The sequence below is a fragment of the Cydia splendana genome, chromosome 20, assembly GCF_910591565.1.
Source record: "Cydia splendana chromosome 20, ilCydSple1.2, whole genome shotgun sequence".
Classification (NCBI taxonomy): Eukaryota; Metazoa; Arthropoda; class Insecta; order Lepidoptera; family Tortricidae; genus Cydia; species Cydia splendana.
The window spans coordinates 3,738,953-3,811,041 of record NC_085979.1 but is presented as its reverse complement, the minus strand read 5'-3'; the positions used below and the strand labels follow the sequence as shown (position 1 = coordinate 3,811,041).

Below are 72,089 nucleotides of genomic sequence, written 5' to 3'. Positions count from 1 at the left end.
GCATGTAGTCTTTGCGACTACAAGGGCAGTGCCAGGGCAAACTTACGAAAACACGAAATGACACATACTGGCGAGAAACCAAAAACATCATACACATGTAGTTATTGCGAGTTCAAGTGCTATGCTAGTTCAGTCTTACGTAAACACGAAATGAGACATACTGGCGAGAAGCCATTTCAGTGCAGTTACTGTGATTACAAATTCAGTCAAAAATATCACTTACAAAATCACATAAGAATACACACTGGAGAAAAGCCTTACAAATGTAGTCATTGCGACTACAAGTGCAGCGATAGGTCGGCCTTACGATCTCATGAAATGACACATACTGGCGAGAAGCCTATTCAATGTAGCCACTGTGATTACAAATGCCGTAACAATTCAATGCTACGACGCCACCAGAAGACTCATACTGGGACAGAGCCTAAAAATGGAAAAGTTGCGAGGAAAAGTGCAACCTGTACTGTAACAGCACCTGTGGAGTCACCAGATGATACACACGGGGGAGAAGCCTTACAGGGAACGTGTCGGGGTACTCTCGGGAATGGCAATAAGTAGTGAGGGGCGACGCTCGCGACCTATCCAGAGGGCCTACTGCGAATACCGAAGTCCCCGAATTGCGGGCATCTTTCTCTATCACTCAATTACGCCTTAATTGGAGCAAAAGAGAAAGATGCCCACAATTTGCGAGCTTCGGTGTTTGCACTCCAGGTCTTTAGAAAAAAGTGGACGACGTCAGGAGACCGTTTCTCCATACAAACATAGTCCCCATTTTGCCCTTTGGATATTAACATCATAGAAAATATTTTTACGCAACTTGATGTATAAGTCTATAAGGTAAAGTATAAATTATAACTATTATTCTGCCATAAAAGTACTTATTTATTCCACTTGGTTCTTTTTATTTCCATATCTACATAAAATAAAATAAAAATAGTTTTTTTTTGCCATTTCTACATATATCGGGTGGAACAGAACGAAGGACTTTTATGAAAATGGGGTAATTTTTAGGCTACGTACTTTATTTTTCACTTATTAATCACGTTAATATTTCTAACCGTTTTTGAGATATGGTTTGTTAAACATTAGTGCACAAATCAGTGTATTTCAACCCTAGCAAATAGATCCTATTGAATGACATGACATGTGTCAATTTAAAATGTAAATAACTTTGTAGGGTTGTCACTGATATAAAAATACTTCATATTAATGATTTTGTTTTATTTTTTAATCCAGTTTTACGATTATAAAAACTCGATTGTAGATCACTTAGATAACACTATCCTTTCAGCTCAGTCCCTAGAAATGTTCCACCATGTATACTCAGTAACGAATATAGTATTTTTCAATTACGCGACATGTGGCGTTTAAATTGTATGGAGAAGACCTGTCACCATACCCATCGTGTTTGATAAATACTATATGGCCTTCTGCGCTGCCAGATTAGCGCGTTGTCATGCGTTGTTATAGGTACATTAGGTTAGGTTAGGTTTACGCAACTCATATTACTCACGGACAAATTTAGAGGAACGCAAAAAAGAAAGGTTTAACATTTTGGACGCCAAGGACCAATATATCCGCACCGCAGGTTCAACGCCAAAGACTGATTAATCGGTCACAGACCACAGAGCAACATAGACCTACGTGCATATGCATAAAGTTCAATTTTAGTTTTGAGACTTCGGTGACGTGGCGTCCATGTGACAGCTTTTGTGTTTGACACGGCGTCGAAAAGGTTAATTACTGGATTACAGCACCTAAAGTAATTTCATAATTAGTAAACTTATTTTTTTGCGTTTCTTCATATTTGTCCATGAGTGTAGTATATTAAAAACAGCACGGGTAGTGGGGAGATGTCATCTTCATACTATTTATAATGCAAAATATTTCAAAATTCTACCGAGATGACATCTGCAACCGTACCAATGTTGTTTGAAATATACTAATTGCATAGTTTTATCACAGTTCCTATGCCCACCTCCTGTGTCCATCGGAACTCTGTGATAAAACCACGGTAAGAGATTTTTTCAAGAGTGCCGTAATATATTTATAACTATATTTTGACACAGAATAAATAATAGTACTACCGTACAGAAAGGACACTTCCTACAAAACCGAAGTTTGATAGCGATTCAGGGACGAATTATGCTGTCCTTTTCTAATGTATGGCACTATCCATTTCGGCTATTTAGGGTTGTCAAAATTCAAGTCATTATCTTATCTGTGGTCGTGCACGCAAAGGGACGTCAAGTTGTGCCAACCCTAATAACTGCTCGGAGCAATGCTGAACCTAACGGAGCCGAGAATACCCGAAGTCAGGAGTGTCGCCCCACTGATTTTGGTAAGTATATGAAGAAACTTAAAGAGAAACCTATATTGAGTGAATTTTACGCAATATCCATTTATTATTAAATAAAATATTTCAATTTCAATTAAGGCGGGTATGCCTCACTTAGCTTTTATGCAGATTTGCTCCGTTTTCCAGTAATCCGAATATTCCAGTAATTCGGTTCTCTTTTGTAAGCATTAGTGCCGGAATATCGGACTTGTACTGTACAATGAAATAATAAACTTAAATACACAGTATTTATTTCATATTACATTATAAATAATACATACTTATACTACAATCACTACAAAACAGTCAAACAAATACTCTATCGGTAACTAGCTTAGAGAATATAACCAACGGAGACGCAATGTCTATAATTTTCGGTACAAAATAGTCTGCCGTTTTTTGCGGGGGAGGGGAACATCAAATGTATACGTAACGTTAACATAGCCATGTCAGATAAACGTCAGTCCATACATGTGGTTGACATGAGGTTGACCATTGGCCGCCTATTTTCGACAGAGGGGAACGCCTGTTAATGACCACTCCATTTGGTTATATTCTCTAAGGTAACTAGCGACTATTTCCGATCATTATCGGAACTACATTAGGTGTTTTCGGAAGGATGTTTCCATCTTAGGTGTCTTTTTAGGGTTCCGTACCCAAAGGGTAAAAACGGGACCCTATTACTAAGATTCCACTGTCCGTCTGTCTGTCAATTGAAACAGTTGAAATTTTCTCAGGTGATGTATTTCTGTTGCCGCTATAACAACAAATACTAAAAAGTACGGAACCCTCGGTGGGCGAGTCCGACTCGCACTTGTCCGGTTTTTTAAGTTAGTTTCGGTCGACTCGTGTAGTTGTAGCTACAAATAAATTCTCGCCAGTGTGTGTCTTCTGATGTCTCAGCAATTCCTCGTTTCGCCTGCACTCGTATTCGCAGTTGCTACATTTAAATGGCTTCGCTCTAGTATGTATCATCTTGTGCCTCTGTAAGTGTGTTCTCCGACTGAATTTGTGATCACATTGGCTACACTGAAAAGGCTTCTCGCCAGTATGTGTCCTTTCGTGTCTTCGCAACTTAGAAGCATCGCTGAACTTGAAATCGCAATGGATACATGTGTAGGGTTTCTCTCCGGTGTGCATTCTTTGGTGGACTATTAAATTTCCTTTGCGATTGCACATGTAGTCGCAGTGGATACATTTAAATGGCTTTGCCCCGGTATGTATCAGCAGATGTGCTTGTAAGCTTGCTTGCTGACTACATTTGTAATCACAGTAGTTACACGTGAACGGCTTCTCTCCTGTATGTATTCTCTGGTGTATTAGCAAGCTTGCCTTCAGCCTGGAGCTGTAGTCGCAATCGCTACATTTAAATGGCTTTTCCCCAGTATGTATCATCTGGTGACTACGTAGGGTTGCTTTCCGACGAAATTTGTCACCACAGTGATTACACGCAAAAGGTTTCTTGTCAGTGTGTCTTGCTGTGTGATGTTGTGAGCGTTGTTTTTTACGGGTTGCCTGTTTTCTGGGGCGTGCGGCGTTGCTTTCCGAACACACTGAAACAAAAGTTTGAAAATAAATAAATAAACGGATTATAATAATATAACGAACTTGAACTACCTTTCAAAGTTTCCCTTAACCAACACTCATGGTTATCATTCCCTTGGACGGAACGCCCTTAAACCAAGTTAATAGTTTTAAATATCTAGGCTCGGTCATTTCTAGCGATGGTTCCACAGAATAACCACGGGCTGGATGAAGTGGAAAGACCTAACTGGTGTTTTATGTGACAAGAGAATGCCGGTAACCATTAAAGGAAAAGCCGAGTGCTGGCCCCTCAAAAACAGCTAGACGATAAGCTTCACGCCGCCGAGATGAAAATGCTCCGCTGGGCCGGAGGTGTCACCTTACTTGACCACATCCGTAACACCTACGTCCGTGGTAGTTTTAAATTCAGACCTTTGCCCGAAAAATTAACCGAAGGGCGACTCCGATGGTTTGGAAATGTCATGCGCCGAGAATCCGAACACGTGACACGTAAGGTGATATGTTCCCCACGCAATCACGAAGACCCCGACTGACATGGTTGGCAACAGTGAAGAGGGATATGGAAGAAGAGCTGACCCCAAATAATGGGAAAAGGACTATAGTATAAACAACATTATTTGCGGTATTTGACGTCTGTCACTCACAACAGCAATACTACGTAAAATGTCTTGCACATCGAAATCACAAAGGAAAACAACTGCACTGCGAACGTTTACGTTCTACGTCTTTTTTAGGGTTCCGTACCCAAAGGGTAAAAACGGGACCCTATTACTAAGACTCCACTGTCCGTCCATCCGTCCGTCCGTCCGTCTGTCACCAGGCTGTATCTCATGAACCGTGATAGCTAGGCAGTTGAAATTTTCACAGATGATGTATTTCTGTTGCCGCTATAACAACAAATACTAAAACGTACGGAACCCTCGGTGGACGAGTCCGACTCGCACTTGTCCGGTTTTTTTTTAATTTTAGGGTTGGCCGGACACCACCGTTATGAATCGGTAGTCGTCTAAGTAAATCGATATGAATTTTTCATTTTTCTTTTAATAAAAATAAGGAAAAGGTGGATAATTAACTGTAAATATGGATATATTTATCGTTACCTAACAGACAACAAATTTGACACAGAAATAACATAAATAAACTTTAAAATAGATCCCCAGTTAGTTTAGATTTTGACGATAGGTGCGACCTACTCGGTCGGTGTATTAAATGCATTTAGCTTGTGGGAAAACCATATAATTCTAGCTTTATTTAAATCTCAAATAAAAAATCATTATACGTCACAATTCGATACCTCAGTCTACGTGCCATCCAATCGTATTCGCTTGCTGTGACAATCGATTTGCGCTAGTTACATCTCTATATACGTCAGTCATAATGTGTCAAATACCGCAAATAATGTTGTTTATACTATAGGCGAAGAAGAAAGATCGCTTAGTAGTACTGTAATATTATTTTGTAGGTTACGTGGTATACGGCCCCGGCTATCCTCTGAATATAATTATGAATATAATAGTAGCAGGATAAAATGGTAGCACTCACCCGCCGCTGACGAGTCGCCGTCACTCGTCACATCATCCGTCCCCGACTTTGCGAGGGGGTCTTCATCTGGAACAATAACAAGCAGCTGTGTTACATGTAATATTAGTTATATCTACGACCGGGCAAGCACTGCACAGCAAATGCAGCAGCAAAATATTACGCAAAACTCTGCGTAGATGGCGTCACTAGGCCAAACACATGGCCTACCGTGAAATACGATAATCGAAAGTTCGGTCTCTGCCTCTCTATCACTCTTGCTTATTCGATCGATAGAGGCCACCTGTAAACAAACCGCTTTGATGCATCAATGTCATAGTGAAAACTTGTCAAAAAACCAGTTTAAGGCCTAGTATGTTTAAGTTACTTTATAGTTTACTAAATTAGTGCTGCACTCTGGCGGCAGAACATTGCAGTAATACTCCCTATTATTGTTTAACCTTTTGAACGCCACAGACGGCAATTGACGTCAACGCAAAATCGTGACAACGACGCCAAAGATGGCATTTGACGTCAATCGTTTTTTGATGAAAATCTACTGAAAAACACCCCACTTTTAGCTGGGCACTATTTGTTCACAAAACTAAATTTTACTCCCGTGGCGTCAGTGGCACGGCAAATGGATGGCGTTTGGCGTTCAAAAGGTTAAATTATTTCAACATCGTAAATACACTAAATCAGCATTTCCCAAACTTGAGTGCGCCCTGAAGCTACTAGGGCATCTGAGTGTTACCAATTATATGTTATGCCCTTTTTAAGACGGCCACGAGGTGCGTCCAGAATTTGACAGTTTTTGTTAGGTGGGTCGGAACCCAGGTAACTTTGAGAACCACTGCACTAAATAATTGCTACATACTTGCTACATACGTATTTAGGAAATAAGTTACCTTTAACATCTTCCTTAGTCTTCTCTTCACCAACCTCTGACAGCTCTACCAGTATCGGCACTTCATCTGAAGTAGAAATATTTATTTAAACCACAGACTAAACAACATCACTTTATGATGCATTCCAATGATATTATACGTTATACGCACTCCAAAATTAACATAATTTGGGGCTCCGTCAAATATTTCGCTTTCGGAAAGTGTTCCGTCACCAAAAAAGTTAGAGACTCGCTGCGTTAGAACATAGATAACTGGACTAGCCTTTCAGTAACTTACACCTCTGTCAAAAACCTTGCACAATGTGTAAAAAATCGTGTGTGATATATTTGTGTGCGTCAAAATGTGAGAATGTGTGTGTTGGTTAATGCGCTCTTGTTAGGGTGATGTCACGTTATCACACCTTATAAAACAAAGTCCCCCGCCGCGTCTGTCTGTTTGTGTGTATGTATGTTCGCGATAAACTCAAAAACTACTGAACGAATTTCACGCGGTTTTCACCTATCCAATTAGTGATTCTTGAGGAAGGTTTAGGTGAATAATTTGTTAAGGTTGTGTGTAACCCGTGCGAAGCCGGGGCGGGTCGCTAGTGTGATATATATTGCTATTACAAAAATAAGTGTTGTATTTATAGTTATACACTAAAAATAGACAAGTACTTACAAAACACATCAATCACAGAGTCATCATCCGCGCCATCATCAGTCCGCTCAGGTTTGACCGCAGACTCCGCTGGACAACACAAGCAATGTTATTAAATAATAAAAACATCAATACTAAGAAAATCTCTGCTGTCCTAAGTACAGTAGGGCATTAACCCTTAAATGCATGATTTTATCTTTTTAAATAAATAAATAATAAATAAATAAATATTGGGGACATCTTACACAGATCAACCTAGCCCCAAACTAAGCAAACCTTGTACTATGGGTGCTAGGCGACTATATACATACTTATATAAATACATACTTATATACATAGAAAACACCCATGAGTCAGGAACAAATATCACACAAATAAATGCCCTTACTGGGATTTGAACCCAGGACCATCGGCTTCGCAGGCAGGGTCACTACCCACTAGGCCAGACCGGTCATCAATTTGCCCGAAATTAATCTACCTATGTATTATGTAATTGTTTGTGGATTATGGGAAAATGGTAAAAAAATTATAACATCGGTTTTCACTGCGAAATCAGTGTTAGAAGTTGTTTAGGCTAAATTATACTTATGTAAATATGTAATTTTCAGTAATAGATATATGAAAAATTTTACTACCATTAGAAAGGTACACTATTTGTGATATACCTATGATAAAGCTTTTAAATATAAAATAATTACAAACCCCGAAAACACCGTTCAAAATCATCAACTTCTGTATTCTTCCATGTTTTCCGACTTTTCGTCTTAAAACGAATGTAATTTTAATAAATTAAAAATACTGGGTAAATAATTTAACTCTGTAAATGTATGATTTAAAAAAAAGTTATAAATGTCATTTTGGATACCTGCATATTGAGCCAAGGGCCATCAAAATATACGATGTAGATCTACATCATTATGCATTTAAGGGTTAATAATCCGTACACAGGCTAATCCGAACTGCCGAGTGACCCCTTTCTTTGAGGGACAAAGACCTGACGAACCTGACTGACTCAATTAGATGAGTTCTTCAAATGATTTCAGATTTCACATCGCAATTATGTAGTGTGTTTTGTTAATAAGTTTAATTGTTTTTGTAATTATAGTCTCATTAAAAAAAATTCAGAATATACTTATGTTTTATATCAAACACACTATAATCCGAATGCTATGTGAGTCCGAACAGGGGTAGTTTTTTTTGTAGTACAGATTATAGAGGTCCTGCTGTACTATGTAAAATTGGTAGGGTTTCTGGTTTCTCAACCTTTTTAATTTGTCGAGGCACGGGAATTCTCGACCAGGATTTCTCGAGTATCTCGAGAAATTTTAAGTTTCAAAACATACAATGGTATGTTTTTTTTTTGCTTTATTGATATGCTATAGTGTATTTCTTTTGGTATTTAACAAAATGTAAACAATCCACAATATGGTATTTTACTAGGCAAGGCAAGTCATATTCACTTAAAAAAAGAATAAAAACAAAAAGAATTAGAAAGTAGATGTACCTAAGTGGTCTTGACGTGTCTATTTATTGAAAAACAGTTTGGAAAAATAAATCACGGCAAATACACATGTAACAAATAGGACATAAATAAATAAATAACAAATCACATACGATCATTTACATTATTTTGCTTTCATAAGTAATAGTTACTAATGTTTTAAAAGCGTTTTGCAATAAAAATACACGTCATGAATGTCATGATAATTCAAAAGTTTCAAAACATGACAATCGGTTGAAGCCAGAACGATAGAGGACGGATCCAGACAGTTTTTTTATTAAGTTGGTTAACTACCTAATACATGTTTTAAGTAGGTACCTGAAAATGTAAATAAAAACATTGTTACATTTATTTAACTACCTAAAGAAATACACTATAGACACATCACGTGTTATAGAATACGCATGCTTTCTTTTTACTTATCACAAGAGATTTATTTCTTGAGTTCTCGAGGCATTGAGTTTTTTTTCCCGGCTGTATGCCGGCGTCTCGACTTAGGTCAAATTTCACGAGAATTCTCGAGCAGAAACCCTAAAAATTAGTTGATGTTGGGTTAAGCATATATTACTAACCCATATATGTGTTGTTTCAAAGCAAAACGTCCCACCTTGTTACTTGCCATAAGAATACTCTGACAGGTTATTCATATAAATATACAAGCAAATCTCGTCCTTATGGTAAGCAACAAAGCGGGACCTTTGACTAGACTTAGCCACATATGTATTTGGTCTTGCTTAGTGATTTCCAAAATGTAATTCAAATCATTATTTTCATTGACACACCAAACACACATGAATAACAGATAATTAAAATTAGTTGTTAAAGCCAACCTTTAACAAGCAGTGCCTGCAGCTCTGCCTGGCAGCGCTGCACTTGCAGCTTGAAGTCGCTCGCGTCTCGCAGGCGGCCCACGCACGCCGAGCAGATGCCGCACGAGCCCGAGCCTCCCACTACCAGCTGCATGTCAAATAGTTATAAACATGTCATTCATATAGAAAACCTCTGTGAAAACTACCGATAGTACTGGCTAACTGTTTCTAACCTTACATTTATTGTTATATTAGTATTTCTCCAATAACAAAGTTAATCCTTTCACCATTTGACATTCCTTTCTAGTCATTCCATTTTGAACAGTAATTCTTATAATAGAGATGCGTTTTTGTTTTAAGTATGATGGCAAATATGTTGCCGCTACGGACTAAAGGGTTAAGTACTTACATGTATATTGAAGCACTCTTTGAACATATCGTAAAATGTCTCCGTTTTGCCGTTATGTGTGTACGGCGTCGTCAGGTCCTTGTCCGGAGGACACCGCAGGCAGCAGCGGCAGGAATCCATGACGGAAACCACTATACAGTACTATTTGTTTAATGTGCCAATCACCTCTAGTATAAGACGTAACTAAATAAAACAAAATGAATCGCTATTTCGTGTTTTGTTCATATCCTCAATTCAATTAACATAATAATTACAAAATGTACCCCATCGCGATTCGATACGGTGCACGCGGAGCACAGACATAAATTTGTTTTTTTTTTAAGTAATTACACAGTTGGGTCGACACAGTGACCAGCGGCTGCTTTTTTTGTGATAATTGTCGCGCTCGAATTCTATGATACGGTGATAGGATAGAATAGAATACCAATGTCACCAATGAGAAAAACAAAACAATACACTCTTTTTTGGGCAGTCGTGTAAAAAATATAAATAACCAGATAACCACTACGTTTTAAGAGACGGGACAAGTTAATAGAACCAGTTTGTATGGCAAGTCAATACCAACATGTACGCCAAAGAACCATCAAAGAACGTGGACTTTACTGATAAACATATAGATGATGGTAGGATAAGGATAAAGGCCGTAACGCACTATCACACCGCACCGCGACCTTGGTGCGTCACACCCATAAGTGAAAACGAGAAAAAGATATCTGTCTCACTTAACTTAAAGTCGCGGTGCGGTGCGATAGTGTGTTACCAGTACCACTTTAATATAGATGTGCTACACGCGTACGTCCGTGGGGGACAGCGACAGAAGATACGCAATGCGACAACATTAAAAACATGTTTAAACATTCCTGACAGCAACCTACGTAATTTGGTCGGGTTATTTGTTGCCCACCATAAACCATACTAAATTTACGGTGGGGAATAAAAAAAAGTGAGACTGTGACAAGGACAAACCAAGGCCCCAACGTTCTCTGTTCTCTTTGACGGCGCAGCAACTGGTATCATTTCTCTCTCCTTGCTCTTTTAAAAATGCAGTTTGTCAAAAAAGGACAACCATACTGTTGACAAGATGGACTTCAAATCAAGGTGTCCCCTTTTTAGGTGGAACCAAGTTGTGTATGTGTGCTTAAAAACGTATATGTGTGCTCTTTTAGGGATGTGAAAAGTTAATATCTTCGTTAAGCATAAACATAATTGAAATTCTAATGGATAATAAATATATTTACTCCAGTAAAGATACGCTTACGTTAAACATTAATTAGTAATAGGCAATTTTTTTTTATTCCTGTTCTTTAGATCATTTTAAGATACTTTATTTTCGAATCCAAAAAACTTTCTGTCCGGAAGTAGGTAAAAAAAATAGTTAAAAAAAAGAGCCGTTCTTGTTTGTTAAAAATAGTAATAGTATTTTTAGTTCGTAAACGTGACGAAAATAATATTTATAATGAGTCGACAATGGAATCAGTCAAAATATTAACACGGAAAATAACTCATTCAATAAATGGCGGGGCCTCACGGATATACGTCGTGACTTGATATAAAAAAAAAGTAATAATTAGGTCTTTGATTGAATTACCATAAAACTACCTCATTAAGCTATTTATCCGAGAATCCGACATCAATATTATTTGTATCACTTGTATATATATTTACGCCTTAAACATGCTAGAAAAAATGGTTATAGATATAATTTCTTGCAGACTTTGTTCTGATAACGTTCAAAGTGATATTCAATACATAATCACACAAAAATATGGTCAATGTAATAAATATGTGCATTTTATCAAATTCGCTAAATGAAACTACCAAATTTGAACTCTTTGCGCTAATGCTAAGGATTACATTTCCTTGCGGCGCGCGGGGACAGTTTCAATGCGGGCGGTGGCGGGAGTTCGTGCCAAGGACGCGTGGATAGTATGTAGGTAAGTATGTACTTACCTACAAGTTGCTACAAGTGACAGGCCAATTCGAACGTGCGCGGGCGTCTCGCTCGCACCAAATATTTGTGCGGCCAAGTCTGAGCAAAATGAACGCGCGCGTGAATGATAGCTGATTAAAAATAACTGATATCATATCCAATATTATTGGTTGATGTTCAAATTATATTCGTAATTATATACGTCAATTATGACCCACTACAAAAATAAAAATTGCGCATGACTATCTATCGTTCTTATTTAATTTCAGAATGGCATAGTGTGGAGTGGCATTATAAAAGGAATACTTATTATCGTAGTCATTTGACAGTTTTGGTGACACTTTCACATTCTGTCACAGCGAAGTGTGTAGGCCCACTCTTTAATTTGATATTAACGTCTATCCAACAACTTTGTCAGTAGAAAAAGGCGCGAAATTCAAATTTTCTATGAGACAATAACCCTTCGCGCCTAAGCGTCTGTAGACTTTTTTTTTCAACAAACGTATTATATTGACTATTTCGTGCTCTTTCAATTCATAGTTTACGTTCCATAATAAGTATAACATAGTAAGTTCCATAATAAGTATAACATAGTATAATAAGAGTCGACGTGAAATATATGTTTACACTTTTGCACCTTACTCCTTTGCAATAAGGCGAAAAGTACGGCTTTAAAATGACAGCGTTTTACACAAAAATAAAACGCTAATTAAATAACTTACCATATTCGGAACCTAAGAATAAATAATATTGAGAGTGGCAACACTGTCGTAGGGGGCTATTCATAAATTTAAGTCATTTCAAATTTGGGGGGGGGGGGGTCTGGACATCGGATGATGGTAGCATGACGCAGGTGGAAACGGTGTCATTCGAAGCATGATTTTTTGATGATTTTATGGGGGGGGGGGGGGGGGGGCGACAAAAATCGTCAAAAATAGATGACGTCATGTATGGACAGCCCCTAGGTCGTATTGTCTTTTTCTAGCATATATCTCCCTCTCTACCCCACACTCCTACCACACAGGCAGGTTGCTTTGTCAGTTATACAAGACAAATTTTCAAGTCATTGTCTCAATATTATACATATTTGCACCATGCAGGATTAAAAATTTAGGTTCCGAATAGAGATGCACCGGATATTCGGTTACTATCCGGTATCCTATCTCGCCCTTATTTTAATATCCGGACGGATACCGGATACTAAAATAAGGGTACTAAATAACTATGCTTGATATCGGAATATAATCGTACTCGATTATTATTTTAAAACAATTTAAACGTTCCATTCACTAGCTCGCGCACTAATTTCGTACCTAGTGATAGACCTATATACCGCGCGAAAGTTCATTACGAAACAGGCCAAAACTTCCACAATGCGCACCTGAAAAACCTGAATATTTCCGCCGGCCGAATATTCGGCGGCTGAATACTGAATATTCGGCCTATGGTCAGGCCGTACCTCCCGTATCCTGTATGCGGCCAAACAACTATCCGTTGCATCTGTAGTTCCGAATATGATAAGTTATTTAATTAGCGTTTTATTTTTGTGTAAATGCTGTCATTAAACAGCTGTACCGATATTCGGAACCTAAGAATAATATTGAAACATGTTTGTTATCGCCTGGTGGTGGGAAGACGCCAAACCAATGTGATTATACATATCCTATGATATACTTATTATGTGTATGTAATACTAGCTTTTGCCCGCGGCTTCGCACGCGCAGGAGAGTTTTTTTAATTTTGTTTTTTTTTTTTACGGACTGAACAGTGACTGACCTTAGTCTCACCTGCTGGAAAGTGATGGCAAGGCCGAAGGTGTAGCTCACTATTTCAGTAAAAGCTTATTCACAATATTCACTCTTGACTTGAAGACAGCACGACGACGCACTCGCATATTAGTGCAAACGGGATGTACAGAAAGTAAATTACGTTCTCGACGGCGTTTATGTCAGTGACAAACTGATGGTAACCGTACTGAATTGTAATTACATCGATTAATCGAGCTCGACTTATTTAATATAATCTAATGTACGTTTTGTACCTAACACCTTTTAATTTATATTTTTTATTTATGTAGTTGTAGCCTTTTTTACCTATAGCACCTCCTTATACACTACATTAGTGGTTCTCCCTTGGATTGCTAAAGGACGATAAACATTGGGACTCAACTTTAGAGGAAGCTGCGTTGTGCGATTCTCCCTTCAAGCTGCGTGAACTTTTCATAATAATGTTAGTTTTTTGTCAACTTACTGTCCCGTTAAGTCTCTGGGAAAAATATAAGGACAGTTTTTCGGACGACATTAAACGGCAACTTGAGAGAGAATTGCAAAATGGTGCGGAGTTTTACATGGATGAAGTGTATCAGTGTGTGTGATTTGCTGATACCTAGCGGAGGTGTCACGGTTTACCTCGGGGTGGGTTTGCTGATACCTAGCGGAGGTGTCACGGTTTACCTCGGGGTGGGCTTGCTGATACCTAGCTACTGCTTCTCTGTGTACATCAGGGTTCATTTTTTGGTAATTGCTTACGGCAGCTTGGTGATCTGATGATTTGTTTTGCATATATTTATTTGCGGCAGCTTTTAGTTGTTTGTTCCGTGTAGTATTCGTGAACCTGGCACGGCGTTTTTTAGTAACTGTTTTGGTAGCGGTAAGAGATAATGATGAGTCTGATTCTAAATGGGGTGGTAATCTCCTCATTCCTTCTCGTGGTAATCTTCTTGGCAACCACAGAGAGGAGTGAAGAAGGGGGCTCTGATATTGTGGGTCTTACGAGTAATTCACTGCGAATATATACGTCAAAATGACCGCTAGACAAATCACTTGAAAATTGCCCCACCGGATTACCCACAGTACCAACTCTCATATATAGCTCATTGTTGCGGTAAACTCCGAAAACCCACGGAAACAGTTGTCCTGCTGCTACCAACTCGCAGAGACTACCGTAAGTAAACGGGCGCGACATTTCAAGGCAGTATTCAACGGAGCTGGAGTAATTATCACCGTTACTGTTATGAGACATAATAACAAACTCCTCCCAGTTGGCCACCACGTGACTAACGATTTGCTCGCGCACCTCCCTGGCCATCACCTGCGTATCATACAGAAGATAGGAGATGGCGCGAAATAGCCGGCCTAACCAAGGTTACAATCGCTATCGCTTCGACAACGAAAAGCATTATGTCTCTCTATCACTCTTCCATATTAGCGCGATAGTGACAGTTGCGTTTCGATCGCTACGGAGAGTAAGCGATTGGCATCTTGGTTACGCGGCCTGACAGGCTCCATCTCCAATTATAGGTACTACGGTGTGAGCCAACATGGTCCCATCAATATCCAACGATTCAACAGCCATTGTAGGTATTAGTGAAATTTTCCCTGAGCTAATAGCTAAAAAAAATTACTTTAAGGCATTGCATTCTCAAAAGTCTGGATCACGTGTGGTTGTAAATCAGCGTGTATGTTACAACCGTCTATGCTATCTTCGTAATTAGCATTCCCCACCAGGGGCCATAGTTCACGTCGGCTACGTTATATTTTAATTTTGATCCCATTTTTGTAATTAGCGTCCCACAAAACCATGGAAATGATACCCATATTGATATTTTTAAATTTCAACCCCATTGCACCCCCACCAGGGGGATGATTGTTCACTTCGGCTACGTTAATTTTAATTTTGATGCCATTTTTGTTATCAGCGTCTCAAAATACTATGAAAACGATACCCATATTGATATTTTGAGATATCAACCCTATTGGGGACTTTTCCCCCTCTTAGGGGTTCAATTTTCAAAAAACCTGAAACACGTGTTTACTCATTTATCTTTAGGAATACTCCTGTGAAATTTGGAATAAAATAGTCTAACTAATCTTGTTTCCCCATACAAACTTTGGACCCCCATTTCACTCCTTTAGGGGACGAATTTTGAAAAATCCTTTCTTAGTGGACCCCTAGACCTTATAAGGAATCTAGTTGCCAAATTTTGACTTTCTAGTCCCAGCGGTCTGGGCTGTGCGTTGATTTAAGTCAGTCAGTCAGTCAGTCAGTCAGGTCTTTCACGTTTATATATTTAGATAATTATATTATGAGTGTTTAATTAATAATGTAGTACGTACACCCTTTATTGTAACACCTGTGAGGAGAGAGATATTTAGTAAAGTATACAATTTGATAGGTACATTTTGTAAAATTAACATTTATTGTATTTATTTATTAATTCAAATAACAAATTGCACCTTACAGCTAATGCCAAAGCAGCACAATTTGGAACACATTAACAACATAAAGCATTTTTAACATTATTTATAACAATACAATATACAGCTAAGACACATGTATTCATTATGGTATGCTACTCTTAGGCATCTCTCTTTCTAATATCCTCTTGCACTTTCACATCACTATTCCGGATCGTTTTTATTTGCTAGATAATTTAACGGACAACTATAGTACATTGTAGGAGAGGACGGAAAACCGCTAAAAGATGGACGAGTGAGTTTGAGGGCCGACACGTTGGTGGAGGCCCTCGAATAATACGACTCCATCTTTAGCGTTTCCGGCCGAGGCATTACATAGTGCTTTTCACGACTACTGCGAGGAAATAAGGAAACATTTGGATAACTATAAGTACTAGCCCGCGATTTCTCTGGTAGCAAATTACTAGCCACTGCCTGTGCTGTCTCTTGAATTTCGGTAGGCGTCAGCGTAAGAATATCATTTTCTTCACTAGAAGAACTCATTTTTATAGCGAGCGTAGATACGTGTTTCTTATATTTTATAGTACTATCCAATTCAGTGAGAATTTTCCGATCCCGCCTTTTTTCTTTTTTATCACATTTAAGAGGCGTTTTTATGTTGTTTGCTTCAAACGGACTCTAAACTTAGAAGCGTTTTTGCTAAAAAAAACCACAAACAGCTACAAAAGTAAAAAACGCCTTAAGCGTGAATCGAATGAACTGACTGAATGAATGAATAGTTTGACATTTCGTTTTTTTTTAAACAAGAAATTGGTCCTATAAATAACCTAAATTTATTTTTGAAGGAAAAAGTTGCGCCAAAAAAGACCTTTTATTGATTTTTATGTTTTAAATTATACTCATTGCTGTAGCGAACTGTCACCAATGACAGATGATGATAATAATGAAACATTGTACACTCGCGTGCAAAAGTATTGCATCACTTTGCATTTTTTCGTCCGCATCCAATATATTTGTAAACTGGTTAATTTCTCTAAATTATTTTAATGTAATCATGTTCCTTGAAGTTTTAGCTTTACGAAAAGTAAAAAAACATGGAAATCGGCCCAGTATTTTTCAAATTATCGGCATTTTCCCGATTTGTGAGCGGTTTCACGTTATCACGCGCACGAGTTGCGTTACCCTTGACCCTTATAAAACGGGGGTAGAGAAGGGGTTGTTATCAGTCACTTATCAGAAGTCGATCGTTACATATCTCCGCGTATTTTCCCGTGAAAAAGACCTGGAAAAATGGAAACCACTGAAGCTGAAGTCCGCCAAATCATCCAGCCCCTGCAAGCGGGGCGTAGCCAACGTTCAGTAGCTGCCGAGCTGAATTTAAGCCAATCTGCAGTTTGCAGAGTTTACCAGAGGTTCCAGGGGACTGGATCCTTTACTTCAAGACCAAGAAGCGGCCGCAGAGAGTGTACATCAGAGAGGGACGACCGCTTCTTTGTCACAACATCTCTCCGAGATCGACACCAGACCAGCATTGCCATCCAGCAGCGTCTGCGTGAGGTACGAGGAGTGGCTGCCAGTGAGTAGACAATAAGAAGAAGACTTAAGAAAGCGAACTTGACACCCAGGAGGCCCGCAGCGGTGCCCAGATTGCTGGCGCGACACCGTACAGCCTAAAGAGAGTTTACTGAAAATCACAAGGACTGGACCATTGAGCAATGAACCCCAGTTCTCTTCTTGAAAGAGTGCAGAATGTGTTTGAATGGATGTGACCGAAAAGGAAGAGTCTACAGAAGGCCAGAAGAACAGTTCGCTCAATGTTTCTTCTCCGAAAGGGTCGCCTATGGCGGTGGATCCGTAATGTTCTGGGGCGGCATTTCCTACGACGGGCGGACAGAACTGGTTTTCGTGCCTGGCGGGGGCCGTGACAGTGGATTGACCGCTGCCAAGTACATCACTGATATCCTGGAGGAACATGTTGTTCCTTATGCCGGTATTTTTGATGAGGGGTTCATCCTAATGCAGGATAATGTCCCGTGTCATACCGCTAGGGCCACCGCAGCCTACCTTCTCGAAGTGGGCATCGACACAATGGACTGGCCAGCGATGAGCCCGGACCTTAACCCCATTGAACACGTGTGGGACTACCTAAAAAGGAGGGTTCGAAAGCGGAATCCTGCCCTGGTCAATGTTGAGGAGTTGAAGGGAGCCTTGCTGGAGGAGTGGGACGCTATTCCTCATGATCACATTAGAAAATTAATTACGTCTATGAAAAACCACTTGGTTTGTGAAAGGAGGCCTGTAGGTGGCAATACCAAGTATTAATTTAATAATAATAAACGATATTGTATTAAAAAAATGACTTTTATTCTCAAGTTCCCGGATTTATTTTTGGAGCATTATGCGACTACTTTCAGTTTTATGATTTTTTATAGTCTTCAGATTCGAAATTTCATTGAATTTACCATTTTTCTAATGCGTTACATTATAAGCTTTCAGTTGATACCAAAATTTTCAGAATCGGGTATAGAATTACAAAGATATTGGGTGCGGACGAAAAAATGCAAAGTGATGCAATACTTTTGCACGCGAGTGTAGTAGTGGTGGTTCAAGTGCTACAGCTATTGCCTACTTTCCAGCTTGGTTTTAGACCATCTATTGCCACATTTCCGAACAGTGGCGTGAAAAATTTAATTATTTATTTCACACCAGCTCGGAAAGGCTTACTTTGCACTTCAAAGACTGAGAGCAAAGTTTCATTTTATTCACAAGTGAGGCAAAGGAATCAAATGCAAATTTTGAGTTGTTTTCTTATGTTTGCTGGTAGAATTGACTTTTAAATCATAAATATTTAATAAAATTCATTTGTATTTGATTTTGTATGATATTTTTACATTTAATATTTGCTTCGGGTTGGTGTGGTGAAACATTTTGTGTTTCACTTGGGGCAAATTTTGTTTAACCCTCGGGCTTTGAAACCCTCGCAACGCTCAAGATTCCATGTTTCGAATGTTTTACTTGCTCAAGTATCAATATTAGCACGAGCGGTTAAACAACAACTTTGCCCCCTTGTAAAATAAATAACTATTTCAATATAGTCAGCTAAACTGAGGTACAAATTCAAAAACTCACCAGCAGTTTAGCTTCACGACCTTCCAGATAGAAAAACAGCATGCCAATGACTTGAAAATTTGCCTTGTATAACTGACAAAGCAACCTGCCTGTGTGGTGGGAGTGTAGGAGCGAGGGACGTATATGCTAGAAAAGGGCAATACGACCTACGATAGTGTTGCCACTCTCAATTAGAATTGCAATGGATAGTTGTTTGGTCGGATACCGGATATTCGGCCCGACCGTCGGCCAAATATTCGGTATCCGACCGCCGAATCTTCGGCCGGCGGAACAATAAAAAAAATAAAAAATCATTTATTTCAGACCTTGGTTCATACACTTACACCAAAAAACTAATTAACTACAAACTAAATTTAACAATACCTACATTTCGGTTTTTAGGTGCGCATTGTGCAGGTTTTAACCTGTTTCGTGGTGAACATTGGCGCGGACTCATTTCTATGTTCGAAATGAGTAGGTACCTACGCGTGCAAGTGAGTGGATGTTTAAATTGTTTTGAAATAATAAACGAGTAATGTACAATATGACCGTGACTGTTTCTTAAATCCAATTTGTTTACTCTGAAATCAAGCAAAGTTACTATCCGGTATCCGGCCGGGTATATTATTCTGAGGTTCCAAATATCGGTACAGTTGTTTAATTGTTGCTTAATTTGGAGATTGACCCCAATTTCATTTCTGATCAAATCGGTCGATTTGATCATCCCGTCTGGACTTCACTTAACAGCCGTAACACATTACCGCGCCGTTCAGGGTCACGGTGCGCCAAACCATAGCCTGATGTCATGTAGGTATGTATAATGTACTTAGTCCAAAATTATGTTATTTACTAATTATGTTATTTACTAATTATGTTATTTATATGCATTAAACGTTAAATCTGAACCAATTCGATTACTATTCTATAGTGAAACACATTCAGCTTGACTAGAAAAAGCGCGGCAAATTTAAAACATGTATAGCGTTAGGTTTCAATAGCGCTCAGAGACCTGACTTTTATCTCGATATCGAAATTTTCTAGCGACAAATCCATTATCTATACAAAACTGTCGCAAAAATGTTATCGCTTGTATATCGTCGTACAGGATAGGATGGAGCCATATACTTTACTACTTGCTTGCAAGTATCGTAATTAAACAGTGCTAAGTAGTTAAATACGCGCAATGTATTTTTATGTCATAAATAATGTTAATTTAGTATTAATTATAGTATGTATATTGTTTTATCCACAAATATGAATAATTGTAGTTAATTTACCAATAAAACATAATTTATACGGCCACAAATAAAATATTAAATGCTTCTAAAGTCTGTTTGGTTATTTCTACATGGAAACGAAGTCATTTCAAATTATAAAAACATTAACTGAACACCTTATTGCCGCCTGCAGTCACCGCTCGCCGCTCAGCTATCCGCTGTCGTTAATACCACGGCCTTACGTTTTATGACACTGAGTCGCGTCAGGGGAGCGACACGGTTCGGTGCGCTTGCGTTCAGTCGAGTTTTGGAATATTACTGCAAATTTTTGTTGTTTGTTAATTTGTTGGTTATTGTTGTTTGTTAATTTGTTGGTTGTGGTGTCGACTTTTATTGCCCTAGTCGCCAAATGATGTTACTAGTGAAATTTTAACCGACACCACACGGTAAAAATAAGTTTAACAATAATTACTTAATTAAAAATCGAATAAAAACGGTATTTCTAATGCATAACTTATATTTTTTGCTATTCAATTAAAGAGTACTAACAAAATCCTAACTCAATTAATTAGTGCAAATATTTTAAGGTTTGCGATTCCTGCTCGGCCTTGCGTCGCAAGGTGCCCGGTACCACTGTATTGCAGCATTAACTAGAAATGCTTACTTTGGGGAACATTAGCAACTGTCGTTTTTGATAATTACATTTTAGTGGTGAGGGGTGGTACTTAAATGACCGCTATTGAAACCTAAAGTTTAAACTTATAGGCGCGAAGATTTGATTTCCCTAAGAAAATTTTAATTTCGCGTCTTTTTCTGCTATCAAATTGGGTGTGTGTCAGTATAATAGCCCTATATAATTGGCCTATTATTGTATTAAATTTAACGCGCACGCAAAGACGGAAAGCCTGCAATTACGTAAAATTTACTTTCTTATTTACAGCACTCTTGCCCAGATTAAAGCTGATAATTAGTTCGAATCTAGTCTCCCATATTTTTTACGTTCACTGGTACATATGTTTTGACCGAGTAAATAGTAAATATACTAAATACTTTTTTAAATATTCGCGCTCGGGGCGATGGAAGTTTCATCGTTCCGTCGCCCCGCTCCATGCAACGACCAATCGCGTTAGCTCGCTGGCTCGTGCGCGGCAACTTTAAAGCAACGATAACCTTTTTGATGGTTTTTTGTGTTACGAATCATATTTCAAGCCGATTTTTACAGTATTCGATGAAGGAGAACTCATAATAAAAATCCCATATGATATTGATCTATTACCATTTTTAACCAGGCAATTAATGCACAACCCCATAAAACCTCCCATACGGTATTATTTAGTGTACGATTAAATTGCAACGCTTGTACTTATTGTAATTTGGAAATAATGAGAGAAAAAATAGCCTATTACCATTTTTGAGGACGGAAATATACTGAATTTAATAATAACCGTAGGTTACTTACTTTAAATGTAGGATACAGAATTATTTTTTGTGTGATTCATGCTTAATGTCATAAAGCAAATATTTCTCTATGAGTATAAATTTAAAAAATGTTATTAATATTTTTTACAAACTTTCTGTGATTTTTTATATTTTTACATTTTTTTTTAAATACCTAAATGTAATATATTTATTTGGATTATGTGTCGACGTAATCACTAGATTTATTATCTGTCCCATACACCGAAAATTTCAGCTATTACTAATTATTTCCATTCCGCCATACTAGCCGAGCGTACCTTTCTTGGCCTAATTGAGATATACTAATTTCGGGTAGTTTAGTGTTGTTTTATTAATATCTACGTTGACATTTGTTGGGACGTCAGTCTTTCCGTGACCACAGCTGGTGCAACTCAGCTGAAACGTCGGAATTAAAGGTAAAAACAATGAAATTATATCGCGGTAGACCCGTTTGTGTAATTAAATATGTGTACAAAACGCGAGAGTTTAAAGTGTTATAAATCGTACACTAAACAAAAGTGGTCCTAGTGACAGCTCGCTTAGACGTAATCTTTAAGTATATTATATCTATGGTACAAACAATAATAGTGCTTTCTCTGCTACTCCTACTGAAAGATACATAAGACTATCCCGTTCGGTCATTTACCCCCACCGCTCATCCCTCGTACTAGTTTCATGGTTAAGCAATGACGTTTTGTTTGGTTGGCAATGGTTTGAAATACAAACGACATAAAAAAAAAATGTTCTAGTTTCGTTAGCCTGTGCGGCAATCTTTTATGCTTGGCAAAAAATAATAGAAATTAAAAAAGAGGCAACACTGTAGTGGCGTCCCTTTTTCTTATATTAATTGGTGTGAAAGGGACGACACTACAGTGTTGCCACTTTTTAATTTCTACTCTTTTTTGCCTAGCGTTTTGTATCTATCTGTTCTAAAATTGTCAAATTCTTTTTCTTTCCGTTTTATGCATTTGAGGTTGTGTTTTAAGGTGTTGAAACTAAACTTATATTTTGAATTTCATTCAATAAATCAATTATCATACCCTCCGAAGTCCGACGCGGGCGATACAGATACAGTTGTTGCGAGTCCGCTCCAGTTGTCTTCAGTACCGACATGCAGTGCCTTCCCTCGAGTTGTTTGACTAATAAATATCTGGTTGTTTGAAGATAAATGTAGATACAGTTATCAGGTGCGTATTTCATACATATTGTACACATTTTTAGCATAAGGGCTTATTAAATCTATCGTCGCCGGTCACTTTTTTTTTAGCATCCCAACAACAGTTTTCCGTTCCACGTAATGTCAGGACACCGTTACTTGTTGTTTTATCAGTGAGTTCCTATGGCCACCTCCTGTCTCCATCATCAGATCAGCTCCATGTCATCATAATATTGCATTGTCATCCGATTTACATATGTATGTAAAATTTCAGCTCAATAGGAAATTGAGAATTAGTTTAACTTTAGCTTGTAATATTTGACCCACACAAACTATAAACTAACATACCTTCATGCATACTAACAGGTCATAAATTTGATACAATACAGTACAATAGATTACCTTCTATCTAAATCATTTTCAGTCTGTTTTCAAATAAAACAGTTTATTGTTTTCTTTCATTAAGCAATTAGCTGGGTTTATACAGAGCGAGCATACGCGCGAGGCAATTTTCTCGCGCACAAAACGGCCAGTGTAGACGTGCCTTGCGCGCACCGCCTCAAATGAACGAAAAAAACGGTCTAGCTTGGTCTTATCTCTGGGAAAACTCGCATTTTAAAGTTTTTATATGTTTTCCGAGCAAAGCTCTGAATTATTTGGCTAAATATTGAAATTAAAATGCCAATTATTCTTGTGTAGTAGGACTCTAGAGGTTAAATCGTGCTGATTGCATTACATTATATTATGACAAATGTTCTATTCAACGAGGCCTCCTCCAAATCCCAATACATTACTGTATCCAAAATAGTGCAGCTAGAAATAAAATATTGTTTTTGCCAATCCTACTTACTTTTTACACATCTGCTATAAACTATAGGCTTTTACTGAAGATATGTAGATAAGCAGTAACCAATTAACTAATTATCCACCCAAGTTATCATGTGTTACAATCATTGCAGGTACTACAAGCAGGCATTATGGAGCACAACACGCCAACCCAGACAGCATGCATTATGGAGCCAGAAAAGGTGTATGTGAAGACAGAGCCAGACGAGATGTGTGTGAAAGCAGAGCCTATAGAACTGTTTGTGAAGACAGAGCCTAGAGAAGCGTGTGTGACAACAGAGCCCGGAGAGGTGTGTGTGATAACAGAGCCCGGAGAGGTGTGTGTGATAACAGAGCCTGGAGAAGTTTGCGTTAACACAGAACCTAGAGAAGTGTGTGTGAAAACAGAGCACGGAGAGGCTGGAGAAGTGTGTGTTAAAACGGAGCCCGGCGAGTATGTGAAGGAGCGGGAGTGTGATGACGATGCGGGCTCTAGCGGAGTGAGCGCGGCGGCTGCGCAGGTCGAACTCTATACAGACCATGAGGTCAAGGACGAGCTCGTGCTGGGCCCCGAGGAGTGGCACCGTCCTAAAGTGCTTCCAGTACAAGGTCAGTTTACCATCATATCAGTTTATAACAAAATCAATTTACTAGACTTATATCGACCGTGATTACCCGCGTGATTACCTCTACGTGAGGTTTGGTCTCTCATGGCTAGAGAGTTACTTAAGCAATCGACGTCAAACAGAAATGACACAGATCTAGACAGTCTAGACATGGATAATATTGAAATACAACACAGGTCAGATACAAAAAACAACAAAGTAGGAGTACAGTCAGCCAAGAAAGTGGTCTACCACTTTTCCACTCTATCATCTGATTGATAGAGTCGAAAAGTGGTAGACCACTTTCTTGGGTGACCGTACCCCAAGGAACCATCTTAGGATCCTTGTTATTCCTGTTATATATTAATGATCTGCCCACGATTACGGAACAGAGGCTATTCATAAATTACGTCATTTCAAAGGGGGGGTCTGGACATCGGATGATGGTAGCATGGCGTAGGAGGAAATTTGGATGGTTTTAGGAGGGGGAGGGGGAGTCAAAAATAGATGACGTAATTTATGAACAGCCCCACACGAGTGTACACTATTTGCAGACGACATATCTGTTGTCATATCTGATACCTCAACACAATTACAACCAGGCGGCTTAGCACGGTCGCGTTTTTATCCCTTGTCACCATGCCTGTCACGTTCTAACAAGTATGTAAGTGCGAAAGGGACGCGCATAGTGATAGTCGATAAAAATGGAACCGTGCTGAGCCCGCAGGTCATTAATTAAACTATCGCTGATAATGAAATGATAACAGCTTACAAGTCAATGTGAAAAAACCAAATATATCCAATTTATTAATCAAAGGGGTAAAAAAGAAGGACTTAGTTTGACTTATAATGAGTATAATGACCAAACTTTAACAGAATGTGATAGCACCAGGGGTGCGAAACTCCTGACTTCGGCCAAACTCGGCTCCGCTCGGCTCAGCATTGCTCCGAGCAATTATTAGGGTTGGCACCACTTGACTTCCTTTTGCGTGTACGACCACAGATACGATAATCACTTGAATTTTGACAACCCTAAATAGCCGAAAGGGATATTGCCATATATTAGAATGGGATAGCATGATTCGACCCTGAACCGCTGTCAAACTTCGGTTTTGTAGGAAGTTTCCTTTCTGTATGGTAGTACTATTATTTATTCTGTGATAGCACCAAGTTTCTAGGGATGTACCGACTAGTCGCCGACTAGTCGGGAAAGCCGACTATCCGGCCACATTTTTAGTCGGCGATTAGTCGGCGACTAGTCGGCAAAAATGGCCGATTAGTCGGCACTTTATTAGTGAAAGAAAAACAGAAAAAAAAATAAATCAACAGTAAATATTTACCAAAATGTTTTATGTCTATTTTACTAAAATACCTATTCAGGGTGCATACGAAAACTTTTGTTCATAAAATTGACCGTTGGATCATTATCATATGTTGGTGGGCTGGTGTTTTCCTCTACAGGTCGATCTCAGCTGATTCTCGTTTAATTTCATGGGCAAGTTCGATAGTAAAATAATTTTATTATTATTCATTTTTTTTAAGGGTGGAGCCATGGGGAACTATTAATGTTATTGCAAAATTTAGACAGGGCACGTTGCTCGTAATTACGCTAACCACAGGGGATAGGTTCTTAACTACGTACGGGAAATAGAGCCTTGGAAATACCTCCTTCAAGCTGTACTGACGGTCTGCTAAGGATCGCAAAATAAAAAAGAAAGACAAAAATTGAACGAGGATTCATGTGATAGGTCTTTGAACCCGTAGAGAACACCTTTTAGCCAAGCTAATATGATGAATAGCGCAATCAAAGGAGCAAAACTATTGTTTTTCACCAGAACTTATACGAAACTAATGATCTGGCCGACTAGCCGACTAGTCGGCCGACTAATCGGCCATTCGAGCGCCGATTAGTCGGCTAGTCGGCCAAATCAATAGTCGGTACATCACTAGTTTCTAGGTATTGTCAGTGGGGAGACACTCCTGACTTCGGTTGAACTCGGCTCCGTTCGGCTCGGCATTGCTCTGAGCAATTATTAGAGTTAGCACCACTTGACTTCCCTTTGCGTGCACGACCACAGATAAGATAATCACTTGAATTTTGACAACCCTAAATAACCGAAAGGGATAGTGCCATATATTAGAAAGCGATAGCATGATTCGACCCTGAACCGCTGTCAAACTTCGGGCTTGTAGGAAGTCTCCTTTCTGTATGGTAGTACTATTATTTTCTTCTGTGGTATTGTTCTAGAGTCTAGACGACGGTTGCGTATGGAGCATGCATGTTGATAAAGTCTGTACCAGCATTAATAAATTTTCATATGTTTTATTGCGCTTATCAAAAATATCTTAATAATTTGACGACCGGTCTGGCCTAGTGGGTAGTGACCCTGCCTGTGAAGCCGATGGTCCTGTGTTTGAATCCCAGTAAGGGCATTTATTTGTGTGACAACACATACTTGTTCCCGAGTCATGGTTGTTTTCTATGTATTTAAGTATTTATATATTATATAATGGACGTGGAGCCGGTAATGGGACATAAAACAACAAATCCTGTAAAATAAGTATTTAAAAGTTGTTAATAAATGATGGCAATATTTTACCATAAACAAGAGTCATAGAGCTGCTTAAAGGCCTGCGCAAACCGGCGGAGCGCAGCGCAGATCACTTTAAAATTATCAATGTATTTTCTTCCCTATTTCAATTACCTTCAGGTATAAATTCAAATGCTTTGAGACCGACCTCTGAGCATCTCGGAGGATTGTTACTCTGCGGCATCGAGGAGCACGCTAGACTCAAGCGGCTAGAGGATACCGCGGCGGTAGGCGCCGGCATGCCGCGGCATCCCCCGGCATGCGCCGAGGCCTCCCGAGTACGCCGGAGTAGCGCCGGGACGACGGGGGAGAACTCGTGCACACTAGTCACTAATCCCTTGTGATAGAGTACACGCGGCGGCATACCGCGGCATCCCCCGGCCTGCGCGAAGTGCTCCCTGGTGCGGCGGCCGCCAGCGCTCGGACTGGCGGGCGCTCGCGGTATCGCGAGGGATTTTACCTCGCCGGTGTGCGCTGCGCGGCGCAAATCCTCCTAGGTGATCTGCGCTGCGCTCCGCCGGTTTGCGCTGGCCTTAAGTTTGACGTTTCGTTTAGTTCGGTTTTTTTTTTAAGGAATTGGCGCCAAGTCAAAAGTTATCAGGTCACTGAAAAAAAAATCAGTCAGAATTCTTACCAACTTCGGTAAGAGAGGTGAGTACATATTTTAAATCTTAATTAATTATTACTTCTTGTAAACTACAATGTGTTTTGTTAATTGCATTTACTGTGAGATTATGTATACAACACACTGTGTACTTAATTAATAGTGATAATTTGCCCAATCCCATTATTGGAGCCGTAAAACTGCATACCTCCTGTGACAATTGAGACAATTGAGAATTGTGGGTACATTTGAGACAATCTATAGAATGATACTTGCCATGCCGTAATTTCATGTTTGAACAATACATTAAGTAAAATGTAGTAAACAAACATGTCTAAACGGTTGTACCGGATCGCGACCTTTGTCCGTTCATAATTCCTCTTTCTCGCTCTCACTTATAGCTGCGTCCTTAACGGGTGTACGGCGGACCAACTTCCATACGATGGGACAGGCCTCGATGGGACCAAGGTCGCGGTCCGGTACGCTCGTCTATTACAGATTAAATTTGCCACTTTTTGTTACTTACAAAAAAATTTTGACAAAGCATGTACAAAAATTACATTGATTTATTTATTTATTTTAGAGATTGCGCCAAAAAAAAAATATTCGCCTGAGCAGATGGGTTGGGCGATGGATGCTGTTAGAAGAGGATCAAGTGTAAATGATGCAGCCCAACGATTTAACGTGCCTAGAGCAACTTTACACAATAAAATCACCGGTAAAAGTCCCAAAGAATGTTCAATGGGACCCGGTACAGTTTTATCTAAAATAGAAGAGGATATATTAGAAGTATGGATTAAAGATATGGCGGATAAACATATACCAGTTACAAAAGATACCATATTGGATAGTGTACAAAGAATGATCATCGAAAAAAAACAAAACACACCTTTCACCAAAAATAGACCTGGTAAAAAATGGTATTCTGCTTTTCTGAAACGTCACCCTGAGATTGCTGAACGTACTGCTCGGAATGTGTGCAAGGCTAGAGACAACGTCACTGAGGACGAAATTGAGATGTGGTTTTCCGAAGTGGAAAGTGATCTGAAAAAAAGAGGTCTGTCACAAGTTCTGGAACATCCTGAAAGAATATTTAACACAGATGAGAGTGCGTTTTTTCTAAATCCAAAACCTGGACATGTGCTTGCTAAGAAGGGGCAAAAATGTGTATATTCATCCTCAGGTGACGAAAAAAAAAAATTGACTGTTCTAATTACCGGAAATGCTGCAGGAAGTCTAGCCCCGACTATGGTTGTTTACAACTATACCAGAATACCGTCAGCAATATCAGCCACTTACCCAAAAGACTGGGGTATTGGTCGCTCAGAAAGTGGATGGATGTGCTCTGGAACATTCTATGAATATGTAACGAATGTTTTTAATCCATGGCTAATTAAGGAAAACATTGAAAAGCCAGTTTTATTCTTTTTGGATGGACATTCCTCACATTTGACTTTACACTTAGCCAATTTCTGCTCTCAGAATGGAATTGAAGTAGTAGCACTTAATCCGAATTCCACTCTTATTTTGCTGCCCATGGACGTGGCTGTTTTTCGGCCTTTGAAATTATCATGGCGAGAAGAGGTCCGGACCTGGAAAATGCTAAATTTAGGACAAGTACTCGAAAAACACGATTTTGCACCAGTTTTTAAGACGGCCTTGGAAAAAATCACTGTTGCTACAATTAAAAATGGTTTTCAAGCTAGTGGACTGTACCCATTTGGTCCTGAATACGTGAATGTGTCAAGTAAAATCAAAGCAGGAACTAAAAAAAACAATGACTCATTGCATGAAAGCGAATTTTTGAAAAAATTAGAGGACAAGATAGTAACAACTTTCACCAGTGAAAAATTGAAGCTTTTCAAAGACCTTTATCACAAAAGCCGCAATGAACTCGAAAATCTTTTGCCCAGTGAAGATACATCGCTTTATTTGATTTGGGCTAATAGTCAGCAGCCTATTGATGAATTACCCGATGTGTTACCCACTAGTCTCACCACCTGCAAGTCAAATCCATTAACTCAAACAAATAATGACAACAGTAGTCTAGACGAAAGAGAAATAAATGCATGCATGTCATGTATTAGTACTGTAAGCCATCACGAAGATTTACAGATAAATCCTGTAAATTCAAATGAACCAAATGAATCAAACCAAGATTCTCCAGAAGAAAATGACAAAGCACCTGCTGAAATAAATGAGCCAAATGTAAGCCACCAGGAAAAATTAAGTACAGATGAAAACACCAATGCAGCCGTTTCAAATTATACCATACCTTCACCCTTTAAACGAAGCTTAATCTGGCCAGAAACGGAAGAATTAAGAAATAATAAGAAGCGCAAAATTAAAGAAAATATTCCATTCACTATCACTAGTCCCGCATGGTTTGCATATAGTACTAAAAAGGAAGAATAAGTTTTTGGCAAAAAATTCATTTTTTGTACAAGCTTTTATCGCTGACTGTACTTTTCTTACGACAGACAACTAATACTCATCGAGACAATTCTAAAAACCCCTAACACAATTAGGTTGCGTTGTTTCATCACAGAGTTCCTATGGCCACCTCCTGTCTCCATCATCAGATCAGTTCGACAGTACCATTATTATTGTATTGTCATCAGAACTACATACTGCTGCCAATTTTCATGACGCTACGATCCTTGGAAGATGGTTAAATTAGTTACCTTAGATTCCATTACATAGTTACATACAGGTCGACCTAATATAAGCTTGTTAAAAAAAGAAAATACTAAAAGAGAAAGAACTCCGTGTCATACGACGAGAAGAAATGAAAAACAAAACAACAAAAAACGAACGTAAAAAACAAAGAAACAACATTAAATCGCCTGAAACTGAAATCCTTCATCTTCAAAGTGATGAAAGCGTGGCGTCTGATGCGTTGGAATTGGACGATGGGCCTTTAAGTACACTGTTCCCTTCTCCAATGAAAATTACACAGGGTAGTTACTAGTGTCCGACCGAAACATGTTTTTTTGCCGAAACCGAAACCGAATGTTCGGCTTTGGCTCTAGTTTCGGCCGAAACCGAAACCGAAACTTTTGTAGACTTGTTAAAATCGTTGAAAAAATCCGCTTTTACACACATATTATGGGGCTGTCAATACCCAATGTCCTTGAAATTGATGTTACTTAAGCAGTTTTTTTAAGAAAATTGATAGAGTTAGACCAAGATAATTCTGCAACGATTTTGATAACACACGCAGTGCAAGTGTTATTTTAAATGTCAAAACTTCTATGAAATTGTGACGTATAAATAACATTTGCACTAGTTGCACTGCGTATGCTATCAAAATCATTGCAGAATTTGCTTGGTCTAACTCTAGTAATTTTCTTAAAAAACTGCTTCAGTCATGCTAACATGTAGATATAGGGTCAACAAAAAAGCAACCAAAAACGCGAGCGCAGCGAGCGCGAAATTTTTTGTTAACAATATCGCAAGGCCGGGTCTAAAAGTCAGAAGTGCCCCAGTGAGGCGAACTTTCATGAGAAGTCAAAGCCGTGCTTCAGGCTTCAGGATAAGTAGTTGAGCACAGACTCCAACCAATGTCCATTGTATTAAAAAGCGAGACCGCAGGCCGAGCATGGCGCAGCGAGGCCAAAGGCTAAGCTGAAGTAGAGGACATGTGGAACACAAACCAATGGTAAATTGAGGTAAAAAGTGAGGCTAAGGTCGAGCATCCGTATGAAAAACTGTACTGGGGACACTTTTAAGGGTTTTTTCTTCGTTTTAATCAATAGTCAGTTGTTTAGCCTCGCAATCTTCACCTGGGCCTAAAAGTCAGAAGTGCCCCAGTGAGGCGAACTTTCATGAGAAGTCAAAGCCGTGCTTCAAGCTTCAGGATAAGTAGTTGAGCACAGACTCCAACCAATGTCCACTGTATTAAAAAGCGAGACCGCAGGCCGAGCATGGCGCAGCGAGGCCAAAGGCTAAGCTGAAGTAGAGGACATGTGGAACACAAACCAATGGTAAATTGAGGTAAAAAGTGAGGCTAAGGTCGAGCATCCGTATGAAAAACTGTACTGGGGACACTTTTAAGGGTTTTTTCTTCGTTTTAATCAATAGTCAGTTGTTTAGCCTCGCAATCTTCACCTGGGCCTAAAAGTCAGAAGTGCCCCAGTGAGGCGAACTTTCATCAAAGCCGTGCTTCAGGCTTCAGGATAAGTAGTTGAGCACAGACTCCAACCAATGTCCAAAAATATTAACTATTGAGAAAATCAACTTTGCGGCACTAGTTGAGGATAGCCTTTAGCCTCGCTTAAAATTTACCATTAGAGGTAGATAGGAAAATGACTGAATAAGTGAGTGAATAAGAGCGAAAAAGACATCGTTCTACTCGGGCCGAGCTGATACTCGACCAACGGCTACCCGATACAATTAGACAGTGTGCGCGTTATAGGTATTGACAGCCTCTTAAGACTGCGTCGACCGTCCAGTGGCGCCCTCATTAGTGGAATTGTGTTTTATAATAAACCAATTAATTTCTGTACCTATACATGAATCAGTATATGTAGGTATTAATATTGTTGCCCTACTTATTCCCCAACTTTTGGTCTTTGTCCGAAGTACCATTTCGTAAGTTTCGGCCCGGCCGAAAGGTTCGGCCGTTTTTTGGCCGAAACCGAAACTACAGCCGAAACATGATTTTTTGGCCGAAACTGGCCGAAACCGAAACCGAAACCGAACCTTCGGTCGGACACTAGTAGTTACGTAATAGTGCTATACGAAGGTCAACATTTTCCTGGCATTGCAAATAATGTTACCTAACAACAATGAATATGAAGTAAGCACTATGACATTTTCTTCCGGAAAATCTTATAAATGGCCGGAGAAACCCGACCAAACGTGGTACCGTAAAGAACAAGTGGTGGGGGTAGTAAAGCCCCCCATTTTATTAAACAAACGAGGATTTTATTCCGTGAAAGAAATGGAAAAGTACTCTGATTACACTTATTGATACTGAGAATTTCCGTAGTTAATTAATCAATAAAATCCCCTAAAGTATGTAATAATATTTGATTGTCGAAATAAATACATTTATTTTAAATTAATATCGTTTTTCCCTATTCTCATTGTAATATTTTAGACCGCTAGCGTAATGTCCATTATAGGGGGCCCATTACTGGATCCACGTCCATTACCGGGGTTCCATTACTGGAGCTATGGTGTCCATGACTGGAGAAAAAAAAGGTAGTTTTAATTTGTTATGTGTATGGAAACTAATTGCAGTATCTTTCATATAATACGCCTGAAACATGAAAGACGGATAGGACATTCATCTTTAAACACGCTAGAACATTTACATGTATCAGGGAAATATCACAAATACTCCAAATTTCCTCTTAAATGTCCCATGACTGGTGCCGTCACTCTATATCGTTGTCTGAGTACCCACAACACAAGCCTTCTTGAGCTTACTGTGGGACTTGGTCAATCTGTGTAAGAATGTCCTATAATATTTATTTATTTTGTTTATTATTTATTTTATTTATTTATCTGACCTAAACACTGTCCTAAAAGCATATCACGGATTCGTGGTATCCAATGTAAGATACGGAATATTGCTTTGTGGCAATTCTCTGCATATAGATCGTACCTTTATAGCCCAAGAAAAGTGTATCAGGGCAATATGTAACACCTCGCAACGGACATCTTGCAAAAACTTATTTGTTGAATCCGCCAAGTCGAGCAAAATAAAGGGGCACGGCACGGCCGTACCATCCTTTTCTCGAAGCGATTAAGGCCATTTTCGACGTCCTGTAATTTTGTGCTGGCTAAAGCTAGAACTCTGAATTTTCAGTGACATACACGGATTAACATGCTTTAGATATATTCACAAAAATATTAAATTTGAACTTGTCGTTTAAGAATTATTGTACGTCAAAGTTCCTTAGTTTTGACACTGACACTGATCGATCATCACAATTCTAAGGTACTTCTAGCATAGGTTAAAATTTTAAACATAAGTAGTTTTTAGCTTATCAAGCCATAGAAAACCTAAAAATATTGCAATATCAGATGGGCCGTTTTAAAGATATAAGAACTGCATAATTAAGTTTGTAATCCCATATAAATATGTGCGACAACAAAGTTACTTTTGCAGTTCCCACAAATAGTAGGTAAAGTAAAGGTCTAAGATGTAGGATGTGAGTATGAAGATGTGTATAGTTATAATATGTGTATAGTATGAATATGGTATGGCTATATATGGGATAAGTTCGCATCAGCGCTCGTTCGCGTTTACTTCAAGTGTATTATTATTTAGTCGAGTCGAAAGTAACGAAACTAACGAAAGTTTGTTTAAGTGAATTTGATTAAATAGTGAATGTGGATTTGTTCATTGTTGTGGCGTTTAGTTTATAAGTAGGCTTGAGTCGGCCCTGAACTAAGAACTATTAAGAATGAAATCCCATCAAGGACCGAAAGGAACTAAATCTTTTTGCGCGCTCTTAATCGGTCTTTAGGTCCTTTAGTTCAGTGGGATTCGAGAGCGCTTGACTGAGTGAAACGTAAAATAGACGGAACGAAACGGTTGTCAATGTCGCTGGCACGAGTGTGAACGAGATGAAAGAACGACGTGACACTCCTAAGCCCGTAAAATATGAAGGAAAATCAAATATATTTCGACATATTTCACATTTTTAAATTATGTTAAGGTGTTTTAATGTTTAATACCGACACATCGTATCGTACAAGTTGAATTGTATTCAGTTACCAAAGATTGGAAAGAAACCAATAAAAAATCGATTCCTATTCATTCCCGGCTCTCAACGACCGAACTGAACTAAAGGAACTAAAAGACCGAACTAGTTCGTTTGACCGATTGACCGAGAGCGGAGCGCTCTCTGTAGTGACCGAGCAGGCACAAGCCTATTTATAAGTGTATTAAGTGTTAACAATGGAGGGGCATTCCATCTGAAATCGACGAATGGGGTGCGCCGTGTGATTTTTAATTAGAATAATAAAATTGAGAACTATCCTTATGGTGTCAGGAAAGATAAGCCACCACCATTTATTTTTGAAGTGAAAACTTTTTTAGCGGCTGTGCACTTTTTGTGATGGGGAAAAAAATCTTAAACTCGCTACAGCGTAAGACGTAAGACGGACACGTGACCTGATCGAAAAACTGTTACAATGTCATTGAAGCCAGTACACCGCCTGCGCGGCGTAGGAGAGGAAGTATCCCCCTCTTTTTCTACCGGGCGGCGAAAATGTATGCCTGCGCCTGCTGTTTCGTTAAGCGGCGCAGGGCGCTTGCGCGAATGTGCTCGTGTGTTTGTGTTACATCCATGGATGGTGACTGCTGTGGCCTATTTTATAAAGCTACAATCTACAAGCGGAAGTCTCTTTCTAACCCTATGTGTTAGAACGAGACTTGCGCTTGTAAATTGTAACTTGTAGCTATATAAAATAGGCCACTGATGGCTTGACCGTCTGTGTACTTGTAAAATTCGTGTATATAAAGTGTTTAAAATATGGAAATTGAACAAAGTGCATTTATTAATGAAAAAAATGACGAAGAAAAAGCGAAAGAAAAGGAGTGAGTACTTTATAAATATTAGGGAATGCAATCTCGATCGCACAATTTCGAGATCTTGCGAGATCTCGCACGAATTTTTGAGATTCAATCTCGTTGACAAAGAATCTCGATTAATATTTTCGAGATCTTGAACGAGATTGAAAGATTGATCCGTGTGAATTACTTTGTTTTTTGTAATCTTTTTGACCTTAGATGCATGTTGTTCAGGCAGTGCTATTGTATGCGGCCGGCTTTAGCTGACGAAAAAAACACTGTAGCGCGCTCTGTGCGGAAAAATCGGAAGTCAAGTCTCCATTGTTTATGATTTTTGCTCGCTTACCCTAAGTTGCTGAATGCTTGTCAAAAATATCAACTGAGCATGTTACTGCCTCTGGTTACAATTTTGTATAAGTAATTAAAAATATTTATTACCACTTTTTCATATGATTCGGTCAATATGTATTCTAATGTATGGGGAAGACGAAGAAATTATAGCCAGCATTCAATGAATGTAGTATGATACCTTTGGGTATGGTGCTTTACGTACACTAGTGTCCCATGCCCTCCCCCTGACGCAACCCCCCCTTTTAGCATGAAATATGTCCCAAGTGACGGTTTTTCTTTTTAATTTTTGAGAAAAGTATTAGTTAGGAATAAAGTGTCAGGGTAAGAAATAATCCTTAATAAATTTTAAACAAAAAGATTATATGCAACTTTTCGGTAAGACTCACCATATTCATGTATTAACTTGTTGAAGTTCAATATAACATAGTACGTGACAGTACTGAAAGAAATCTTATACGGAAAATAAGCTTGCAAGGTTATTCTCCTGTATGATTTCTTTCAGTACTATCATGGTAGTTTTTTTTTAGTAAATATTGATAAATTTGGTGTTTTTATCTTCAAAATAAAACATGACGTACTCTAAATAAGTAGTATATTATACGGAATTCTTAGAGATTTTTGCTCAAAATAACACTTTTTAATTAGTGAAATCTCGATCTCGTCGAGATTAATACCTGTCTCGAAAGTGTGACGATCGAGATCTCGAAACACCCTATCTCGATTGAGATTTTTCGTGCGAGATCTCGAATCGCCAATCTTGGTGCGAGATTGCATTCCCTAATAAATATACTAGATGAAAACCCGGCTTCGCTCGGGTGAAATGTGACTCATATCATAATACACATGTAGCTACAAAATGTAGGTAGATATTTCTGTAGTTATCGGTTCTCAAGGAATATTAAAGACAAAGCAAGGCATAGATATGTATAGCATCGTTCATTGTGTTTAATAAATATAGGAAATTAAAACTGCAAAAGTCAAGATGACATCCGGTGTCAGCATAGAAAAAATATGTCAATAGGTGTCAGTTTAATTTTTTAATTAATATAATTTTATTATTCAGGTTAGGTTACGATCTAGTCTACAGTACTGCTTGACGAAATTATTAATATAGATACATATGTACTTACACATTATAGATGTAATATTTGTAATATGTTTATACTTTATAGCATTAACCTATATTCTCATTACATCACTGTCCCGGAATCCAGGACAATCTATTCACTTCGATAGCTACTAAAAATCGGGAGCAACGAAAAAACCCGCATTCACCAGAGCATTTAATGACAACTGTATTAAAACAAAAGGTAAAAACAAAATGCCATAAAGACATAGACAACAAATTGTATAAAAAGCACAAATAACATATAAAACCTTTTTACTCGTATATTAGTCCTCGACAATCACAATAAGCACATGTGAGGTGTTAAACCTAAACCCACCAAACAAATAATTTCAAATGAAATTAAATGAAAAAGATAATAATAAATAATCTTCGTTTTTCAGAGAAAAAAAAGAAAAATATAAAGGAACGAAATCGAGAACGCCAAAGGGCATGGCGTCAGCGTCAAAAAGATTTGAAGGCAAAGAAAAAAGATTCGAAGGAAGGAAAAGAAGAAGCAAAAAGAAATGATTTGCAAATGTAATTTAAGTTCATAATTTAAATATTGTAATATGATTCATATTGTTATTATTTTATTTTATAATTTCTTTGTTTTTTTCGCAGGAAAAGAAGGAAATTTGACGAATGCAGGGCTTCTCAACATATAGAAAATGTACAGCTCGAACAAAATCAATTCCTCACCCAACTAATTCGAATATATGAAGAGAGTCACGAATGCATTACCCCCAAAGTCATTCTACACAGAAACACAGATATTCCAGGTGATAGTAATTGTCTATTCCACTCACTCATACGTGTTCTGCAACTTAAAATTTCGACTTGTGATTTGAAAAGACAGTTACGTATTTCACCTTATTTAAACTCCTGCCAGAATCCACAGGAAGCATATAACATACTCTCAAGTAACAATGTATATGGAGATTTGGATTGTGTATACTTGTTTGCAAAAATTTACAATCAAAATATTTGTGTGCATTTCCACTATTTCAACGTAATTTCAAAAAATGAAGACACTCGCTTCTGTCATTTTAAAGCAAATGATACACATAATTGGATTCATCTTGATCTTCGTGAGCTGCACTTTACGCCTTACTTCTCTGATGATCAAAAGAAGAAAGAAGATGAAAGAGAAGAAAATATAAAGGAACGAAATCGAGAACGCCAAAGGGCATGGCGTCAGCGTCAAAGTAGAAAGAAGAAAGAAGATGAAAGAAAAGAAAATAAAAAGGAAAGAAATCGAGAACGCCAAAGGGCATGGCGTCAGCGTCAAAAAGATTTGAAGACAAAGAAAAAAGATTCGAAGGAAGGAAATGAAGAAGAAATAAGAAATGATTTGCAAATGTAATTTAATTTCATATTTTAAATATTGTAATATATATATGATTCATATTGTTATTATTTTATTTTATGATTTCTTTGTTTTTTTCGCAGGAAAAGAAGGAAATTTGACAGTAATGAAGACCAAGACAATGTTGTGAAATACAGGGCTTCTCAAAATTTAGAAAATGTACAGCTCGAACAAAATCAATTCCTCACCCAACAACTTCGTGTATATAAAGAGAGTCACGAATGCATTACCCCCAAAGTCATTCTACACAGAAACACAGATATTTCAAGTGATGGTAATAGTCTATTCCAATCACTCATACGTGTTCTGCAACTTAAAATTTCGACTTGTGATTTGAGAAGACAGTTACGTGATTCACCTTATTTAAACTCCTGCCACAATCCACAGGGAGCATATAACATACTCTCAAGTAACAATGAATATGGAGATTTGGATTGTTTATACTTGTTTGCAAAAATTTACAATCAAAATATTTGTGTGCATTTCCACAATTTCAACGTAATTTCAAAAAATGAAGACACTCGCTTCCGTCATTTTAAAGCAAATGATACACATAATTGGATTCATCTTGATCTTCGTGAGCTGCACTTTACGCCTTACTTCTCTGATGATGAAAAGAAGAAAGAAGATGAAAGAAAAGAAAGAAAAAAGGAACAAAATCGAGAACATCAAAGGGCATGGCGTCAGCGTCAAAGTAGAAAGAAGAAAGAAGATGAAAGAAAACAAAAGCCGAAAAACAAAGAATATTGTAAGCGGTATCGAGATAAAAAAAGAACATCAAATTTACAAACAGTCATTCATACTTCACAAATTGCAGGCCCGTCCACCGGAGGTGTGCCATATGTTCCACCAGTTAACTGTAGTTCCGAAATTGCAGATATATTGTCGAGATATGTACCTTCAAGTCCATCAATACATTCTAACTACAATTCTATCGAAGATAGAGTGCGTCAAAGGCATTTTCCTTCTGAAGTTGTTGAATCATCTCCACCTAATATACATCTTCAGACATACTCTGCTTTTCAACAGAATTCTTCTGCTCATCGACAATTTGAAAAAGATTTTGTTGAAAATGAATTTGGTCATGCTTGTGACATTTGTGACAGACTGTGGTTTAGAAAAGATTTGAAATATTTGGAGAATAACGATGCAACTCCAAATATTGAATTTATAAGAACATTGCTCTCAAACACTGCTATACTGAAAATAAAAGTATGTTTGACTTGCTTTACAGCCATTCAAAAGCAACATATCCCACCACTATCAGTTTACAATGGATTCAAATATCCACCATTTCCAGACTGTCTTAAAGACTTTCCTTTGGACTTGGTAACTGAAAGGTTTATATCGCCAAGGATTCCATTTATGCAAATTCGAAGGCTTCGGCATGTTCACGGTCAATATGGAATATACGGGCAGGTGATAAATGTTCCAATTGAAGTAAACACAATGGTGCATCAGTTACCAAGACAAGTGGATGATGATCATGCCATAACAGTTCACATTAAAAGGAAAAAAATTCACAAATCTAGCTACGTGTATGGTATAGTGACGAAGAGAAAAATAAAAGTGTGGTTACGATATTTAAAGGATACTCCTCTTTACAAGTCCTACGGCGTTTTAGTTGACGATGGTTTTTTGAACGATACAAGTTATGACGTTGAAGATGAAATCATCTTTGATGAAGATGGCGACAATGACATTTTAGAACAAATAGCCATCGAGGAATGTTTAATGGCACAGCAGCAAACATTGATGTGGAATGACGATACGTACTTGAGAATCGCTGCAGGCGAAGGTAGTTTTTTATTTTCATGTTTCTTTTATCTATTGAATAATAAAATACATAATATATGATTTACTTTTGCTTTCATTTTTAGGTAATGCTCCAAAGAGTTTGCTATTTGATGAACATGCTGAAGAATTATCTTTTCCACAAATATATTTGGGGCAATTCAGAGAATTTAAGCATGCGGTCACTCCCTTCATGATGGCCACAAGTGAACTAAGGAGATCTGATAGACGAGGAGTAACCCCTCAACACTTATTGTACATGGCTATGAATATAATGAGGATTAGAATTAAGGAATCTCTACATAGCATGTCAATGTTCAAGCATGTTGGCCAAGGCATTGCAATAACTAAAGAGCAAATACAATCTGATGATTATATTCACGGCTGCATTGAAACTAATTTGGCATTCCTTCGTTCTATTCCGAATTCAGCATATTATTGGGCTGAGAGAAAAAGAGATCTTTTTGCTATGATTCGGCAATACGGTAAGCCAACTATTTTCTTTACCATAAGTGCAAATGAAATTGGATGGCCTAAATTATTACAATTGTTGCATAATTTGAAAAATAATGCGGAAATATCTGTTGAAGAGGCTGCAGATTTGCATTTTATTGAGAAAAGCACTCTTATTAATGAAGATTCCGTGACATGCGCTGTATACTTTAATAAGTTAGTTGAAATTCTTTTAAAAATATTGCAATCAAAAAGGCACAGTCCTTTAAAAAAATACAGGATTTTGCATTACTTTAAAAGAATTGAATTTCAACATCGAGGTAGTCCACATGCGCATATTTTAGCGTGGTTAGATAATGCCCCAGAAGACGCCCTTAACAGAGATTATAATGAAGCCATCGATCTTATCGATTTTCTGATATCAGTATCTGCTGCCGAGGCTTCTGGTGATATACGATTACAAACACATAAGCATACTTTTACTTGCTATAAAGGTGTAGCATCGAGACGACAGCAAAAATGTAGATTTGACGCTCCGTTTATGCCAGTTAAGAAAACCATGATTTTGACGCCTATGCCAGATACAGAAAATGGTTTCCAACAGTACAAGGCTAAATATAATTCAATCCAAATAAACTTGGAAAAATACGAATACAATGGATTTCAATCGTTCTACGATGAAAATGATATTGCTTCAGATGACGAATATGTCAAAATTATTCGAGCAGGAATTAATAGACCACGAGTTTTTCCAAAACGTAAACCATGTGAAAAGTGGAATAATCCATTTAATCCATTCATATTCAACGTTGTCAGATCCAACACTGACTTCCAATTTATAACTGAAGAATATTCTTGTGCAGCTTACGTGGTCGAATACGTTAACAAAACTAACAGAGGTGTTAGCAATTTACAAAGACAAATAATTGAAATAATGGATGAACATCCTGAGTTTAATTTATTTGACATTGCTAAAAATATTAGCATTAATCTTTTGAACCACACTGAGATCACGAGTCAAGAGGCTGCATGGTATTTATTGAGAGAGCCAATGTCAGAAAGTTCATCTGTTATTAGCTATATACCAACCATTTGGCCGGCCGAAAGGCATAGAACAAAGAAGACAATTAAAGAATTAAGTGAACTAGAAGATGATTCAACCGACGTATGGAAGGAAAATTGTTTCGACAAGTATGAGAAGAGACCTGAAGATTTAACAGATATTTCTCTTGCTCAGTTTGTTGCTAAATATTATAAAAATATGAAGGGTGACTATGTACTCAGGGAAGAACCAAGAGTTATACGATATCGCAATTATGACATGGGTAAAGACTACAATGAGTATCGGAGAGAAATGGTTACTTTGCACCTTCCGTTCCGTCATGAAGAATCTGAAATTCTCGCAGAATCGCGATATCTTCAGTTATACGAAGAAAATGAGGTACTTATTCTAGATCGAAGAAAAGAGTTCGAATCAAATTTTGACATCGAAAAAATATTGGAAATCTGCAGGGAGTTATGTCGTGAATATGTTTCCGATGATGGAGAGAAGATAAACGACGTCGTTGGTAGAATTCCTATTTGAGAGTGATATGCTTAAAGCTGTATATGTTGTTCCACCTATGGCTGAAGCAGCTTTTCCAGTTGAAGCACAAGCAATGTATACGTTGAAAATTCCATCCGTGTCAGAAAATCTTTTATAAATCTCCACGAGTGCTATTATTACAAACGTTTTACCACAGAATAAATAATAATACTGCCGTACAGAAAGGAAATTTCCTACAAAACCGAAGTTTGACAGCGGTTCAGGGTCGTCTTATCTGTGGTGCACGCAAAAGGAAGTCAAGTGGTGCCAACGCTAATAATTGCTCGGAGCAATGCTGAGCCGAGTTTGAACCGAAGTCAAGAGTTACGCACCCCTGGTTTTACCACTACCAGCTGGCCCAGTCAAATATATCAGCAATGGTTTTTGCATTGGGTCGTTGTTTGATATTAAATGATGCATAGCGTGGAACAAAATTTCTCGCTGTTCCTCGTTTGCTTTGCGCATAAGCCCATGAAATTCTGGATAAGGTAAGATATTCTCTTTATTTTTAGCAATTGCTCCAAACTTATCAAACAACGCAAGCCGTAAATCATCATTTAAATCTGCGTTTGGATTGTCATATATTTTGACATGAAATCATCATTTATATGAATAACAATATTGTGACATCCTTCAGTTCAATTCTAGTCAATTTTATTATGCTTATTATTTATTATATATTCATGATTCCAATTAATTTTAATTTTATTATAAATCTTGATCTCATTGTCAAAATATTGTGTTAATGATTAATTTTAATGTACCTACTTAGCTGTAATATATTATGATGGTACTAACAATATTGTATGGAATTTTTTAATATTCTGAAATAAAGATATTTTATTTTATTTTTTTATTTATAATTCAAGAAATAGGATTTCATTAGGAATACAAACATGACAATTTATATTACATTAAAAATTTAACAGTTCAGAACTGATAATAACCTTAATGAACTCAATTAGCGCTCTGTATTGATGAGCTTTTTCGATGTTGAGTGACAATAGCCTTGAGTGTGTACGGTAGCGCAATAAATGAATATTGTATTTTATCACATAAATGATAGTATTTTTGCACTGATAATTAAAGCAATTCGTGCTAAAATATTCCCTAACCATTCCAAAATATCAAAAATGCACAACGTTAATATTCAAGTTTTCAGTTCTTCCAGCACTCCCGGAGTGCAACCCGTTGTTTCTTTTTATCTTTTAATTTCCGAGTGCCCATTCGAAGGAAAAAATCGGGTCAAATTCCTGCTTACACATCATTTGCTCTAACTTTTGATTTAGAATAGGTAACTATATAAATGACTCTTTATTTGATTAAGTATGAAATGAGCATTTTATATTGTATTACAAAAGTTAGCTAAACCAACTACAAACAAAATGGTGGCCATCTAAAATGTTCACGCTTCCGCTTAATGTTTGCGATTTTTAAACATTTTCTGTGGTAACCCTATTGCACAGCAAAGGTTACTTTTTTCTAAAATAATTAAGTACTTGCCCTTCTTATATTTATTGGTAAATAAATTTCATTCTCGTAGAATAACATTTTCTATCAGAAAAAGAGTTGTGAAAATTGAGAATTTCGAAAAATGGTAAACTTTGACCCCCAAAAAACCCATGTGGAGGAAAAAATAAAAATATGGATTTTTTTTTATGAAAATATAGTGTATGTCTTCATTAACTATACTCAGTAAGTATTATTCTGTTATTTCACGTATATGGGAAATATGTTTTTGAAATGAAAACCTCTTTAGCGGCACACTTTTTGAGGTGGGGAAAAAATGTTAAACTCGAGACAGCGTAACGCGTAAGCCGTGACGTCATGTGTGACGGACAATGTCATTGTTTTTTGATTTAAATGCCATCTAGTGAGTTTCCCTCAAACTGGTATTAATATAACTGTAGCAAGTCAAGTAAGTCATACATAGTGCTGCAGATATTTTGCACTAGATGGCGCTGTTATTAATATTTTGAGTTACAAATGTTAATAACGTTGAGTTTTCACTTCTGCCGCCACTCCCCGCACCCCGTTGTTTGTTTTTATAAATTATTAAGTTCGGGTTATGGCAATTGAGGCAAAAGTGAATCAATAAAAGACATATTTAACTTTTTAACCGGCTTCAAAAAAGGAGGACGTTATCAGTTCGACTTTTTTTGGATGTTTGCTGCCTCAGAATTACATCATGTCATGTGTGAACCGATTTTGATAGTTATATTTGTGTTTTTTATTCGTATAAAGTTAGTTTTGTTGTGCAAAATAAATTCGCATTTATTTCCCTATCAGACGAAACAGTATTCATTTAAATACCTATTCAAAATAAAAAGTTTTAGCCTATTATGTGCAAGTATGAATTAGACAAAGTTCTTAAATTTAGAGGAAACTGCTTGGATTATACAGTAAAAAAAAATCGATGTGGCTTTTAGCACTTGGGGTACCACAAAGCACAAAGGATATCCTCAATTTTTAGGATTCTGTACCTCAAAAGGAAAAAACGGAACCCTTATAGGATCACTCGTGCGTCTGTCTGTCCGTCTGTCACAGCCTATTTTCTCGGAAACTATTACTGGACCAATTACGTTGAAATTTGGTACACATATGTAAATTAGTGACACAAAGAAAGGACATGTTTTTTTATAATTTTAAAATGCATAGGTTCGAAGTTATTTAAAAAAATAGCCAATAAATGACCATTCCTCCCCCTTTATCTCCGAAACTACTGGGTCTAAAATTTTGAAAAAAATACACAAAATAGTTCTTTACCTATAGATGACAGAAAACCTATTAGAAATATGCAGTCAAGGGTGAGTCGGACTTATGTGCGGAACCCTCGAAACGCGAGTCCGGCTCGCACTTGGCCGGTTTTTTATTAAAAGCGGAGTGAACTCCAGCACACTTTTTAATTCCGATTTGTCGATTTCAGATGGAATGGCCCTGGATCAAGAAGTGGTTCCTTGCGTCGGTTTGAGATGTGTCCACATTTTAGTCAAACAAGGCAAGGTTAAGTCTTTGAGCTTCGCCGAAAAACGGGACATAATTTCCGCGCCAAAACCAACACCCGACTTGTGTATTTCTCAGTCAAGTCAGCGACATAAGAGAAAATTCTGTAGGGCCGTCTACAAAACTCATTGGATTGTTGGTTGTTCCCATACAAATAAGATGTATTGCTGGTGTTGCATATTTTTTTCGAACGATATTAACGTTTGGAATAGTTGTGGCTATGACGATTTAAATAATTTATCTGGAGCGATAAAGAGGCACACGAATTCCGGTAAACACATGTGTGCAGTGATTGCTTTTAGCAATTTTGGGAAACTAAGGATCGAGGCCCCTATGTCGCGCCAATTATCAGAAGAAATATCAAAACATAACATGCGTGTAGACAACAATCGTAGTGTTTTTCAGAGGTTAGTCGATATTGTGTGCCATTTAGCACAGCAAGAACTTCCTTTTAGAGAACACGATGAGTCGAACACTTCATTAAATAGGGGCAATGTTTTGGAACTTGTATCGTTGCTATCAAAATATGACTGCGTTCTAGAAAAACATGTTCAAAGTGACCAACCAAGCTCGAGCTATTTGTCTTACAAAATTCAAAATGACATTATTCAATCCGTAGCAGACGTGATAAGAGCTCGCATTGAAAATGAAGTGAAAAAAACTAAATTTGTTTCTGTTATAATTGACGAAACTCCTGACGTCAGTCACAGGGAACAATTATGTTTGATTTTGAGATATTTCGGTGAAAACGATATTCACGATCGCTTTATGGGATACGTTAATGTGTCTTTAAGTCGCACTGCGGATGTAATTTCTAATATTATTTTAGAACTGCTGAAAAAACATGACTGCACAGAAAAACTAGTAGCACAAAGTTATGACGGAGCTAGCGTAATGTCCGGTACAAGAAATGGAGTCCACCAAAAAGTAAAAGAGGCGTGTCCTGAAGCGATGTACATCTGGTGCAATGCACACGATTTGGCCTCGGTCTTATCAAAATCGTGCAATAGGATTAGAGAGGTCAGTTCGTTTTTTTCGGCCCTGCAGTCTATAAGCACTTTCTTTAGCCACAGTACTAAACGAGCTGCATTTTATGATTCTCATTGCAGCAAAAAATTGCCGAATGCGCCTGCAACTCGCTGGACATGTATGTCGCAACTTGTTAATACAGTTTTCGACCAAAAAGACAATCTTGTTACTGTGTTTTCCGAAATCTGTGACCATCCAGAGGACTGGGATGGAGATACCATTTTAGCCGCGGGAAATTTCGAAACTTTGATGAACTCATTTAACTTTAATTTCTTTCTAAAAACATTTCATCACATATTCGAGAAGTCTGACTGTTTAAACAATATTGTACAAAAAACCGAAGTAAATGTCGGCTATTGTAGCAACAAAATCAAAGAGTTTCAAACATGGTTGCGGGTCGATTTCCAATCCGAATTCGGCCAAATATATGATAACACCCTGCAAAACCACGCGGCTCCTCGTATGAGACGCAACATAAGTTGCGCTCAAACGGAATATAAAAGACTTTTTGTCGAAATAATCGACAAAATATATTCCGAAGTCGAAGAACGATATTCAGAAATTATTAAATTGAAGTTCTTTCAGTTAGTTAATAATAAAAAATTTGAGAATTATAACTCAAATTTTCCATCAGAGGCGTTGGATTCGTTATTTGAGACCTACCCGAACTATTTTGATAGACAAACATTGAAAAACCAATTGGCGTGTCTATATTCCTCCGACGAACTTAGAAACTGCAACGTTTTTGAACTGATTGATTTCATCAACCAAAATAATCTGGAAGATGCTTTTCCTCAGCTACTAAAATTGGCAAATCTGGTTGTTACTATTCCGGCTACAAGTGCTTCAGCAGAACGAGCTTTTTCGTCTCTTAAGCGTATTCACACTTATCTGAGAAATACACAGGGTCAGGAGCGTCTCTCTGATTTATCGACCATTGCCATAGAAAAACAGTTACTGATAGATTTAAAACGTTCGCCAACCTTTTACTGTGACGTTATTGACTGTTTCCTAAAGAAAGACAGACGGTTTGAACTTGTATATAAATAGTTGGTAGGTATATGGATCTAATGTAAATATGCACAACTATTTATATGTAAATAATTGGGGCATTATCTATAAAAAGGGACCTATGGCGCTTACGCCGCACAGCGTCGCGCAGCATTGTATTTATATCGGAGCATCGTTAATAATGGCATTAGCGCCATCGACAATAAGGTCCCTTTTCATAGATAACGTCACAATTATCGTGTAAATATGTTAATATTGTATATACAAATGGAATTCACTTAAATAAATTAAGCGGCTTTTATCAAAGCCCCGGGATAAAAAATTAATTAGTTAATTGCTGATATGTTTGTAAAATTCTAGTAATAGTATGCCCTCAATGCGTAATTGAAAATTGATGATTCTCTCTTGCTTCTTCCTTTCTTATCTGTTAACATGTTATCATCGTTACTAAATATGTAATTAGTAATTATAAGTTTAGAAATAAATTAGCTATTAAGGAAATCATTTGAATGACTTATTAGTTATTAAAGAAAGACTGAATGTACGCTCACTCAACCATTGTAACACCACAATAGTACTACATTTAAAGCAAATAAATTAATATTACTATTACCTTTTGTATTATTTTCGAGCTCCTGATATTTCGACTCGGTTACATGCATCTGGTTACCCGTACAATAGGGTATTTGATACAAATTCAAAATATTTATTGTTTAAATGTAAGAGGTTATAAACGGCGGTAGGGTTAGTATTTGGTTACATAATCACCATCGGCCAGAATTTGGTGTACAAAACTCTGACTCTCAATATCTTCGAGCAACACCGGCTTCCGACACATCGGAAGGGAGGGGCCCAAGCGATATCTCACCGTACAAATCTTTCTGCCATTTTTCGCGGGGGGAAAGGTGCACACAGTCGCACTTCTCACACACTTACATACAAAATCCAATCTGTAATGACGACACAAATACATAGAAAATAACACACTTCAAAGACAAATCTTGCAAACCTCGATCTCTTTTTGTGTACGGACGAGTGACAAGTGTCACAACACGCACACTAACATATTTTCGTTGAAGTATGTTATTGTATTCTGAGAGATGAGAAGTCGGATTTGTCGCTCGACCGATCCGCAATTTGTACTGGGCGAGCAAAATCGATAAATCCAACAATTACATGAGCCTAAAATATAATAATTGTGTTTGAATGTAATTAAACGTATGATATGTAAAAAAAAATATTACATGTGAAATGTAACACTTTCTTTTTGTAAATTTGATGTCCCCGACCTCTTTTTATAACAAAAAACCGAGCAAACAGGCATTTTTGTGCAGCAGTGTTCACGCGCGCGTCTGGACTCGGTCTAGTGAAAAATCCAAGTGCAACTAGTTTTATTACCCGCGCTAGATTAGATTGACGCGCTAATCTTGTACCTCGGCAGAGGGGAAATAGTGCGAATGCCGCCTCCCTTCCGTGTTGCTCGAAGCTCAATATGCATGTCAAAAATAAAAGTAATGTCAGACTAAACAATATGTATTAATAGTATTAGACCGTAAAAAGTCTGCAGCGATTTTGATAGCCCACGCAGTGCAAGTGTCATTTTAAACGTCAAACTTCTATGAAATTATGACGTATAAATATCACGCTGCGTAGGCTAACAAATCCGCTGCAGACTTTAATTGGTGCGACTTTAATAATATAAAAAATAATATTTTGACTGTATTTAAAATAAATTATTTTACACCATGTAAGAAATAAAGCACCAGAAGATCAATAGAGAAACGTAGACAAGTTATTTTTAGATATAATTTCTATTTTAAAACCCGTATAGACTATAAAGAGTAGGTAATTTGATCGTGACGTCACATGCTAGTATTTTATATAAACTCCATAGTAGTAGATCGTTTTGACAATTCGAAAAAATAAACTGGCCGCGTAGGCAAGATACCGATCGCTTACGCTCCGTAGCGATCGAAACGCAACTGTCACTGTCGCACTAATATGGAAGAGTGATAGAGAGACATAATGTTTTTCGTTGTTGAAGCGATAACGATTGTAACCTTGGCTAGCCACGTTTATTTAACTAGTGGTCAAATACTCTACATAATTTTTAAGAAAAAAAAACCGACTTCTATGGGGGCCGGTGAAAGATTATTGTAGATGGTACACTATGTAGAAAAGGAGGTAAAATTACCCACTTTTCTACTAGCATTTCGCTTCTGTAAGGGTCGTAGTTCTAGCCTAACCTAACCCACTTCTCTGATAGCAGTTCGGTTCTATGAGGATCGCAGTTCCAACCTAATCAAACCCACTTTTCAAGTAGCATTTTGTTTCTAACCTAACCTAACCCTTGTTCGGTTCTGTGAGGATCGCAGTTCAAACTTAACCTAACCCACTTAACAGCGCATGCGGTGCGGTGTACGGCATCATCGTACTTTATACCTACATTTTATGATAGGTAATCATAGTGGTTTATTTTGTTAAGGTATCATAGTGGTTTTCCGGGTCCGAGTCCGGGTCCGAGTCTGGTTCCGAGTCCGGGTTCGAATCCGTGTCCGAGTACAGGTCCGGGTCCGAGTCCGAACCGGATCCGGGTATGAGTCCGGTTCTGTGTCCGAGTCCGGGTCCCAGTCCAAGTCAAAATCGAAATTCGTAATCACCAAACGTGTATTATGCGTCGTTGAAGAGTTCTGTTCTGGTCATCATCAGCAGTTCCACTTCATCAAATGCGACAGTTTTTAATGTAAATGCTTGATTTAATGATGAAAATACAAAACAATCTATACGTATGCCTCTAATATTTGAGGAGTTCCCTCGATTCCTTATGGATCCCATCATCAAAACTCGAGCTTGACAAAAATGCGGCTTAAAAACTTAACTTGCTTAACAAACATAACGAAGAGGAAAAATCGCCAAACGTGAACTATGCGTCGTTGAAGAGTTCTGTTCTGATCATCATCAGCAGTTCCACTTCATCGAATGTCACTTTTTTGGATGTATATACTTGATTTGTTAACAAAAACCCAAAAATCACTATATGTATGCCTTTAAGATTTGAGGAGTTCCCTCGATTCCTCATGAATCCCATCATCTGAACTGGGTTTTAACAAAAACGGGACCAATCTGTATGCATATACATTCAATCAAAAATTTTTTTTTCAAAATCCGTTCAGTAATGACGGAGATATGGAGTAACAAACATAAAAAAAAAATATAAAACATACAACCGAATTGATAACCTCCTTCTTTGAGATTTGGAAGTCGGTTCAAAACGCAATCACGGTCCATATCCCGGTCGATAGTGAAACTAACTGTGAATCATTCAAAACTGTTTAAATCAATTATATAAATCCAAATCAGAGGAAATACTTTCGTTTGGTTAATTGCATGTTAGGTTGGTTGGAAATTATATTTAATGAAAGTTACATCAAGAGTGAGGTAGGAAAATTACATTTGTATTAGTATGGACACTCCCTGCCTCCCGTTGCAAGTGCCGCCCACCCGCTCTCGGTTACCTCACAGTTACCGGCTGGCAAGGACGCGACGACGCGGTGCGCAGAGCGGAGGCCACGTGAAATGTTCAAATATTTACAAAACCTATCAGATCACACTGAAAACAACACAATATCTATATGAACAAAATATCATAGTTTCAACTTACGTAATATTTTGGTGGCCTGAATTTCCTTACAAAAATTTTGTTACTTCGTTTATACTGATTCAAAATAGGAAACTATTGTATAAATCGAGCTTAGATACCCACCTTACAGCATAATACGATTCTTATTTCCTCCTAATTCGCGCAATGAGTTTTGAGTCATTGAGGTCATCGAACTTAACAACAAAATGGCGAGAACCCTAGCACGTCTTATCTCACTAGCCGGGTACTGACTGAGCGAGCAGCCTCGCGAGGCAGCCTCGTGAGGCAAATCCTCGGTCAGTCAGGACTAGGGCATGCAGTACCGGTCCCGGTACCAGGAATTTCATTTCCCGGTTCTGGGCATGGCCGGAACCGGGATTCCCGGTTCTTAAGGCACCTTATGATAATTTGTAAGAAATTGTTTATGTTAGCGTACAATCTTTATAAATGACTTATTTTCATATAAATAATTGCGGAAGTATTCATAAATTACTTATTTTATTAAAAAAACACACTTTAATTGGCGTTCCAACCTATTTTCCGAAATTTATGTAACCGGCATAAAAGTAAGGTAAACGTACTAGTGCTCGACATGCCCAATAGATGACACCTTGCTCTCATCTCTGTTGACAATGACTTAAGTTTCAAGATGACATGTAACTACTGGGACCACGTCGAGTACCAGTATGTTTACCTTACTGAGCGATGTTTCAGATAAAAACAAAATTGAAATAGAAAACTGGGTGAATTTTTACAATTTACCATTATCTGTAATATCGATTGAAAATATTGGAATGCCTAATTTACTAGGTTAGTTTGTCGGATTATTTGGGTCCCCCGTTTCATATCACCATTATTAAATGTTATTTAATGTCCAGAGCTAAAGTACTAAAACATTACTACTATTGAAATGGGAATAAATAGTCATATGATGAGAACCGGGAAGTACCGGTACCGGGTATTCAGTACCGGTTCTTTTGACACTATAACATTCCCGGGAATTCCCGGGAATTTGAGAACCGGGAATTCCCGGGAGCATGCCCTAGTCAGGACGTGCCTCGCCCGAGGCAAACGCATGTCTGGCCTCGGCCGAGCGCGCCTCGGCCCGAGCCGAGCGTTGTCGGTTTTTTGTCCATGCTCAAAGGCGCCTCAGTAAGTTTGCCGCGATCACTCAAGACGGTTGTGTTTTGCCTCGCTTGTTCGGCGCATGTTAGCGCCATGGATAAAGAACAGTGCCTTAAATTGATACAACTATATGGTGAATACAGACGATTATGGGATGCGAAATGTCCCGATTACACTAATAGAGGACTAAGAAAAGATGCGTGGAGAAATATAAGCCAAGAAATAAACATTCCAATAAGTGATTTAAAGAAACAGATGGAGTCCTTGCTAGGATCTTACAGGAAGGAAAAGTCGAGAGAAAAAAAAAGCCGAATCACAGGATCAGGTATTTAGACAGACCTCTGCCTAAATACCTCATATCATCATCTTCCTCGCATTGTCCCGGCATTATGCCATGGCTCATGGGAGCCTGGAGTCCGCTTGACAACTAATCCCATGATTTGACGTAGGCACTAGTTTTTACGAAAGCGACTGCCATCTCACCTTCCAACCCAGAGGGGAAACTAGGCCTTATTGGGATTAGTCCGGTTTCCTCACGATGTTTTCCTTCACCAAAAAGCGACTGGCAAATATCAAATGATATTTCGTACATAAGTTCCGAAAAACTCATTCCTCATATATAAATAAATATCGCTATCAAGCGACAGTTTTCGAATGAACGGCCTCATTACACGCGCGGTCTCTGTGCGATTTCACGTTAAACTGAGCGCTCGATATTTGGCTCAGGCGTCACCGTGGCTCGGCTTTTCCGCGCGCGGGAGCCTCGTGCAACAAAACCTACTGACCGAGGCTGCCTCGCGCGGCAAACGTTGCGTGGCATTCGTGCGAGGCTGCTCGCTCAGTCAGTACCCGGCTACTCACACAAGCATGGTACGCGTTCACCTACACGAGCTTAGACTGTGTGCGTAGGAACATGTTTGTTTCATACATTTGATCGCCAGTGTCCGAGGTGTGACTGTATGTTAATAAAAAGCATTATAAACAATATTAAAGAAGTACGCCAAATAACTTAACTTCTATGTTTGTGTTTCAGTGTGCTCGGACGGCAGCGCCGCCCGCGCCAGGGAACAGCTCGCCATGGCTTATTCCGTGGCGCTCGAGCCCCTGCGTGGTGACGCGACTGTTCACAATGGAGACAAACCGTGTGGATATCAGAGAATACACACCGAAGGGGAACAATTTTATCAATGTAGTTATTGTGATCATAAAACTCGTAAAAAACAACACATACAAGGTCACCTCACAATACACACTGGCGAAAAGCCTCACAAATGTAGTCATTGCGACTACAAGTGCAGTAATAATTCTTTGTTACGAAGACACATGAGGAAACATACTGGCGAGAAGCCTTACACTTGTAGCTTCTGTGATTATAAATGCACTGTGAAAACAAACTTAAAAACACACCTGATGATACATACTGGAGCTAAGCCATATAAGTGTAGCGTTTGCGACTACATGTGCAGTCGAAAAAGAAACTTATTAATACATCAGAGGGTACACACCGGTGAGAAGCCGTACAAATGTAAGCATTGCGATTACAGGAGCAGTCAAATCTCAACCTTACGATCTCATGAAATGACACATACTGACGAAAAGCCTTTTCAGTGTAGTCACTGCGATTTCAAATGCAGTCGGAAAACAATATTAAATAAACACCAGATGATAATACACACTGGGGCAAAGCCATTTCAATGTAGCTACTGTGATGAGAAATTCAGTCAGAAACTACACTTAAACAGACACTTGAAGACTCATCCTAGAAAGAAAACATTTGAATGTAGCGATTGCCACTACATATGCAAACAGAAGAAGCGCTTTCTAGATCACCAACGAACACACACCGGAGAGAAGTCGTAAACATGTAAGCATTGCGATTATAAGTGCAGCCAAAGGGCAAACTTACGAAAACATGAAAGGGCACATACTGTAGAAATGCCTTTTCGGTGTAGCCACTGTGATTATAAATGTCGTGATAAATCAAACCTAGGACGTCACCAAACGACGCATACTGGGACGGAGCCTAACACGAAAGCAATAGCAACAAGTACAGCCACAGAATAAATAATAGTACTAACGTACAGAAAGGACACTTCCTACAAAACCGAAGTTTGACAGCGGTTCAGGGTCGAAACATACTGTCCCTTTCTAATGTATGACGCTATCCCTGTCGGCTGTTTAGGGTTGTCAAAATTCAAGCCATTATATTATCTGTGGTCGTGCACGCAAAGGGACGTCAAGTTGTGCCAACCCTAATAATTGCTCGGAGCAATGCTGAGCCGGACGGAGCCGAGAATGATCGAAGGGAGGATTTTCTCCCCACTGGTACAGCCTGAAACAGCAAATGCGAAGACCCTAGTTGATACACGGAAGAGCAGCCTTATACTCCTTATATGGAACGTTCGCGTTGGAGGGTATGCTGCTTTTAGCCCTTCTTTTCTCGTGTCGAGGTTCCCCTAAACTGTGGGTGCCCAGATAGCGGTGCTGACAGCCCGGCCCGTGGCGTCTCAGGTCAGATTCAGAGAAGTGCGGGCACGTGGTACATGCAGAGGTGCTAAAGGCTTCGTCACACAGGCGCGTTTTCCGGGCGGGGCGTGAGCGGGGATTTTACTTATAAAACGCTCACGCCCCGCCCGGAAAACGCGCCTGTGTGACGGAACCTTAAGCTAGTTTTGCTAGCTGTACATTTGAAGCATCGTTTGATATTTTCCAGTCGCTTGCTGAAGGAAAACATCACGAGGGAACCTTCATATTAAAGTAATTTTAAGGTACCATCACGCGCCGCGATTTAGGGTCCTAGCTAAATTGGTTGTTCAATACTTACGCTTTAGAATCTCCAATTAGCAAGAACCCTAAATGGCATAACAATCCCGTACATTTAAATTTAACGAAAAACCTCTCTCTCGCTCTTGTAATATTGGAGTGACAGAGATTGGGATATTTACGTGAAGGTCTGGAGGCTGCTACGTGTTGTGATAGTATAAAGAGTGACTTTGTAATCCTGAAATATTTTTTTTTAATCACACAACTCATTTATTTACATACAATATATATACAGTTTGTACCATTTGGAGTTGAAACTCTAGGTCCATGGGGTCCCAGCGCGCATAAGTAGTTCGCAGAAATCGCTAAGCGTCTGGTTGACGTAACTGGTGACCGAAGAGCTGGCGGCTACCTCGCACAACGTATCAGCATTGCGATACAGCGGGGAAATGCCGCCAGCATCCTTGGTACAATGCCTCAGCGGCCTATTTTAGATTTAAGCTACATAGTTATTAATTTCGTTTAGTACCTACCACTGTATATAAATAAAAATTATTATTCTATTCAATGTATTTTTTATGAAATACCTGATCCAACAACACCCCACACCTGAGGGTTAAGAATAGTTATTTACGATACAAGTGCGGATAGTAGTACTTAAATTCGAATCGAGTGGCGATAAATTAAAACACGACCAAAGGGAGTGTTTTAAATCGACCCGAGTTGCGAATTACCTATTCGTACGTTTTACAGTAAATATGGCCCATCAAACTTTCCACATAGGCACGGAAAGTGCTCATTCCCGGGAGTACTGTAAAAAATATTTCAGAGTTAAAATGGGGTTCAATTTATCAAGATACTTTACTTCATATAAAGGCATTTAACTGTATAATTTAAATTAAATTTTAGCACTTAGGATAATTCTTCTTCTATGAGGGTTGGGTGAGAGGGTTTATTTCGAGAACACGTTTTACGAGTGATGTAACTTGAAAGTGCGTAGAAAAACATGTTGCATGTTGTCAAATTATCTAACAGGCAACATCTAGTAAATGTATAAGCATGTATAAATAATTACACTTTTATATAAGTACTGTATAATTCATCTTTAATAATAATTAACAATAATTGGTTTTAAATCATTTATTTCTCATAAGAATTTATACAATTCACCTTCATGAGAATTAGAAGTAACTAAGTTAACATTACAACTTTGGAATTAACAAGTTTGGGTGTGCGTATGCATGCAAACTTACAGTCTCACAACACAAACAAGTACCGTAAAAATAAACTAACTAAAAACATACACTTAAATTAACAAAAACATACACATATTTCTACAATTTTACTTTAATGTAACTACATTCCAATTTAGTGTAAGTACGGAAAAGGCAAAACATTATTTCTGCACAAAATGGGGACCATTGACAAACAACAAACTCTTTCATTTACTTTAGTGGGATGAATCTGTTTGGTAAGAAAATAAGTCTAGCCATACGCGACCATATACCGCTCAGTACAAAATATAAATAATTCAAATATATAATTGAGTATAATAAAACGTAGCAGTTTTATTATACTCAATTATATATTTGAATTATTCCAAATTGTTGCTAAGTATATACCTACTCCATTCTACAAAGTGGAAAAAAAATAAGTGTTGCCAGGGAGGTTTTAGGATTACACTGAGCAACTTATACTACAACACGAACGTTGAAGGGTATGTCGCCTTTTGACTTCGCTTCCGTGTATCATCTGGTATCTTCGCAGGTGCTGTTTCAGGCTGCACTTTGTAGTCACAATTACAAATTTTTAGGCTTCGTCCCAGCATGCATCTTCTGGTGACGACGTAGGGAAGATTTTTCACTGCACTTAAAGTCGCAATGACTGCGTTTGTAAGGCTTTTCTCCAGTATGTATTCTCAGGTGTCTTATTAAGTGTGTTTTCTGAATGCATTTGTAATCACAGTGACTACATTGAAATGGCTTCGCCCCGGTATGTATCATCAGGTGATCTCGTAAGCTTGATTTACGACTGAATTTATAATCACAATAGCTGCACGTAAATGGTTTCTCACCAGTATGTGTTCCTTCATGTCTTCGTACGCTAGTAATATGACTGCTTTTGTATTCGCAATAACTACATTTGTAAAGCCCTTTTTCAGTGAGTATTTTCTGGTACCTCTGGTTGTGCGTCTTCTGGTGACTTTTGCATTTCAAATCATAGTCGCTACACTGAGGCTTCTCGTCAGCATGTGTCCTTTCGTGTTTTCGTAACAGAGAATTAAAACTGCACTTGTAGTCGTAAGGACTACATTTGTAAGGCTTTTCTCGAGTGTGTATTCTCAGGTGTCTTTTTAAGTGTGATTTATTATAGCATTTGTAATCACAGTGGCTACATAGAAATTGCTTCGCCCCAGTATGTATCATCAGGTGATTTTCTAAGTGAAATTTGTGATCGCAGTGACTACACTGAAAAGGCTTCTCGCCAGTATGTGTCATTTCATGTCTTCGTAAGCTTGTCCAATGCTTGCAATTGTAGTCACAATGCCTACATTTGTAAGGCTTTTCTCCAGTGTGTATTTTTAAGTAAGATTTATTATTGCATTTAAAATCACAATGACTGCATTTGTAAAGCTTTTCTTCAGCGTGTATTCTCTGGTGTATTTTTAAATTTGATCTCTGAATGCATTTGTAATCACAGTAGCTACATGTAAAAGGTTTCTCGCCAGTATGTGTCTTTTCATGGAGTCGTAAGCCTGAACTATTTCTGCTTTTGTAGTCACAATCACTACATTTGTAAGGCTTTTCTCCAGTGTATATCCGCTGGTGTATTTTTAAGTGTGATTTCCGATTACATTTGTAATCACAGTGGGTACATTGAAATGGCTTCGCCCCAGTATGTATCATCAGGTGATTCAGTAAGCCTGATTTCTGAATGAATTTTTTATCACAGTAGCTGCACGTAAATGGTTTCTGGCCAGTATGTGTCCCTTCATGTCTTCGTACGCTAGTAATATGACTGCTTTTGTAGTCGCAATAACTACATTTGTAAAGCTTTTTTCCAGTGAGTAGTATTCTCCGGTTGTGCGTCTTCTGGTGACTTTTGCATTTCGAATCATAGTCGCTACACTTAATAGGATTTCCAGCAAAGTGTATTGTTTGGTGTTTGTGTAAATCACTTTTACACGAATTCGTGTAACTACAGTGACTACAATTGAAATTAATCTCCAAAAAGTGACTCTTTAAATGAGTCTCCAAAGTTTTCTTGCTACTTGTTGTATACTCACATTCAGCACACATGAAATTTGAAAAACCATGTTCGCTTTTCTCGTGTTCTATCACAAGCAATTTGGTTTGAAACGTAGAATTACAAAAAACACAAGCAAATGGTTTTGGTCCGGTCGACACGTGTGTGTTTTCTTAAAATAGTCTTGCTTCTGAAATGCTCGCCACAGTTTTCACAGTAGAATGGCTTGTCTCTACTGTGAACAGTCGCGTCGTCGCGGAGGCGCTCGAGCACCACGGAACAAGCCATCGCGAGCTGTTCCCTGGCGCGGGCGGCGCTGCCGTCCGAACACACTGAAACAAATAAACAAAGCATTTGCATCCATAGAAAAATATCGGTAAATTCGCTTTTTTCTCTACATACTAATGTATAGTAGCGGGAAGGAGAAGAGCAGGACAACATGACAGCACTAACCCGCCGCTGACGAGCCGCCGTCACTCATCACATCATCCGCCTCCGACTTGACGAGGGGGTCTACATCTGGAACAATAACAAGAAGTGTTATATGGTGTACGATCAAACTCTACATCCGTGGAACTAACACTATCATTATCTTATGAAAAGTAAACAAACTGCTGTCATTGTGTATTTTTATTTAGATAAACTGCAAGTATGAAACGCTTTCAAAACAGGATAAAACCGTACCTACATAAAACCACAAGGAAAATTATATTTGATGTTGTTCAGATTTGTCGCGCGGGAAAAACTTACAAAACTTCATACAACGCGTTTCCGCTATGACGGGTGTTTATGTTGTATTGAATATAAAATAATTACCTATTTAATAGTCCCCTTATTAATTAGTCTCCGGCACATAATCGGTTAGCCATAATGTGATTTGTAGTGTTTAGTTTTAAAATATATTTTTATAATATGTATGCTAGTTTTAAGGTTTAATGTATGGGCCAGTTGCCTGAAATAAAAATAAATCATTTCATTAATTACGTGATTAAGTCCCGTTGTGCAATTTAATAATCGTGAAAGTTTAATTTAATGTCATTCATGATCTTTAAATAGAGTCGGACCAAACAAAGTCTGCAGCGGATTTGATAGGCCACATAGTGCAAGTGTCATTTATACGTCATTCATAGAAGTTTGACGTTTAAAATAACTGCGTAACACTTTCACGGCGTGGGCTATCAAATCCGCTGCAGACTATTCTTTGTCTGACATAATGTACCTACAATGGGGTTGGCCGGTGGAAGTTTTTAGCAGATGGCGCCATCATAGCTTGCCCCGTCAATCCCTAGAATTGTGTCAAATTTTTGTTTTTTTAATACCCTGGATGCCAGCTCTTTAAGCCAAATCTCATAGAAAAAGGGGCAAGCTATGATGGCGCCATCTAGGCAAACCTTTGACAGTTGCCAACCCCATTTATTATACCCGTACTTTCGACGATGTATGATATCATAATCATAGATCATAGGGTTGTCACAACTTGACGTCCCTTTGCGTGCACGACCACAGATAAGATAATGGCTTGAATTTTGATAACCCTAAATAGCTGAAAGGGATAGTGTCATATATTAGAAAGGGACAGCATGATTCGACCCTGAACAGCTGTCAAACTTCGATTTGGTAGGAAGTTTCCTTTCTGTAGGGTAGTACTATAGACCGACCGTTTAAATGAGTCCTCGCCTGCGCGGTACGGGGGCGACGGGGAAGAACGACTAAGGGAGGCGGGAAAGGTAGGAAGGTATAATAGTGTAGTATAGATATGGTATAATTATTTATTCTGTGGTATAATTTATGCAAATTGACTTGTCAATTTAGTCCGCGAGATTCTGGAGGCAACGTTGTATAAGGTAGCGAGAATAAGAATGGTAAGGAGAGATCTTAAGTGTAGAATAAAATTATTTTTTTTTATTAAATATTTTAATTATATTAATTTATAAATTAAGGACATGTATCATTTAAATTACTTCTTGTAATAAAAATGAAATATAAATTACTTATTTATATTTTCTAACACCGCCTTCTCGAGCCGCAGTTGGCATCGCAACATCCAGAGAGGAATACAAGGACTAAGTTTATATGGAGATGCGGTCCTCCACAACCCTCTTAATTAGGTACGTAATTCATGTTTTAGGTGTCTCGCAGGTGCTGTGTCAGGCACTTGTTAGTTGCAATTATTACTTTTTAGGCTTCGTCCCAGTATGCGTCTTCTGGTGACGTTGTAGGTTGGATTTATTACTGAATTTGTAATCACAATGCATACATGTGAAAGGTTTCTCGCCAGTGTGTGTCCTTTCGTGTGTTCGTAACTTATAACTAGTCCTGCACTTGTAATCGCAATCATTACATTTGAACGGCTTCTCTCCGCCTCCGGTATATATGTTCTGGTGTGCTAACAAGTTTGCTCTCTGCCTGCACCTGTAGTCGCAATAGCTACATTTGAATGGCTTAGCCCCAGTATGTATCATCAGGTGTAATTTTAAATTTGATTTATCACTGCATTTGTAGTCACAATGACTACATTTGTAAGGCTTTTCTCCAGTGTGCATCCTCTGGTGTGTTATTAAGTGTGATTTCACATTACATTTGTAATCACAGTGGCTACATTGAAATGGCTTCGCCCCAGTATGTACCGTCAAATGATATTGTAAGCTTGATCTATTAGTATATTGTTTATTACAGTAGCTGCACGTATATGGTTTCTCGCCAGTATGGTGTCTCCGGTTGTGCGTCTTCTGGTGACGTCGCAGATTTGATTGAACACTGCATTTGAAATTGCAGTTGCTACACATAAAAGGTTTTCCAGCCATGTGTATTCTTTGGTGTTTGTGTAAATCACTTTTACACGAACTCGTGTAACTACAGTGACTACAATTAAAATTGTTCTTAACTGAGTGACTCTTTAAATGAGTCACCAAATTTTTCTTGGAACTTGTTGTATACTCACATTCAGCACACATGAAATTTGTAACACCATGTTCGTTTTTCACGTGTTCGATTACAAGAAATTTGGTTTGAAAAGTAGAACTACAAAAATCACAAGCAAATGCTGTTGGTCCGGTGGACAAGTGTGTGTTTTCTATGTGTTTTCTTAAAACAATCTTGTTTCTGAAATGCTTGCCACAGTGTTCGCAGCCGTATGGTTTGGCTTCATTGTGAAGAGTCACGTCGCCGCGGAGGCGCTCGAGCACCACGACACAAGCCATCGCGAGCTGGTCCCTGGCGCGCGCGGCGCTGCCCTCCGAACACACTGAAACACAAATTTTAAGCAATGCATTTGCCTCTATAGAAAGAATATCGGTAAATTAGCTAGTTTTCCCTAAAACCACATTTGTGATGATATATGTAACGACTACGACGAATTACGCCTTTCTTACTCAAATTATATACACCGTATACGACCACGGATATCCTCTGAATATCACTATGAATGTATAGTAGCGGGAAGGAGAAGAGCAGGACAACATGACAGCACTAACCCGCCGCTGACGAGCCGCCGTCACTCATCACATCATCCGTCTCCGACTTGACGAGGGGGTCTACATCTGGAACAATAACAAGGAGAAGTGTTACATGTACTCAATAAAATATTTAAAAGAATATTTTTGTGTACTACAAATGTGTGGTATAAAATAAACAAATTGTTTATTTCTAAATTAACAGTAATAAATAAACTTATTTTCTTATTTACCAAAACAAAACCAAGGGAAAATGATAGACTTGTTTTTGCACCGCCTACAACTTATCTGCTTTGCCTAAAGGTTGACTGGTAGAGAATGCCCTATGGCATTAAGTTCGCCTTTTGTACAGTGTATTTCCTTATGTGCAATAAATATTAAATAAATAAATAGCAACAATTTTATTTGCCATCGTAATTACGCATACTTATAGTAACTGCAAAGCTTTATATAATAATATAAAGCTTATATAAAGCTTTGCAGTTACAAAGACAACAGTATTGTATTTATAGTTATATATTAAAGTTATGTCAACAGACAAGTACTTACATAACACATCGAACACTGAATCATCATCCGCGCCGTCATCAGCCTGCTCAGATTTGGCCGCAGACTCTGCTAAACAACAAAAGCTCAATATGATATATAGTGTAGAAAAATAAGTCGGGCCCTGGAGGGAAACTACCTTAAATCTTCAAGTTAGCTCATTTTACTTAAAGGAGACATTCCTTTATTTTTAAAAAGTAACAAAACTGCATTCAAAGATTTTTAAATTTTGCTGGTCTCCACTGGGAATCAAACCGAGTAAAACTTCCAAAAAATAAACACTCGCTATTTTTTTCTACATGCTAGTTAATACAGTTAATGTTAATGATAACATTTATCCAAGAAACATTAGGTCTTACACTCGTCTGTAGCATAAAATCGAATATTTAGTACTCAAGAATATTTTTAGACAAGCGAAATTGAAGAAAAAATTTAAAATCTGTTGTTTTTCCACACTGTGTACATATTAAAACATGAACTAACCCATGAGTTCCTTGGTCTTCTCTTCGCCGACCTCTGACTGATCCACCAGTACGGGCTCTTCATCTGAAGCAAAACTTAATTATATAAACATCAAAACAAACACCGCTTTATGAAGCATTCACGAAGAGTCAGGTCGCCACACATCGGTGCAGTACAACTTGTATAATCTTTAATGGAAAAAACGGACTTTACTAAACAGTTTGAAATGCCATATAATCATATTGACAACCATAGTGCAACCATCAAAACAAACCGTACAAAGGGTTTTAGGGTGGTCAATATTGCTCCGTAAATGTGAATGCTATGGAATAAGAGGCAATGCTCTAAAATGGATCGAGAGTTACCTAAACAATAGAGTACAGTGTGTCGAACTAGATAAAATCAACGAAAATAACGAAATTGCAGTTTATTGGTCAACATATAGACAAAATAAAAGTGGAGTCCCACAAGGGAGCGTGCTGGGGCCCCTCTTATTCCTTATCTATATTAACGATCTTCCTAAAGAGATATCTTATCCGATGTCCCTCTTTGCTGACGACATAGCTGTTATCATACCAGACGAAGACAAGACAAACTCATATGAGGATAAAATAAACGACACCATAAAATCTATTGACATGTGGTTAAATAAAAATAATTTAAAAGCCAATGTCTCAAAAACCTGTTACATTCAATTCCATAACTACAAAACACAAAAAGTAGACCTTAAGATATTATGTCAATGTGAAGAAATACAACGAGTAGATGAAACGAAATTTCTAGGAATTACATTAGACCAACACTGTTCTTGGAAAGCGCACATAAAAGTTGTATGTGATAAACTCGGAAAATTTGTTTTTGCTCTTAAACAAGTGAGGTTGGTCGCAGGAGAAAAGACAGCACTGCTCGCATATCACGGCTATGTAACATCAGTCTTAAAATATGGTATTCTTATATGGGGCAATTCAACAGATTTTATTAAAGCTTTTCTTATACAGAAAAAATGTGTAAGAGCAGTATGTGGCTACGGACCCAGGGACTCCTGTAAACCCTTATTCCAAAAACTAGGACTGCTTACACTAACTGGCCTATACATTTTTGAATTAGCATGTTATGTACGGAAAGAGCTCTCATCATATACAACACTAAATCGCAATCAACGACTTAGGCAAAAAGATGAGAGTAAATTGTTAATGCCATCATGCTCAACTGCTTTATTTAAAAATAACTGTTACAGCATGAGCATCACTGTATATAATAAGTTACCAGAAGAATTGCGTAAACTGCAAGACACATTATTTATGACAAAATTAAAGAAATGGCTGATAAATAAATGTTTTTATACAATAAAAGAATTTTTGGACGAATGATGTAAGTAGGTATTATAATTTGATTAATGAATTTGGACATTTAAATATTTATAATGTGTAATTTATGTAAAATGGTGATAAAATGTATATTCAATTTAATTTATAGTTGTAATGGAAAATGGATGTAATGTAAATAATTGATTGTTAATGTACATAATGTAAATAGTTTAATTTTAAGATCAATATTTGCATGCTGCCCTTGGCTAAACATGTGATACTGCCTAATACTTATACCAATTATGTCAACTTATGTACCATGTTTATGCAAATAAATCATTATCTTATCTTATCTTATCAGGAAATCTAACATATCCATATATATTTTTCTTTTTTAAATATCGTCACATGAGGTCAGATCATAATAAACCGTAAAGTGTCATTTCTACAATAGAATCCCGAATGTAGTGAGGGATTCTAAAGTAGAATCCTGAGCGTAATGAGGGAATCAAGTGTTAACGCCCAAGACGAAATAATTTTGATACCGTGTGACACATGCTGCTTTTCACATCAACTATGAGGAAATTAAAAAAATCTTAGTGTTGACACAATTATTATGTTTCAAAATATTATTCAAGCTAAAAAGAGAATGCAAAAAATAACAGAAACAGTGTCCTAGAACAGAAAAGTGCCACTTTGATCCCCCCTAGCAGGGAGGAAAAGTGCCATTTTGATCCCTCCTAGCGGGGAAGAAAAAGGCCTTTTCCGAATAGCTGATGTGAAAAAATTTAAGTAGCAAGCAAGCAAGTACTTACATAACACATCAAACACTGAATCATCATCCGCGCCATCATCAGCCAGCTCAACTTTGGCTGCAGACTCCGCTGAACAACACAAGCAATGTTATTTAATAATAAAGACAAACTAAGAGAATTTCAACTTTCTACCACTGTAGTCCTTGAGGTAGAGTATGCTGACAGACAATTTGGTAATAGGTAATATGGGTTAGGAACCCAAAAACGTTTAAAAAGTATTCCTAAACTGAAGAAAATTGACTAATAGATGTTGTGTAGTAGCATATATCAGTAACCTATACATTCAATGTGATTTTCAAAATAAAATTTCAATTTAGATTATTATTTTCTTTACACACCAAACATACATGAATAACAGATAATTAAAATTAGTTGTTCAAGCCAACCTTTAACAAGCAGTGCCTGCAGCTCCGCCTGGCTGCGCTGCACTTGCAGCTTGAAGTCGCTCGCGTCTCGCAGGCGGCCCACGCACGCCGAGCAGATGCCGCACGAGCCCGAGCCGCCTAGTACCAGCTGCAAGTTAAATAGTACATTAATTAACAAAGAAAACGAATTATACATATAGTAATCGTGAATTTTATTATTGTTTCTAGTTTTCAATTAGATTGCTATTACTCCACTATTAAAGTAGTAGTACTTACATGTATATCAAAGCTCTCTTTGATCATGTCGGCATATATCTCCGTTTTGCCGGCATGTGTGTACGGCGTCGTCAGGTCCTTGTGCGGAGCACACCGCAGGCAGCAGAGACACGCATGCATCACGTCCATCACGGCAACCGCTACGTTGTTCGTATGTACTCGTACTCGTCAATCCGCCGCCGCTCTTCGTTTGACCAAAGATGACAAATGACAAACTCCCAGAACGGAATGTCTTTATGAAATATAAATTTAATTGACAAAAAGTTAAATTTACAATTACAGGAGATGTATCAAAAAGTAAATAAAACAAGCTTCGTGATTGTTTTGATTAACAACGCAACAGTCCTTTGCCTAACCCCAAATATAATGCAAAAATGTGGCCAAAATAAAAATGCAACACACAGATGACAGATGGATGACAGATTACCACAGACATGCCTTTTTTTTTTGGTCCTATGAATACGGCTGTCCATCTTTAGGAATATTATATCTAAGGGTACGCGCTACGCGCATCCTTTTCTTATCTGTAGCTAGTGAGATAATGTCAAATCAAACTGTCAAAATGTTTGATTTGAGGTTAGATTTGTTGTTAATTTGTTAATGTATTATTGAGTTCGTTGTTTTCGAGTCCTGTTGGTCGTGCTCGTGTGTTAGAAGATAAAGCATACACAGATAGGTGTGTATTACATACTGTTAACTGTATTTGTTATGTATATCTGTTTATTCTGAACATAAATGGCTTTTTCCAACTACCTAAGAATAAACACGTTGCGTCGCTGAGACCCGACTGTGATCACAGAATCAATAATACTGTGCTATACTGTACTTCATAACGCGCCTATTTCTCCGAATTTTCGCCGACTGATTTCTTAATGTTGTCTTAGAAACCCTTCTTCTGGATATCTTAAAACACTGTGCACATCCACCCTATCAGATGAATAAAGAATAATGTTAGACAGTTGTGACACAGTTTTGTGGGACAGGATGGTGCATAGTAGTAGGTTTGACATAAATGTTATTGTTTTGTATGAATTAAACATTCTTGTCTTTTTAAATGACAACATGCTCATGAAGAATCTGAAGGACTTGCGTTGCGCGACAGTGACAGTCAAAACACTACCTGAAGTACACTTTTTATAAATAAAATAGTTGTTTTTGGTAATGTTTTTTTTTACATTTAACATTTTGAAGTCAACGCAAAATCGTGACAACGACGCCAAAGACGGCATTTGACGTAGACCGTTTTAGGTTGGCATTATTTATTCACAAAACTAAATTTTACCCCCATGGCGTCAGTGGCACGGCAAATCGATGCGCCGTTTGGCGTTCAAAAGGTTAAACTACTTAATGACAAACTCACTATCTCATGAAATTTTGGAAAATGAAACTATACCTGAACAATGGACCAAGACCACAATTACTCTTCTACACAAGAAAGGAGACAAAACTGAAATGAACAATTACAGACCAATAAGCTTGATGAGTAATTTATACAAGGTTTTTTCAATATTATTATTAGGACGTGTCACAAAAATCTTGGAAGAAAACCAGCCAAGGGAGCAAGCCAGATTTAGAAAGAATTTTTCTACAATCGATCATATTCTAGTCATCAAACAGATAATAGAAAAATGCCACGAATATAGGCTGAAATATTATGTAGCATTTGTAGACTACAATAAGGCTTTTGACTCCCTTAAGCATGACGAGATATGGAAATCACTTAAAGAACAAGGAATCACATAAAAATATATTAGAATTATAAAAGAAATCTACTCAAACAGCACGGCTAGGATTAAACTAGAGCGAACAGGCAAGGAGTTTCCTATAAAGAAAGGTGTCCGTCAGGGCGATCCCTTATCACCAAAAATATTTACTGCCGTCCTGGAAAGCGTGTTTAGACGCATGAATTGGGAAAACTTTGGTCTCAATATTAAAGGCAGAAGACCCAATCACCTACGGTTCGCAGATGACCTCATACTGGTAACAGATAACCCTTCAGAGCTGAAAACTATGTTAGACGATTTAAACACACAAAGTGAACTGGCAGGCCTTTCTATGAATATGTCAAAAACAAAGTTAATGACGAACAGTACTAAGGAGCAAATTATAGTGAATGGAAATGAAATAGACTATGTTAATGAATATGTATACCTTGGGCAAATAATATCACCTGAAGACCAGACAGATAAGGAACTTGAGAAAAGAACCACAAACGCATGGAGAAAGTTTTGGTCCTTGTAAGAAGTTTTTAAGGCAAAAGAAATACCAACAAGGCAGAAATTTAAAGTTTTCAATAGTTGTATAATACCAGTATTAACTTACGGTTGCCAAACCTGGGGACTTACAAAAAAGCAGCACCAAAAACTTAATGTGTGTCAAAACCATATGGAAAGGAGCATACTTAATATAAAACTTAGAGACAGAGTCAAATTATCCATAATCAAGGCAAAATCAAAAACAAAAACAATAACTAAAATAATAAAAGAACAAAAATGGCGCTGGACAGGCCATATGATGAGAGAAACCCTAGATAAGTGAACAAAGGATCTTGTAGAGTGGTGCCCAAGATATAATAAAAGAAAGAGTGGTCCACAAAAGTTTAGATGGTCGAATGATCTAAAAAGAATAGGAGGAGGTAAATGGATGCAAACAGCAAAAGATAGAATAAAATGGAAATCTATGGAGGAGGCCTACGTCAAAGAACGAGTTGAAGTTGAAGTTATAAAACCGAATTAATATATACTACCAACTGACTTCAATAATAAAGGCTAATTACAATTACAATTACATCTCATACAAACTGATTTATTCATTAAATTCATTTTAGATATCAATACTTTTTTAGACTAATACGTGGTTCAATATTTAACCCATTATAGACTAGCGGTACCATATGGTACCATTTATTTGCGACTTTTATTTTCGCGTGATTGGCCAAATTGCGACGCGTAAGACGGGCTCTTATTGGCGAAAGTTGATCTAGGAGACATAACGCTGCCGATTGTTAACCTAAAACAGTACTTATTTACATCAGTTGCGTGTGATTGAAGGTCAAAGTAGGTGCATCGCAAATTTCGCGGAAAAATGTTTACGCCGTTCAAGTAAGTTACAATATTTGGTTTACTAACAGATAAATAACAAATGTTATTGCAAAATCGTTTAATTTAGTAACATTGCTTTAGTTTAATTTATTTAACTAGTGCCGGTAGATATAAATATTATAACTACCGCGTGTTAAAGTTACTGGTACCGTACGGGATCGCTAGGCGATTCCCGTGCGATATTTTCGTCAACCTTTCGTTTTTTATCTATTAAGTAGTTTTATTGGTTTTAGTAATACACGATAGTGATTTGACATTTTATCGAAAGATCAAGATGAAGTATTATTTAATAATCATATTTTATCGTTTTGTATAAAGTTTTGTCATATTTTAGATGACATTATTGTTGTTCGTTGGAAGGATAACTCGGTCGTGGCTCCGATGTCTACTGTCCATGGCGTAGCTCCTGTATCTAACGTAGGCAGATACAGTGCAGCAGAGAAGAAAAACATCAGCGTATCACGCCCAGCAATATTTACAGAGTACAATCGACACATGGGTGGCACAGATCTGATGGATCAAAATATCGACACATATCGCGTTGGGATGGGAGGTAAAAAGTAGTGGTGGTCTATATTTACCTACTTTTTAGATGCCTCTATTTGTAATGCTTGGGTCTTATCAACAAAAGCAGGAAATGCAGCTGGTCAATTGGATTTGGAGTGGATGTCTGCCAACATCTAAATATTCCCGAACTGACAGCCGTGTCAGTGACGCCATAAGGTACAATGGTCAAAACCACCTTCTCATTCCTTCTCAGAAGCGACGAAGATGTGCGTACGAGAACTGTCAGGCTCGGTCGAGATTGGAATGCTCGAAATGTGATGTAGGATTATGTGCTGCATGCAACTACCAATTTCATGTAAAGTAAAGTATTTTTGTAACGTCTCGGAATCTCATTTATTAAATAAATATAGTAAAGCACACGTACTGTATGTTATTAAGTTGCAACCGAAGAGGCTGATTTATTAAATAAATAATATAAACATATTTGTACTCTTATTAATTTCATAGTATTTCCAAATTTTTACCTCAGTACGTGCCTAGCGGTCCCACATGGTACCAGCGTTTTTTTTTCAAAACGAAAGGTCTCAAAATTTTTTTATTACTAAAACTTCGTTACATATGCTCTAATAAAGAACATATTAAAAAATCACAAAAATTGGACACCTCAAAAAAACTCAGTCTATAATGGGTTAATCCATTGCGACTAGAATATATTCATTTTAAGGTACCATCACTATTTGTTAGAACTACTCTCAGACCTCGCAATTCACCCCTATTCGTAATTCCCAAGACCAGCACAATGACACTAGTCACTAGTCCACTATATGTCGCACTTAACCACATTAATAATATTATTTTACATAATCCCACTCTTGACTTATTCTCACAAACAGAACCGAAATTCCTAGCCACGGCAGCCCGCTATCTAGAGTCAATATCTACGCCCACAACTATTAGTATTAATTAGGTAAATTTAGTGATAAGTCTAGTATAATTAGTTTTAAGTACATATGTTTGTAACCCATAACTTGCATGTTTGGTTTAACTGTCAATGTAAAGTTGGTTAAATAAATAAATAAAAATAAAAAATAAATCTGATATTCCAAAAAAATATTTTTTTATGTAGATACCAAAGATTTATTGACATTTTTTGAAATTTTTAAATTGATATGTCATGTTATTTGCCTTTTTTGACTTCAGTTAAATCTTTTGGGTTCCTGGTGGGGCTCCCAGTATATACAGGGCGATCAATCCAAATGGGTCAGAATGGAGAAGTCAGAAACTATGAGAAATAGCGAAATCTGTTCTTAGGAACCATACCAGGCTTCGATTTTAGATTTAATAATAATGACATTCAAACTTTTTTAAATCTCTCATACCTAACCGGGAATCGAACCTGCTCAATATTCTTTATGTAATCGCGTGTAGTACCAAGAAAACAAAAAGTTATTAAGTGTTCCATTTTAAAATTTTAAATAAATTGGCACGCCCGCTGAACGAATGCATTCTAATTTTAAATAAACGCAATTTGTAATGCATAATATCGATGCAGAAAAGATATGCATAAGTGGTCTATTCAGATAAATGATTCATAATGATGAGCGATTCATATTAATGACAACATTTTGCAAATGATTTAAATTGTGGGCATTTCAGTCTAATGTTACAAGATGTCATAGCAAAAAAAAGTTTGAATGTCATTATTATTAAATCTAAAATCGAAGCCATATAAAAAAAAGCCATGGTTCCTAAGAACAGATTTCGCTATCTCTCATAGTTTCTGACTTCTCCATACTGACCCATTTGGATTTATCGCCCTGTATATCATAGACCTTCCTGGTTTGTTGTTTTGGTCAACACAAGTCATCTTGGACATTTCTTGTAGTTTGCCCCCTGCATACAAACAGTGTATGCAAGGGGGGGGGGGGGGGGGTCATTTATCTCTGCTTCTGACTGTACATCAACATTCTTGTTTTGTTGATTGTTAATGCATTGCAGGTGTTATCAGGACCAGTAACTACAGCTATAGTGCACAACATGTCTCTTGAGACAGCACACGTTAAGGAGGCAGAGGCGCTGTCTGTGAAGACGGAGTCCGGAGAGGTGTGTGTGAAGACAGAGCCCGGAGAGTTGTGTGTGAAGACGGAGCCCGGAGAGGTGTGTGTGAAGACGGAGCCGGGAGAGGTGTGTGTGAAGACGGAGCCTGAAGAGGCGTGTGTGAAGGAAGAGCGGGAGTGCGAGGACAGCGTGCTGAGAGGAGTGAACCCGTTGCATACCGACCACGAGGTCAAGGACGAGCTGGTGCTGGGCCCCGAGGAGTGGCACCATCCTAAAGGGTCTCAAGGTCTGTATATGATAAAATCCTTTACCTTTTGATTAAGTACTTAATTTGCGATATTGCGAGTGAGACGTCAGTTTTAGTGGAGCGTATATGCTTCATTAGCTGCGTGTCATCTGCATACATGTGGTACGAATCGAAAAGGCACGCAGTGTACAGACTGTATACAGTCGGACCCAATATTGACCCTTGGATAAGTCCTCTGTCGAGCATACGGGGTGATGAGCAAGCAATTTTACCTTCGTCGTTTGGGCATTCAACTAATGGGTTTCTGTCTGAGAAATAGGAATAGAACCATCTACAAAGTGACTCAGAAAATCCGGAGCCGTCCTTTTAAGTAGCACGGGTATCAATCAATATACTATCAAACGCGCGGCTAAAGTCTAACAAGACAAGAATTGTCGCACTTGTCGTACTTTGTCGCAGAACTTCACATTAAATCACCGAGTGCAGTTACATTGACATTAGGATAACATAGAACCTATTGTAAAAAAATTAATGTTATCATTTAGAACAGTAAAAAATGTGAGTGGAAAATTAATTACTTCTAGATAACAAGTGTACTATAAATCTCCTGTGACTTAATCAACTCTTTACCCGGCGTGGCTCACTCCGCGATTTCGTTGCGTCACTACAAGTACATGCGGCCCACACCAATTTCGGTGTCTAGCAGTAGTAGTTGCCACGCACCGCTACGGAACGGATGCTTGATCGCGCTTGCGCCACCTTACGGTCATATCTGTCGTAATAGACGCGTTTTGTTAGAGAGTGAACCTTCTGTACCTAGTAATATTATTTATTCTGTGCTAATACAAATCACTCAGTCCCGGTTACTGCGCAGGACATGGGGTTTAATATAGTGTTGTTGCTCTAGATGACATGCTCCAGTTAAACATGGCGGCCGGAGGCGGGGCGAGCGATGAGGGTCAGCCGCTGTTGTGTGAGTACCTGCTTCATGTACAAGTCAGTAGTTCAAGTGGAAATGGAAGTACAGTTTGTTCAGATATTGTTTACTATGGCGCTCTAAACGCCTTCAACATTCGCGTCGATAAATTGTCTTATAGATGTCGAAGATATTATTCATTTATATAAAGTTATACCGCGATATACTTTCATTATTTTTACCTTAAGTTCCGACGTTTCAACTGAGTAGACCCGTTTGTGAAAGTAATTATGTGTACAAAACGCGAGAGTTTAAAGTGTTATATGATTAAATGTAGTATCAAGGCCCACAGCCGCTAGCTCAATCTCCCCCACAACACTGGCAGCGTTGCCACACGGAACTATGAGATCTGGTGCACTAGGCACGACCCGGACCGGAGCGAGGACGCGAGATCCCTGAGTCGTCGACACAAGCCACAAATAGTATGTTTGTTTCAGTTGAAGAGCTCCTACTTAAGCCAGAATCGAACGAAGATGAGACAAGTGATGAGATGTCGCGTAAGTACCAACTTGAATAGCAACGGTGACTAATTGGCCTGATGACAAATTTTGAAATCCCTTTTATTATTGTCGGTACACTTGTACTGGTTCCGAAAAACACAATATTTCAGCTATA

At 38.0% G+C, this 72,089-nt stretch overlaps 5 protein-coding genes across 5 annotated transcripts in view; 3 read left to right on the top strand and 2 right to left on the bottom strand.

Annotated features, from left to right (window-relative positions):
* LOC134800452 (zinc finger protein 271-like) overlaps nt 1–790 on the top strand; it is a 4,578-nt gene extending 3,788 nt beyond the window's left edge. Inside the window, exon 4 of the mRNA XM_063772912.1 lies at nt 1–790. This exon is cut by the window's left edge and continues 554 nt beyond it. Coding sequence (XP_063628982.1) covers nt 1–558 — 558 coding nt within the window. The 3' untranslated portion in view covers nt 559–790.
* A 1,876-nt stretch (nt 791–2,666) lies between these two features.
* On the bottom strand, nt 2,667–10,155 carry LOC134800760 (zinc finger protein 501-like). Its single transcript, XM_063773305.1, has 6 exons — nt 9,668–10,155; nt 9,280–9,406; nt 6,970–7,038; nt 6,310–6,375; nt 5,426–5,491; nt 2,667–3,891 (listed from the first exon to the last, which is right to left on the bottom strand). The coding sequence occupies exons 1-6, from the start codon at nt 9,785–9,787 to the stop codon at nt 3,170–3,172; spliced, it is 1,170 nt and encodes a 389-aa protein (XP_063629375.1). The 5' UTR covers nt 9,788–10,155; the 3' UTR covers nt 2,667–3,169.
* Nucleotides 10,156–22,566: 12,411 nt separating this feature from the next.
* Nucleotides 22,567–28,597, top strand: LOC134800618 (uncharacterized). The gene is made up of 4 exons (XM_063773103.1): nt 22,567–22,763; nt 23,692–24,166; nt 26,874–27,031; nt 28,589–28,597. Exons 2-4 carry the CDS (start codon nt 23,710–23,712, stop codon nt 28,595–28,597), a joined length of 624 nt encoding a protein of 207 aa, XP_063629173.1. The 5' UTR covers nt 22,567–22,763; nt 23,692–23,709.
* A 9,205-nt stretch (nt 28,598–37,802) lies between these two features.
* Nucleotides 37,803–46,650, top strand: LOC134800698 (uncharacterized). The gene is made up of 3 exons (XM_063773198.1): nt 37,803–39,511; nt 39,594–42,033; nt 44,472–46,650. The coding sequence occupies exons 1-2, from the start codon at nt 39,079–39,081 to the stop codon at nt 41,543–41,545; spliced, it is 2,385 nt and encodes a 794-aa protein (XP_063629268.1). The 5' UTR covers nt 37,803–39,078; the 3' UTR covers nt 41,546–42,033; nt 44,472–46,650.
* A 9,097-nt stretch (nt 46,651–55,747) lies between these two features.
* On the bottom strand, nt 55,748–64,505 carry LOC134800665 (uncharacterized). Its single transcript, XM_063773147.1, has 6 exons — nt 64,331–64,505; nt 63,945–64,013; nt 61,844–61,906; nt 61,364–61,432; nt 60,836–60,901; nt 55,748–57,694 (listed from the first exon to the last, which is right to left on the bottom strand). Exons 1-6 carry the CDS (start codon nt 64,503–64,505, stop codon nt 57,483–57,485), a joined length of 654 nt encoding a protein of 217 aa, XP_063629217.1. The 3' UTR covers nt 55,748–57,482.
* Between the last annotated feature and the right edge of the window lie 7,584 nt (nt 64,506–72,089).

Excerpts from the sequence above, each read along its gene's own strand:
- LOC134800760 (XM_063773305.1), bottom strand. The coding sequence starts at position 9,787 with ATGGATTCCTGCCGCTGCTGCCTGCGGTGTCCTCCGGACAAGGACCTG. Across the intron at positions 7,039-9,279 it reads GCAGGCACTGCTTGTTAAAG|CGGAGTCTGCGGTCAAACCT; the intron begins GTTGGCTTTAAC and ends TGTGTTGTCCAG. Across the intron at positions 6,376-6,969 it reads CTCTGTGATTGATGTGTTTT|ATGAAGTGCCGATACTGGTA; the intron begins GTAAGTACTTGT and ends TTTCTACTTCAG.
- LOC134800618 (XM_063773103.1), top strand. The coding sequence starts at position 23,710 with ATGGAGCACAACACGCCAACCCAGACAGCATGCATTATGGAGCCAGAA. Across the intron at positions 24,167-26,873 it reads TAAAGTGCTTCCAGTACAAG|GTATAAATTCAAATGCTTTG; the intron begins GTCAGTTTACCA and ends AATTACCTTCAG.
- LOC134800698 (XM_063773198.1), top strand. The coding sequence starts at position 39,079 with ATGCAAATTCGAAGGCTTCGGCATGTTCACGGTCAATATGGAATATAC. Across the intron at positions 39,512-39,593 it reads GAGAATCGCTGCAGGCGAAG|GTAATGCTCCAAAGAGTTTG; the intron begins GTAGTTTTTTAT and ends TTTCATTTTTAG.
- LOC134800665 (XM_063773147.1), bottom strand. The coding sequence starts at position 64,505 with ATGTATAATTCGTTTTCTTTGTTAATTAATGTACTATTTAACTTGCAG. Across the intron at positions 61,433-61,843 it reads GAAGACCAAGGAACTCATGG|CAGAGTCTGCGGCCAAATCT; the intron begins GTTAGTTCATGT and ends TTTGTTGTTTAG. Across the intron at positions 57,695-60,835 it reads CGGCGGCTCGTCAGCGGCGG|TGTGTTCGGACGGCAGCGCC; the intron begins GTTAGTGCTGTC and ends TATTTGTTTCAG.